General features: G+C 43.7%; 1 protein-coding gene across 1 annotated transcript; it reads right to left on the reverse strand.

Annotated features, from left to right (window-relative positions):
- Positions 1–1,677: 1,677 nt before the first annotated feature.
- Positions 1,678–36,743, reverse strand: TMC2 (transmembrane channel like 2). Its single transcript, XM_064441745.1, has 18 exons — positions 36,299–36,743; positions 35,409–35,558; positions 32,051–32,141; positions 31,048–31,129; positions 30,640–30,746; positions 28,791–28,889; positions 24,839–24,981; positions 23,139–23,286; positions 22,503–22,691; positions 20,838–21,017; positions 19,846–19,998; positions 18,441–18,569; positions 15,458–15,525; positions 14,357–14,596; positions 12,616–12,741; positions 5,756–5,834; positions 3,466–3,586; positions 1,678–2,345 (listed from the first exon to the last, which is right to left on the reverse strand). Exons 1-18 carry the CDS (start codon positions 36,616–36,618, stop codon positions 2,092–2,094), a joined length of 2,679 nt encoding a protein of 892 aa, XP_064297815.1. The 5' UTR covers positions 36,619–36,743; the 3' UTR covers positions 1,678–2,091.
- Between the last annotated feature and the right edge of the window lie 34,845 nt (positions 36,744–71,588).

Here is a 71,588-nt window from a genome sequence, read left to right on the forward strand (position 1 = left end):
GTGACTGAGATCTGAAGCCATGCCTTCCCTTTCCAAATCATGTTTTAATGTGAGATGAGGAGCTAAGAGGAGGGAAATCCTATTCCTCATTATGCAACCATTTCCTAAGAAATCAGAGTCTGCAGTGCAGACCTGCTGGGCTGAAATCAGGGCACCATATTGTTTCTGTGACATCCTTCTGGATTAGCAGGCTGGCAGCACCTTTCCCCAGCACTTCTTGACCAACGTTTTCTACAGTCAACTGTGGAGAAGGATGTTTGACGACAGCTTCTGTCTCCTGAAGAAAGTCGTCTTTTTGTCTGACATTTTTCCAGTTCAATGACCGGGTGTCTCTGCAGACAGAGGTCGCAGGAGAGGCAACCACAGCTGTGTTGCAGCAAAAAGGCAGGACGAGACCTTATCTGTGAGACCTGGCTCAGAGGAATATCCTTCCAAGACCAGGAAATGAATCTGATGAGCAGCTTCCTACGTGGAGGCTCCCGGGGAGAATGAGTGACCCTTACCATTGCAGCATGCCTGGGAACAGCCAAACTGACTAAGCCACACACCAGGGACAGCTCTTTCTACAAATAACCCACTGGCTTTTCTGTATTTGAAAGCAAAGTGCAATGATTTAATTTTTCGAAGAAATTATGAATTCTCCTTTTATTTGACTCTCGCATGTATCTTCTGGAAGTACTTCTCTAGGGTTCTGGCCTCTTTTGTAAAGCACAGACATCAAAAAATGAGCTAGGTCTATCTACAAATAAGCACAGCACAATATTTAAGCTCTTAATTCCTATGAGGAATCAGATGCCTAAATACTTCTGTTGATTTGGACCTGAAAAATAGAATCCTTTTCCCAGTCTGCCTCACATCTGTCCTAACCTGGACCCCTTTGCCCAGCTCCCTGAAGCTGGACATTCCCACAGTGAAGGTCAAATGCTCTGTGCTCTGTCAAGCCACAGAGGAGAAATAAGTTAGAGTTTCCTGTACTGAATGAATCATATGACAAGATTTGTGGCATTTAGTGGAAAAATTCAAGGTAAGAACCTTTAATCCCAAATATCCTGCTGTAGTGGAACTGTTACTAGCTATATTTATGGATTTGTTTTTATGGAAGAACATGAGTTCATTTTTTTTTACAGAAACTTTTATGAAGAACAGAACATATGGAACACCAGATCTAAGCTGGAGAGATGGGTTTGTATCAACAACAGGAAGAAACTGTAGGTGTAAAAGAGCAGGTCAACCCGGAGAAGTCCTCCCATGGAGTCCTGGGAAGTCCTGTAGATCTGGAAGATACGATCCTTAAATTGCATCAGAAATTTCTAACTGGTTGTAATCAGAAACTAGGCCAAAGCACTTGTAGTCTCTCAGTTGTGCTGTGTGGTGTCATTAAATTAGGAGTTGTTTCTAGGGATTGAAATAATGGTGCAAGCTACTGCCAACAGACTATGAAAAGACGAGCAGAGTGAGAACCTGGAGAAAACAGTGGTGAGAGACACAGCAGGGTTGAAACAAAAAGATGAAAGTTTGGGTGCGGTAGACTGGAGGAACGCTATCATGAAGGATGAAATGCACCTGACAAAACCTTCTGTACTGGTCTGGTAGGAGTCCTCCACTCCTAGTAGTGGCTGCCATGCAGGTGGGCAGGGACACTTGCTTTTTTTAAAGAATACTTAACTCCTCAGGCAGACGGACGACAGCAAAAAAAAACCCTTTGTCGATATGACAGGTAAACTCACACTCCTTTTATTAACTGAAGAAGCATTTGAAGGGACTGACAAGCACTCACACCACAGAGCGGGCTCACTGTGCCGCTGTTAGTGGACACAGGGCTGCATCCATCCTGTATGTAGCAGTTTAGCAATGCCACAGCTGATTCCCATCCTGATTGCCTCCTGTTTCCTCACAATCAAAAACAGCACAGCCATTGTGGGTTATAACTCCGTACTACTACTAAGCTTCTAAACAAAGCTGGTTTAGATAGTGTTTGATAGATAGAGACCATCATGAGTGGATGACCAATGAAGAGTATTTCCTGCTAAAACTACAATAGTTCATGCAGCACCTCCGTTTTAATGTCAAATGGGAGAAGTGTTGCTGACCTTATCGAGCAGCATGTGAGTAGCGTGGATGTCCTCTCCCCCTTCCAGGGACTGGTCCTGGTGGATGCCCCCTTGGTCTGGGCTGGCCAGGGTAAGGTGACCAGACACCCAGGGTTGGTGGCTGTGTCAAGAACACGTGTGGCGGCAGGTTGAACGCTGCTCCTCTCCCACCAGTCATGGGGCTGCCATCCAGGGCTGCTGCTTTGCTTTGTTTCCTGACAGGGCTTGTTCTATTAGAAGACTCTGTTTTCTTGTCTAGAGCAAAGATTATGAATGTTATTTTCTTGAAAGCAAACACTGCCTTTCTTACTCTCCCCAGTAGCTGCTGTTTATTCTACATGCAATAACCCAAGTGTCTGGGGATTTGTGTTTGAGCATCTGAGTGAAGAAACCATAAATAAGACTGTTGGCCCATGGTCAATAGCCAGTATGCTGCCCAGGCCTTCTTTGTAGGTTCTTATTTACGCGTTTGTAAGACACGATAGTTCTAACAGCCATGCTGCTACACCTCTAGCCTGTGGTGGTCATGGGTAATTGCTGATTTTAGTCTTTATTTTCAATGCACCTGCAATGCTGTCAGCACTATTTCTGTTTAAATGAGCGCCCTGGGTTTGCTCTGGGGGGAAACTGTATCGAGTTGGTCTGAACTTTCCGGCTTGTCTCAGCCTGTCCAAGAAACAGGCCATCTAAATGCAAGAGGGTTGTGGTGGCACTAGTCTGCTTTTTCTCTTCTGCATCAAGATAAAAAAAGAAATCTTTCATGTGTTGCATCGTCTCTCACAAATGAGAGCAGGAGGCTCTGGTGGTCAGGAAATGGCTGGTTTAGAGTGAGTCTGGGGGATCTGGTGCCAGATCGATGCCAATGCTTCCTCCCGCATCTTTCTGCCCAGCCACAGACCCTCTTCAGCAGAGCTTACATCATGCATTTATTTGCCCTAAGACCAACACAGTCCTGTAAAAAGCTTCTGTCTCATTCATAATGAATTTTCCAATGAAAACATAAATTTGGAGAAAAGTTTGTGCCTAGCTCAACTCATCAGCCCAGAAACAACGCTGGAGTTGCAGCACTGTTCCCAGAATAAATTGCTGGTTTCATGACCAGCGTGGTTAATAGCTGGGATATGAATCATAACTTTGAATTACAATTCCCACACTGTAATAAGCCTGTGTGAGACACAATCCAGTCTAAAAACTTGCTCCTCCTGGGTGTCCGTTGGCAGGTGGACTTCTGTAAGTGGGCAAAATCTGTGCTAGTAATACTCATCTGATCCCTTGCAAATGTGTATCACTCCAGTTTCTCAATCTTTCCCAGTCATCGCTTGGTGGAAAAAGGAGCCTTTTCAGGAAGGTTGAGGGGAGGTGGTTTAGTTTTTACCTTCTGCTTGTTTGGAGTGACTTTCACTCTTCATACTTGGTGTAAGTAAATCCTCCAGGTCTTGCAGCGCAGGGTTTGTGCTGGCTTTGTTGTTTCTCTTGTTTTTTTCCTCTTCACGTTGCTGCATCAATAAAACCCATCAGGTTTAGTTTGAAACAGCAGATGTAATCCATGAAGTGGTGGTGGCCTGGTGTCATGGTTGGCCTGGCTAAGTGTTTGTTGGTATGAATGTAATCTTTTTGCCAAGTTCAAGGTGCTAAATCTTGATCCAGTGACCAAGGGTTTTAGAGAAAGGAAGCACATCCCAGTCAGGACTCAGATCCTGGGAAGTGATGGCTTGGCTCTTGTTAGGGCAAAGAACTTGCTGATAGGTCTACCAGGCTTTCTGGTAGATTGGCAACTGTCAGTCTGCCCTCCCTGGGGTTTTGGTTTGTTTTAAATGCGGACCTCTGGGGAGGGAGGGTGTCAGTGATAAATGCCAGAGGAAGAGGAGGAAAGCATGGCAGCATGGGGTTGTAGGGCTGTCTCTGGTTTTACTTGTATACATTTAGGTCTTCAAAAGATTTTCTTCTGGATGGCAGAGGGACGTAAATACCTGAGGGCTGTTTCTGCTCAGGACAAGCATGCTGGGCAGGGAAGGGAGAGGCTGCCCTCTCTTATGCAGTGGACTCAACTCCAGCTCTATCCCTCCTCCCAAAGGGGTGATCTGCCAATGGAGGGAGTTGAGGGCTGGAGCTGTGGAATGCAGGGCAGCTTGTGGCCTTGCTACAGCTGAGAAGTCCCAACCACAGAGCAGCCTCCATCTATTTGGCAAACCGGCAGACTTTGCGGGCAGCCACGGCAGATCTCTCTGAGCTCAGCAGGTCATTGCACAGGGGTCCCTGGTGGGCTCCAACCACTGACCACTCATGCCATGAGCAGGCAGCTTCCATCCCTCACTTCCTAAGCAGCATGGCTGTGCTGATGCCTTCCCTTTCCTCCTGCTCTGCTGTCTACCCCTCCTTTCACCAGGCTAGGCTGCCTCAGCAAATCTACAGGTGCCTGCAGGACAAAGGCATGTAAGGTCTGTGCAAAGGCAGGTGCTTGTCTTGAGATGTTTCTGTTCCTTTGGGTAGTGCAGGCCCTGATTTGTGACCCCTCCATTGCCATTTGTGCTCCCTTAAACCCTGATCACAACCAGTTTGTGCGTTTGAAATAGACTATGTGCCCCTAAGACCGTGTGTGATGTAGCATGTGTTCAGCTCTTGTTCGTGGTGCATAGGGCATCCTTAAGTATTACCTTATTTTAAGCTATATGCATGAGTGATCAGTTCTGAATTTGAGTATTTGGATGTAATTTATGGAGACCCATTTCTCAGTGCTCACATCCTTGCTTTCAATGTTGCACTGATCTCTGCTTTATGCAATATATTACTTGACGTGGCATTGCTTCCTTGGCTTGGATCCTGCCCTGTACAAAATGGCTGATGCCCCTCCTTTGAAGGCATCATATTCTCTCCTGATGCAAGACTCAATGCTTTGGACACATCTATGAAGTACAAAACATCACAGGGTTAGAGACCCACCAGGGATGCTCTGGGGGGAACTGGTGCTGCCAGACCAGCACAGGCCCTAGTAGCAGGACACCTTTGCTGTTTCTCATTGAGACTCATTATCTGAGCAGAGCTGTGCTTTTGCAGATATTCTGCTGCCAGAACTAATTCATATTAGTTCAGGGGTCCCTGTATTATGGTGCTCTGCGTGTTGCAACCTCTCCCAGATCCGGATATCATAAGATCCAAATTCTACCCTGCTAATTTGAGTCATTGCATCTGTCCGTATCTTGCTTTTCCCATCTGCACGGCAGAGACAGACACCAGCCTCCTTTGTAAAGTGCTTTGAGAATTACTGGTAAAAAACATTATTGCTGTGTTGTTATTTAAGGCTCTCTGCTCTTCAGCTTGTACAAAATCTGGCTGTGGTTTTGATAGGCTTATCATTGTCCCTGGGAAATCTCAGGCTCCAAAACATTACTTGAACACTGAGGTAATCTATTTCTGTAGATGGAAAGCACAGTTTATGGGAAAACTCACTGTAGTTTTGATGTATGAAATAGCAGCCTATTATGGGATGTGACCATTCTTTGCAGTTAGCCATTAAATGCCATCAGAGGACTGAAAAATCATAAGATATGTCTTCCTGTTGTGTCACTAACGTGTTCAGAAGTTAAGAGCAATTTAAAAGCATTGGTTGGTCATCAGACTTGAAGTGCATGGTATTTCAAAGATGGCTTTGCCAGATCGATACTTACCATTTGCATTTTCTTCTTCAGCTCTGCATTGGCGCGCTGGTACGCTTCAGCCACAGCATTTAGGTAATAGATGGCGAGGCTATGAAAACAAATGAGTTGCTGTAGTGATAGGATTAGGGGAGAGAGAAAGTTTCACAGGAAGGGAACATGTAATTTTTGCCTACCTTCTAATACCTAGTTTTCCCCACCAGCTGTCTCCAAAATCCCTTTAAAGCCTCAAGGCTTAGGAAAAATTCAGGCTGCCTCATGGCATGGTAAGGTAAGATGGGCTGAGCCAGTCCAGTAGCTCACTTCTGCCCAAACAGAAGAAAAATGACCATCCTGCTTTCTTGCCTCTGCCTTGGCTGGCCATGGGCTACCTCTGCTTCCTTTGCACTAGCCTTGGCCCTTGGGTCTTTCCTTGGTGGTGAGCTCATTCAGCTCATTTTCTGGGTGAAAATGAGCTCAACTGATTTAACACATGGCTTCCTGCCATGGCTCAAAGAAAACCAAAACAGACACCAGGTAGCTCAGGGAACTTAGAAAAAAATTAGGAAACAAGGAAAATAGTGGCAGGCAACAGTACTCGAGGCATAGTCTGCCTTCCTCCTTGGCCAGGACCGGCTGTCTCCTGCAGCCTGACAAAGGGCTGTTGGGAGTGACCAGAGACAGGAACTGAGGGTGAGCAGGAGCCAGGATGAAGCAGAGCCACTGGCTCTTATTTTTGATCCGTTTCTCTGCAAAAAAAAGGGCACGCCAAAACCAGGGGGAAAATGAGCCAAGCTGGAGGGACTGAGAGGCAAGTGGCATGGGAGAGAGCCTGCTGGCAGCCAGCCTTTGGCGCATGGGGAGGCCCACGTTTTAAAACATGCCCAAGCGTCTGGGGCTGTCTTGCCACTGCTGCCACTCGCCAGCCAGTAATATTTTGGTTGTCATAAATGTAGAGTGCTTTTATTCTTCTAAATTATAAACGTAATCTGCTCAATAACTCCGAGCCATTCCCAGGAAAAGCACCAGCCGTTCAGTTCATCACTATAGATTTTTTTTTTTAGAAGTAGAAAATTCTCTTGTAAAATAAAATTTTAAAAAAGACTAAAAAAAAAGAGTTTCCTGACAGTTCATAACCTGTTTGTGTGGCTCCAGCCCAGGTTCAGCATCCTCAAACCAGGCCTGAGGATTTTGTCAGCAGACTGCCTGACTCTAAGCCCAGCAAGGTGCCATGTACCAGCATATTGGTTTCCAAGTGGATGGCCTTACTCGAGGCTTTTTGCAGGGGTCTGTCTGGAGGAAACACATTTGCTTCTTTTTGCCTAGTATTAACCCAAAACTCAGTCTTGGTAAGTTTGAAAATTGTTATTTTTGCTTATGAAATATATTGCTTTGTAATCCAGGACTTTGGTGCTACTCTGCCAGTTTTGTTCTGGCCAGCCAGGATTTAAGTGCCTAGAGCACCCCTGTTTTCATAAAGATAACTGGATCTGCCTCTTCAAAGCCATCTGGGGTGCCATGCGCTCTGTTTCTGAGCTGCATTCTGAAGTTCATTGAGTAACTGAGCAAATCCATTCCCATTCCTTTTTCAGTCCTTTCTCACCCTCTGTGTTAGCAGCCAGCATCATCTCCAACCACCACAGCTTCCTTCCCTGCTGTGTGCTGTGTTTAACAGGGCACTGATGGGAAGAGGGTGAACTCACCAGGTCCCTCTTCTAAACACTGTGAGATATGGGCCCACTCTGTCTGCAGGCTAAGCCTGAGTTTCCTCTGTCCTTGGTTTATTGCAGGCTTATTGTTCAAGGGAGGTTGAGTTTGTCCAAGATTGAGCTGCCCTTAAGGGATCTTAGGGGGGAGAGAAGAAAGAGACAGTGTCTCAGAAAAGGGGATCTGGGGGAATGCCTTTGCTGCAGTCCAAATCTGCAGGTAGCCAGGCCAAGACTCAGCAATGCTGAAGCAGCCTGCCTGGGTGGTCCACCAAGGTGTATGCTAGCGTTCTGGGCAGGTCCTACAGCTGTACTGGATTTGCTACTGAATTCCTGCTAGTGCTGGTTCCCAGAAAAGGCAGAGCAAAGCCACGTCCTGGTCTGACTGTGAGCAGCAGCATGAGGAGCTGGGAACTCAAGTAAGCATTAGAAAATGGCTTTTTTCCAATTTTAATGGGGTGCTTTAGATCTACCTGCCTCTAAAATGAGCCCAGGGATGCATCCTCATGCTTGAGCTGCCTAGCATGGATGCTGTGCGGCCCTGGTACCCCTCGTCTCTGATTTACTGCTCCCTGAGAGCTGGGACCATGCTTGTGGGTCACTGTCTTTTGCAATCTTACTGGCCTCAAGATCCAGGGAAAAAAGTGCCACAGCTTTTACATTCATCCAACAAAAGACTCGTATACCATCAATGACTGTCCAGCATGGATGATTAATGGCACTCCCCTTAATATGATTGAACCCAGAAGTTCTGAGAAATACCTGGGCCTACATGTAGACCCATGGAGAGGAATATAAAAACCAGAACTACTGGAGAAAGTAGAGGACTGGGTACAATGGATTGGGAAGGCTGCTTTAAAGCCATTTCAGATGTCTTGAAAGGATGCTATCTCGTAACTGCTCTACTTGGTAGACCAGGCCAACATGAAAACTATGTACCTGGAAACCACTGATAATTGATAAACCTTGGTAATTCGAGCGGCCATCAAGGAATGGCTACATCTCCTAGTAAGTATGTGTGATGCCATCCTATATTCCAGTGCTCAGGATGGAGGCCTAGGTATCACCAGGCTCTTGGGACTGATTCCCAGCATGCAGGTGTGAAGGCTACACAGAGTTGCACAGTCTTCAGATGAGATAGTATGAGTGGTAGCTTGAGAAGAGGGACTTCAGAAAGAATTTTAAAAACTATGAATTGCAGTAGGAGGGGATAAGGGAAAAGTTCTACCTATCTGGGACCTAAAACAGCAATGGTGATATCTGAGGAACCGGCAGTGAGGAACCAGTCTTGGAATGGGAGGTACCTGCTCCAAAAGTCATCTTTCTGAGGCCCTGTAACTGGAGGAAACAGGAAAACTGGACCAAGTTGATTTCCCAGGGCTGTGATATTTCCAGCTTCAAGAAGGATAAGATCAGTAACAACTGGTTAGAGTTTTATAGGGGCATTTCCCACAAAAACCTCATCACCTCACTACAGTTGAGAACCGACATCTACCTGATGAGAGAATTTCTAGCAAGGGGTAGGCAGGAAAGTAAAAATAAGTCTTGTTGACACTGTCAAGCAGAGAATGAGTCCTGCGCACATATTATTGGGTACTGCCTAGCAGTACAGGATGCCAGGATTAAAAGGTACAATCGCTTATGTGAATTGTTAGCTGAAGAGGTGAAAAGGAGGAGTGGGTAGTATTCCAAGAGCCACTGCTGAGAGATGAACAGAATGAACTATATAACCCACAGCTGGTATTCATTAAAGAAGACCAAGCCCTGGTTGTCAATATCGCAGTTAGGTATGAAAATAAATTAACATCTTTGGCAGGCACAGCAGCAGAAAAGGTTAAGAAATGCCAACACCTTAAAGACCAAGCACAGGAACTGACTAATGTTAATAGCATTAAATTTATAGGATTTCCGCTAGGCGCATGTGGAAAATGGTATCAGGGCAACTACAAATTATTGAAAGAACTTGGACTCTCTAGTTCCCAGCAAGAAAAGTTAGCTCGTTGATTATCAAATTGAGCACCAGTCTCTTCAGTAGATGTTATGCATAAGTTTGCTAGTAAAGTAAGAGCCACTCTAAAATATCAATGTTTGATTGTAAATATGTTATATGATGATTTATAAATAAACTGACCTTTCCTCTCTATCTAAGGTGAGAGCCAGACCCTCCTGGAGCTGCTTAGGGTGACAAAGTCTTGTGATAATGAGGGTGAGAGTAAGTAGGGGTGAATTGGGACTCGGTATCATAACATGTCACCATTCTTGCCAAAAAGACAGTTATCACTGGTCTTTACCAAGGTGGAGAGGTCACCTATCCTTAACCCAGAAAAGGAACATGTATATAATTATATAAATTTGATAAATAGCCTGCACAGTAGTTTTTAATCTTTTTCTCCTTTCCCATTGATGCAGTAAGGTGCTTCTAACTTCTGGCAGGAAGCTCTGCAAGCCACGGCTTGAAATTCTGCTCCTGACCCAAATGGCATTAGGTTATGTGCCTATGTGCAAAAGTATCTGTGCTTCTTCTTGCTCTGTTTCCTTTTTCCTTTGTCCTCAGGCAGCTACAAATATGACAGTAAGTTTGACACCCATATCACCTGCTGGACCCCATCATTGTCTGGGACCAGGAGCCAAGAACAGAAATAAATAGAAGAGTCATTTTGGATTGCAACTGCAGAAAGAGAGGGGGTTATCATGGCTTGAGAAAACAACTTAGTTCAGGCCATAGAGGCGGAAAACACTCTTTTTGTGTGTCTGCCATCAAAATGAACAGACTGTCCATTTATGATCCACCTGTTGCTCTTTGTAGAGGCTATTTGTTATTTAAGGATGCATTGTAGGTTGCTTTGTGCTACTTTGAAAGCTGCTGGCTCTCTGCTTACCCAATGGAGCTCCAGCAGTTGCTGGTTTTAGTCTCTTGGCAAGCTGGATGGGGATCAGCATAAGGACTAGCTATAGCTTGACCCTGTCTATCTCTCTGCACCGCAGCAGAAATAGCAGCAAAAGCTGAAGACTTGCAGGGAGAAAGCAGGAAACTGGGGACTTGTGTATGATTTACAGTTATCTACTTTCTGGAGAAAATGGCAAAAGAGACATAAACCTAATTTTCTGGCCACTGGTAGCCATTGGTTACAGGACTGTAAGCAAAAGGACTGTTATCTTGCTATTCTGGCAAAATTTTAATTGGTGTAATTAGATTCTGTCTCTTCTGTATATTTAGGTTATTTTTGTAGGCATGTGAAAATCATGTGCTAAATTTGAGTCCCTTAACTGTAAAGTTTCTGAGATAAGAAAAGGACCCAAGCCTTAGGAGAAGTCCTTGTAGGGCAGCTGTAATTTTGCCTTGGATTATTCCAGGAAAAGTTTGTGTGCAAGTAGCACTTCTGCAAGACACCTGATGCTCTTTTGGCATGTAAGAGCTACTGCCAAGGGTCTGTAGGTCTGACTTGTCCCAAGCACCATGGGGGCACCCACTGTGAATCTCTTGGTAGCTGAATGACTAGAAATCACAAATATCTAATATCCTTAAAGGCTGCGCAGGCAGCATATCTGGGTGGGAAATGAGGATGTTTTGGGTAATGTGGATATACGATATCTCTCAGTTTGCAGAGGGGATCGGGGCAGAGAGAAAATGGTGCCTCGAGGAGAGATGGAACAATGGGAAGGCTATGGTGTGGGAATAGCCCAGACTGGAAAGCGGTGATAAAACGTGTCTCTTGGGCAGATAAACTGGATTTGTGCTGTTTCCTGTCCTGGCTGTCAGTGGAGGAAAGGGCAGGAGACTGTCACTGAAAAAAACATTGTTTTCAAACGTCTACTGCTCTCCCACCACCTCTTATTTGGGGTTACATCAAAGCCCCAGACATCTGACCTGCAGCCCTTCTGTAAAGTTCATCCGTTTGGGCTGGATTAGTTCTGTGGTCTTCATCTCATGTTTGTGGTAGTGTCTGCTAGTGCTACTGTGAAGCACACAGGAATAGAGCTAATAACTCAATAATATGCTTGGCTGTGCTGGGGATGTAGTGTGAGACTTCTTGTCTCCTGCGTGTGCTGATCTGATTCTTCTAAGTGTAGGATCTGTCTGCACAAGTTACAGTATCTGATCATCATTATTTAGGTTAAAATAAGTAAGTAGTTTGAAGCAGATAGAGGGATGACAGGTCATTTTCAGTTTAACTGGGATTTTTCTCAGGCTGTTTTATAAGAAACTTTGTAACATGAGAACTTGTATTTGATTTAATTTAATGGCATTATCTTCAGTGTAACCTGTTCAGAATGAAGGATCACAGTGCCCAAGAACCACTGTACTGGATCAGCCCAGAGGCCCATCTCCAATGTGTGTGGATGTCTGAGGAAGAGTGAGCAGGCGAGCACATGTAATACGCTCCCCAGCTCTCTCCCTGTCTCCCACTGTTTAGCCTGGAGTGTTTAGAGCTGCCTATAAAATTTGGCCATGGCTCTCCCGCTCATTTTGATAGCTATGGAAACCTTGAGAACAATGCCAAAAATACCTGTTTAAAGAAGAAAAAAACTGTCCTGGTCCTAGTGCTGCTGAAGGTGCTAGGGATTAAGTGTGGTTTCAAAGCTGAAATGATCAGATAGCACTGAAACAAATTCCAGATGTAGTATTTGTAGTATTTGGGGGGGGAACCCCAAACACCCCGATCCCCAAAAAACCCACAAGGCCAACCCCAGAAAAACACACACACCCCAAAAAAACCCACCACCACCAACAAAAAAAACCAACAAAAAACCCCACCAACCCAAACAAAAAACACACCTCTTCATATTTTTGGAACGTGTAATTTTTGAGTGCCCTGCCTTGGCAGTGCTGTAAATACCACCAGCTGTGACAGAAATTGCTTCTCCAAAAGGCACCAGGCTGAGACTGTCCATTTATTTCCTGCTGGCTACTGAAATTTTTTTGTGTGGAAGCTGTGACAGCTTTGATATCCACGAGGCCTCTGTCAGCAATGCATTTAATCTACAAAGTTGTGTTTAATTGGGTCAGGAAATTAAATTTTGGGAAATTGGGTTGGGCGAAGGGGAGGGAGGTAGGGAGAGTGTGTCTGCCCTAATCCAGGTTGTTATCTCAGCAGAAGCTGCATTCAGACCTCACTAACATCCCAGCATTTTTTTTTTCAACCTCCTCCCCTCAGCCAGGCATGTAATATTGCAAGGAAAACTTACACCATGAGCAGAATTGCAGGTATGATCAGTCCTGGATTTGCCACATAGCTGAAGATCTTTGCAACAAAAAGTGGAAAATCGAGCTCAATGGTCTCTTGAATGACTTCATACATCCTTTTCTTTCCACTGGAAAGACAAAATGGGCAGTTAAGGAGTGTAGGTATTTCCTGGAGGGACAAAATAACTCCTTATCTAACAATGCTAAGTAGCATGTTTCCTCTCTCTCTCAGTGAACATCAGCTTGCTGTTGGGCACCAAGGATTTTGAGATGCCTTCATTTTAAATTATCTGTTGGTCCATCCATTCCCCACCATTGATTACAAGAATAATCTTTGGTAGGCCAGCTTGCTCCTGGAGTTAATACATTTATTTCCATGTGTAGCTCCTTTATGAGTTCTGACTATTTACCCCTCTGAAATGTATAAAAAACCTACAGATTGCAGTAACCATACATTTCTGATCAATATCTTGTTAAATATGGTCTTTTCACAGAAGAGATGATTTTCCATATGCAAATTCCGGCTTTCTGAAATAATGAGGCAATTTGAAGAGCTGCTAAGTAATGACAAAAATAGCAAGCTGTGATTATTGCTTAATAGGAAACAGAGTGAAAGAGTCATTTCAAACTGGATTGATAAAGCGGATGAGAGTATTCTGTATGAAAGAACAAATATGTAAAAGGCTGGATTATGTAATTGACCTTCTTCTCTCCCCAGTATCTCTGGGTCTCTGAATTCAACCCAAGGAGTTCTATTCCATGTCTTGAGGGTTGTTGCCTCCTGAATCTTGTAGAGTTCTGCTCAGGAAGGCATTGGACTCTGGCCTGATGATAAGAGTCAATAAAGACAAACTTGGCTAAACAGCATCCCAACTTCATCAACTGCCTTAAGCCCAGGAGAGCTGAGCTTTCAGTCGGTTGAGACAGTGTGCCAAGGGTCTGAATCAGGCTGAGTTGCTTTTGACGGGTTGATTGGGAATTGAAATAGCTCTTTGACATTGCAGATTAGTCATCTCCAAATGATAGTGTGGGTGCAACAAGTTTCTTGTCAAATCTTCTGACATTGCTCGTTGACACCTGTCCTTGTTATAGAACTGAAGGAAACTTGGTCTCTTGCCTTCTCCCCTGTGTCTTTCAGCTTTCTATTGTCATTCTCCATTAGCAAGTGGATAACCTAAAACAGTGCGTCTACAGGAACAATTTGTTCCAAGCTGGCTCCTTGCTGAGTCAGACTCAGTGGGCCCAGGAAATGGTGTTACTCAATCAAACTAGACTTTATTAGCATGTTAATCTAGTCCACTGAATGCTCTGTGCAGTGCTGATTCTGTCCTTAAAAAAAAAAAAAGCTGCTACCCCTCACGTTCAGACCTACCTATTTCCTGCTACTTTTAAACAAAATTAAACATGTAAAATACATCTCGTGCTGTGGGACTTCTTGGCTCTACGCAAGGTCTTAGAAGGTGGCTTTGGACCCCTGTTTTGCACCCACAATGCTTCTGAGAGCCTATGGGGTTCTCCCATTGCTTTTTTACTAGGGGCTGCACTCTGCTGTCCTCTGGTGCTTTCATTGGTGTGTGTTGCCCACAGCTGGGCATAGCCTGTTGCCTCACATTGCTAAGGATTTAACCAGATGGAGAACAGAGGCATTTCACTGTCTCTGCTGAAGTCCAGGCCTTCTAACTTTATGAAAATAATCGCATGTATCAGAGCAGAAAACTGGCATTTTGGGTGTTTTGCTAGTACCTGAACGGTCCACAGTCAAAGGAGGGAGGCAGGGACATGATGGTGTAAGCCACAGGCAGGAGACTGAGGAACAGGATCAACAGCAAAAGTCCCATGTAAAAATTGTTAGACTTGGATGCTTTGAAGACTCTTTCATGAGGGACATTGCTACTCATGACAGCCCAGCACTGAAAATACATGGAGGTTAATAAGCGCAGCACGTTTATACCCATGAGCCCTGGTGCATAAAAGGATCCCATCCTGAAAAGGAAAGGAGAAGGACAGGTGCTATTTTTTGACTGGAAGGTTTTTTATTTTCAGAAAAAGTAAAAAAAGTGCTTATTTAGTAGCAAGTCTACCCACAAATAAAATCTGAGCAGGCTGGCTTGTCCTACCCCTGTGTTCCCAGAGGAGAAGCTGCCCGCATCCATGTTAGGGTACGGTAACCGTACATTGATGACCAGCAAGGTCTCAGACCCCTCAGTGCTTGTAAAGAAGATTTTCAGTTTGTGATAAAAATTACTTGGGGATAGCTTCGAAAATATTAGGCGAGTGTAACCAGCAGGGGGAGACCTCCCTGAGCCGGCAGAGATGCCGTAGTGAGGGAACAGGCAGGAATCATCAATCTCTGGCAAAACAAACCTTACTTCCAGAGGAGATGAGGGTGCACTGTGCCGTTGCCTATTGCTTCTCGAGCTGTCACAGCAGGGCAGAACAGCTTCTGTTTGCCCTCCTTCGGGGCAGTTTTGGGATGTGCCTGTCCTGCCTGACCTGCTCACCTGGCTCCGTGCTCACCCTTGCGTTGACATGTAAGCTCGTGGTGGCCCCAAAAACCTTTCTGGTCTCCTCCCCCAGCACGTGGACCATCTTAATACATTTTTACCACTGGAAAAATTGACTTTATAAAAGCGAGAGTGGGGCAGGGTTTGCAAGACTGTTCTCTCATGACACTGCTACTCTTGGACGAGTAAGCTGGCATTTTTAAATTTCTGCATTTGTACTCAGGCACAGAAAGCCAAACCATCAGAGAAAGCAGAACCCAAAGGTTATTCTAGCTGGCTTGGAAGATTTCTAACTCCACTGGCAGGTTTTCTAAATAATAATAAGAAGGAGATATCTTACCAAATCATTCCCTGGTTGAAGACCAGGCCCAAAACATTGCCGCTAATGTCAAACTCAGCATAGGATGGCTGCGTGAGGAAAGAAAGGAGAGTGTGGTGTTGCTAGAGGCACCTGATATTATTTGCTCTTGGCTATAAGGATGCTTATTTAAAGCTGGTATGACGGGATTTCTGGGAGAGCTCCTGCTGCATGAGTGACCAGCAGCAGCAGTGCGGTGAAAGCAAAATTGGAGCTACTGTGCTGTGGGCTGCTGCTTCTTTCTTGGCTTGCTGAAAATTGGAAAGATATATGGAGGTGCTTAGAGTTGCTCTGTGTTTATTTCTCCCCGCTAATATAAAGCCAGCTGCGAGCAAAGGAGCCATGGCATGGAACTAGGTTTTACACCCCAGCTGGTGTATCTGGCTATGGACTTACAGTTCCACCCTGGTAAAATTTTGAATGTTTAAGCGATAATGATGTGCTGGAGAGCAAATGCTATGCCAGATATATCCATGTCCCCAGGTCTTGCAGCAGCAGGCTGCTGAAGAACAGAAACAGAGGGCAAAGGGAGAGAAATATGATGGAATATATGACCTGATGGGTATCTGGTGGCATTTTGCTCTGTGCTAACCCGTAGTTAAAATACTGCTTTATACAGAGCAACCTGTCTGATGTGGGTGCTGGTCTAATCTATTTACGGTATTTGTTGTTTTATAAACTATTATTCTGCTGGATTTGCCTCTGATGAAGCTACTGTTTCTTCTACGTATATCTGCTTTTGTGCACATAAAACTCAGATGACTTTTGGCATACTAAACTGTGTGAAGTTTTATTTTTACATTTTCTTTGAAAAAAATATATATTTTTTTTACTATGTTGCAGAAAACACAGTTCTAAGAAATGATGGGTGATGCCCTTATGTTTGGAACGTCCTGTGCAGTATGTCTGTTTTCCATGCAATTTGCTTGTACTTAACACTGTCAGCAGTTCATAAAGTTGAGGTTTAAGGTGTTTGCCTTTTATGATGAAAACTTGAAAGAAGCCTTGCCTAGCTGACTGCTCACAGCTTTGGGAAGGGATGGGTGCAAAAACTGTTTTCTTTGTTCCTTTGATTCTGGTCCATTTCTACTTCAAATCTTTAGCTAGAGGTTAATATGGGGATCTTTTCCCCACAAAAATAAAGACAACTTTCAGAGTCTGCTGTCCTCTGCCTTGAGTACTTCTACGTGAAAAGGCTGGATTAAACAAGAGACTTATTCGCTATATTCATTAGAAAAACACACATATAATTGTGCTGGTGCACACAGCTAGGTTGGGTTAGGTGGCTGTTACCAAACCATCTTTCACTCCTTTCTCATTCCTGGGCCAAGGGAAAAAAGCCCAAACCAACACCTACTTGAGCACCAGTGGAGTGATACCCGTAGCACCAGGAAGAATACACAAATCTCCCAAAGATGTAGGAGAAAAAGAAGAGGGAAGCCCATGGTGCTGTCTTCTTTCTGTAACTATCACGGGAGCCACTTGTCATGAAAGGAGACTTTTGCCTTTGCCAGACTGAAGAATACCAACCCTCTAGTGCTGCCCATGTTAATGGGCTACAAATTAATGTTACTATTCAGTCCTGATAAATAAGGGCCTTGCTTTGCTCCTGAGCTCCCTGCGTTCGGCTGCTTGTTTGCAAAAGCTGATCTGCTGGAGTATGTCAGTCTGGTCATCCCCTGACAGATGCTGAATGGGGTTCATTTCTCAGTGCAAAATTGCCTCACAGCCCGTCTGAGCTGTTGCCGAATGCCAGGGGAAAGGAGAGAGGGAAGTGTATAATAAGCCCTAAAGCAGGTCTTTTAAATTTCACAGAGAGGTGGAGGATGAATGTCCAGGAAATATTTGGGTTTGTTTTTTTGATACATCAAGGAGTGCCTGCAGGATAGAAGAGACTTCCAGTTATTTGTACAACTGAGATCTTAAGAATGAAGAAACCCCCATGTGGTAATTGTAAAGGTTGTTTTGAGGAAAGAATCTAAAAGAAAATCAAAGGCGGCTAACAAAGTGAGAGGAGGACATGGCCAGGAGGAGGGAACCAGACACTTCTACAAGACCGTGATCTATGAGCACACGCAATGGGAGCAATTTCATTCTTCTCAGCTGCCAGGGGTCCTCCAAGCTCTGAAATCCCTTGGCCACCCTGGGTAACATTGTCTACCTCCCCCAGAAGAAATGCGAAGAGCTCCACAAGCAGCAAAATGCCTGTTGTGCCCCAACTGCCTCTGCTTGACCAGGCCCCTGTAGACACCTGCAAAACCCTCCTCTTTGCTCTGCTCCAGACCCCTCCCAGAAACCCTCCCAGTATGACAGCTAGGCAACTGGTGCGCTGCTATAATTGTAATCTTGAGAGGTATATCTAGCTCTGTCTGAATCCATCTGGTTTTGTCAATTCTTATGTGAAAAAAATGAAAAAAGGGACCTTTTTTTAAAAAAATTATTTTCTTCTGTATTTGTGCAGCTCTAGTATGGGGAGCTTCAGTAATGTAGCCTTTATGAATACCAAACACTCCAGCACTTTTGTGTGTCACACATACATGAGAGGGGAAGGAAAATCTCCTTGGTCCACTGCAGTAGAAGTAACACCAGCTTTGAGCATCGATCAGAAGATGGTGCTGTGAGTAAAGCATGCTACTGCCTGTGAGGTGGGCAACAAATGGGAAGGTCTGGGGCTTTGAGAAGAGGTGTAGAAGGCTTCAAAGGTGTGCGGTTATAACAACTGAATGAACATCAGATTAATTTTTTTTAACTCAACTTCATGTTTTAAAGTTCTGAGGTGACAGACTGCATTTTTGTAGGGTTCTTTCTGGGGTGGAACTAATTGATCCAGAGACTGCCTATACCAATTAAATTATCAGGCAAGACCGGAGAACCACTGGAAGCATTCAAAACCAATCTGTTTGTAGCATTTGGCCAAATGGTCCTAAATTACCACTATCTTCTCAGCTTTAAGACACTGACTTACAAATCCAGCCTCTAGGTCCCAGCACCAACAGTAATTCACAAATCTGACGAAGCAAGCTCGGAAGAAATCTCCTACCAGGATGGTTATGTAGGTCACCAGGATATCAGACACAGTGAGCCTTACGAACTCCTGCAATTTAAAACAAGGAAAAAACATTTAGCAACTATAATTTCAGTAGCACATATGGGACTGTATTTTTTATTAAGCCATTTGTCTTTATATGACAGTAACCTTCAGAAAAGCATGCCACGTGCAAACTCCCTGCCTGTTTTCAAACACTTGGCGGTGCCTAAGCTTTACCTCTGTGCTTGGGAACCACAAGCTCCATTACAGCCATTAGCCCTGATAGTTGCTGCTAGCATTATTGACTGTACTATATATTGTGGCAGAACATAAAACAGAAGCAGAATGTTAATGCTGCCGTAATGCTGGTCTAAAGCATACGTACACCGAGGGTAATTTCGATTGTACATAGCTCTGCTATGGCTCAGCTCTGTAACCTTTGTGTGGACTCCTGAGAAAATTGCTCAGTTGTAAACAAAAGCTGCAAGGATAAAGAAGTGTAGACAGGGGAGATATGCAAGACAAGCAGGGTAAAATTGCAGGCAGAAGTAAGACTTGTAGCATGGAGATAGCTGGTGTCCCAATGATTCAAAAGGAAAAATGCTTACAAGAAAAGGTTTAAAATTCTGAGAGGGAAAGAGAAAGGATTTGGGTACCATTGGGTGTACAGAATAATGCATAGCCTTGAAGCTTGGTAAGACCTAGCTATCTATAACAGCCAATAAATAATTGCTTTTACTTTTTAAGCTGTGCATAGTCTGGCTGCAGAACTTCCTGGTGTAAGGCGAAGGTTGCAGGGTGGGTTTGTGGGGAGAAACTCTGAGGACTTGAAGGCCACCCTGCATTCATTTCAAGGGGGTTATTTTTGCCTGATTGTTCTCTCACCCCATGGCCTCATGATGCTTTAGAGGCTGGGACATGTCAAGAGTTCCCTTGAGGTATGTTCTGTGGTTGGGTTTTACTCGTGCTCCAAAGCTGCTCTGCAAGGGGAACTGAAGTGCAGCAATAAGTGGAGAAGGCAGGTTTGCTTCAAAGGCAAGGTTGTGATCTGAATGAAAACATGATGCAGGCATGGCTGCAGACTACCCAGCCTTTTGAGCTCTTCATGGCAAGTGCTGCAGAGCTGTGCAAGCCCTGGGTGCTTCCAGCTGGGGATTTCACTACCATGGCTTGAGAACTATGGCCAAGGACTTACACTGCCTTGGTGCTGCTATGTGAGAGTCTGGAAGGAGATACTATTTGTGAGGAAAACTTCAAGCCTGGAAATGCTAAAAACATCATCAACAACAACAAACCCCACCCCAAACCAGCCCAGAGACTTACTACGTAATGAATTTCTTACAATGCCAACGGTTGTCTCCCAGCACGGTCCCCTGGGCACGTCTGCGGGATCAAGGGGAGGTGGGGTGGCAGTGCTGCCATTCCCCACAGATGAGTTGTGGTAGCCAAGCAGTGTCCAGTGTGTGATGTTCTTCACCGCGTCCTCTTCAGCCAGCTGCAATGAAGAGAGACCCTCCAGCCAAAAACATCAGGAAATAAGGGTCCTAGAGGATATGTTTGGAGAAACCCGAGGCGTTGGGCTCCCCTTCCTCCCTACCAGTTACCACCCGTCCTATAAGCATCTGCTTACAACAGAATTGCGGTGCTGGCAATAGCACAGAAACTCCTTCCCTTTTGCCAGGAGCAGGGGAGCAGCAGCCCTTCAAGACAGAGAGCAGATGAAGGCACCGTGAGTTTTGGGGAGCTAGCAGCCTTCTCCCTGCACGTGGAGGAGCCAGACCTCCTTTAAGCCTACTGTGTGCAGAGGGAGCCTCCACCCAGTCCTTCCTCTCTTTCTTAATAATTTTTCAGGGCAGAGCAAACCACTCTGATTCCTCCAATTCTTCTCAGCTTAAAACAGAGTAATTTTTTCTGCAGATCAGTTAGACGTTTATCCTTTCCTGCAGTTATCTGCCTGCAACACGCTACCAGGATAAAGTTAAAGTGGGGAGGGCAGGGGAAGAGGATTATAAATTACATCCTCGGGGTCTGTGTTAATAGAAATTGCAAACAGTGTCAGATAGAGGAAAAAATCTAATTACCCTAACATGCCATGATTATAGGAGGCAATAACCACTCTCTTTTCAGGGCTGTACAGAGAAGCTGGAGACTCTGGAAACCCCTCTGGTCAGTGAGTCTCCTCGGGGTGCTGCAGCCAATGCTCGAGAGGACTGGGGACATGGGAAGCTCCTGCTGCAAAGGGAGTGATCATTCCTGCTGGCTGCGGGGACGGGCTGCGCTCACCCTTGGCTCTGGAAAATGCTAGTGAATGTGGCTTTTTAGCTCAGCTCTTACTTTTTCATTAACATCATCCATCAAGGCCAACAAAAATGTGTAGAGGTTCCCAAGGAAGAGCGCGAAGATCCGCCCCAGCTGCCATTTCAGCCCGATGCGGGGATGGTAATTTTCTAGTGCAGCGATGGTTTCAAACAGTGGAGGGCAAAACATGCCCAGCAAGGACATCACAATTTCAACCTGCCACATGAGGGAAACGAGATTACTACTAATAGTAACAACAGCGACTATCTATCTATGAGCAGAGTGGGGGCTGCCAGGAACTGGTTGGAGATTTCTGAAGGATTTCTGAAGCAAAATGAGCTCAGCTTCTGGCTTTGCTTAGTGTGCAGGCAGCCCAGTGTCAGACTTCAGGGCTGGGTTGCACAGCTTGCTCTTGCAGGAGCACTTTTGCTGTTATCTCAAAGGGATGAGCTCTGAAGAATTTGTTCCCTATCCGTCCAGACTCATGAATATTTAGGTTCCTCAAGTCCCTCATAGTACTGCTTGCATCAGCTCCGAGGTTTTTATTTTAATTTCAGAGGAAGTGCAAGACTTGGCTTGTGTGCATAAAGATAATTAGTTGATGCTAATGTTTATTTTCCATGTTCAGCACCTTTGCTTTTGCAATAGGTAATCATGGATTTGAATGGAAGCACATCAAGGACTCAGTTTTGCAGCTCATAAAAATACATCCTGTGGTATTTTTGTTCCTCTGTATGGTGTGAGATGCTAAGTTGTACTGTGGGCAGTGAGGGTCTATCTTTTTTACAGTCCTACAGTGCCTGTTGGCCTGCAGAGGAGTGTGTCTGTACAGCTGCTGGCAGGCTCTGACTCAGAGTTGTCTTTTTTGTGCTTTTCTTTGAGGACAGAGAATGGTACCCAGAACTGTATATATTCAGATCTCAAGTTATCACTAGGGAAGTCTCAAACATTAACCTTTTTTTTAAATAGGATTTTTTTCTTTGGGAAAAGTTTACTGAAATAAATCAAAGCATTTTGTGACAAAGTGCTGTCTTGCTAATGTGTTCTGAGAGAATTATGAAAATGCATGTATTTGAATTTAATTTGGCTTTGATATACAAATAGGTGATAATGTAGTATACATTAAAATTAAACCTTTCCGTAGGTTGATTTTTTTCTGTGACGAGCTTCAAGATTTGAAGTTCTCATTCCAAAGTCAGACACAGAAAATTTTTGACAATTGAAATTTTTCTGCAAGTTCTAAAATCTTATTCCCATAATTCAAGATTGATGATAAAGATCCGCATTTAGCTTTATGTGTGATCATGGACATTTCTAACATGCAGAGAGCTTTCTAGTACAGCAGTTTGTAAGCATTAATATGCAACTTGAGGTAGATTCTTTAGAAAATGATCAGTGTTGTAAGTGTTGAAGACCCTTTGACTTTTACTGTGATTTATTGTAAGAGTATTTTCCCCTCTCTGCAGGAGTTGTTAATTTTCCCTGGAAACTCTCAGTGAGACCAATGTGTTTCCCAGCTAAAGCAAGTACAAAAGAACTGAAAGGGACTTCTGGGCCCTGGTAGGGAATACCTCTTGGATATGTCTAGGAGGATCTGTCAAGGAGCACAGCCTTAGATGCTGTGCTCAAGCTGTGGCAATGATTATGCTGATGTCAATGGAAAATTATCACAGCAGAAAACTGGAAGCAAAGTTCCCTTACCTCATTTCTTTCATACCACCCAACATTCTGCATTTTGGAAAATGTCTGAGAGCGTTTCACCACAAAATAAATGAGGTAGCCACTTCCGCACAAGCAGCATATGATGAGGACGTTGGCCAAAACCCGCAGGAACCTCCTCAGGTGGATGTTCTCATCCTTGTTGCTTTCTTGCTCATCCACAATAGACTCCTGAAAAAACAGGGGTGCTCACAGAATTGGAGTGAGTATCTCGCAGCTCCTGAGCCTAAGGTAACATCAGATCATTTTCTACCCTATGAAATGCAATCCCATGCTATTTTGGCTATATTGAACCTGGTAATTTGTGTTAAGTTCAAACTAAGCTTCATACAGGCATCCCAGTTCCATTGGAAGACATCAAGTGGCAAACAGTCTGCCATGTCCCAGCAGAACATGGTGAGGGAATTGTGCTCTGAAGTAAAACAAATTGTTTGAAAATCCTAAAAAGAGGGATAGCGTGACCTAGCGCATGGGACCTGGAGCTGCTGTGGTTCAGCGCCATACCCTGTTCATACAGAGAGATGCTGCACAGATACCCAGATTTTCCCTTAAACCTCTGCCATGGAGGGGACTGGGAGCATCCCCAGAGGCAAATGGAGACATGCTGGTTAGGGTTACCTTGAAGCTGGTGGTGATGGATGCAAACTTGTTGTCCGCTGTCTCTGGGTTGCCAATGAGGTAGTCCCAGCTGGTGAACATTTTCCAGCTGAAAATAAAGTTGTCATCATCCCCGTCTGCTGTACTTTCATTGGCATTGCGTGCCATCCTGTATAAGGACATGTATTGTGACAAGGTCAGACAGTGTTTCACGGAGCCACCATGTGTCCTTCATCTTTGCAAAGCAGCGCTGGTGGCTTGGGATTGCTGGTGGGTAAGGAAAGAGTGGGGTGACCATTCTTGGGGTTTGGGTGCAGCTGTCTAACACCTGCCATTGGACTTCAGGTTTAAGGAGGACTGAACTGTCAGATGGGGTCTTCAGCACTATGCAGGTCTTGCATTAAACACAGTAATGTAGAAAAAAACCTAGCATAGGTGATTAAAGCAGGTTAAGTATTGCTTCCACCAGTGAGTGCTTGAAGAAAATTTATCTACTATGCTTCTGGGTCCTAGGGTACATTATATGATTATTATATGATTTTATATGATTATATGATGATAATTATATGATTTTGGCTACCTTTATTTAGTTAAATTTAGTCAAAAAACACTGGTGCTGTCCAACACACCCACTACAAAGCAAAGTTTTAGTGCTACTTCAGTAGCTGCACAATGCTGGAGCCAAAGAGCTTGCTGCAAGTCATGCAGGGAGAGAAAAAGGATTGTTCTTGTTAATCAGCATAGGAGCAGATATGGCTTCTGCTGTTTCCTTTCTATTATTTGATCCCTGAAATCCCTCTGTAACTCCCACTAGAGTTCCTAGCACCAGTCCCTCAAGGAAGGCGAGACAACAGATGCTGCAATTTCATGGCAAATGTACAGCAAATCCCCATGTCCCACTCCAGCCAAAGGCTCAAGAGGCTCTTTCTGCTGCACAGCAATAGGGCCTATTTTGGGAGCAATACAAATCCATAGGCTTATTCTTTCTTGCAAAGGAAGGAAAACCCCTGCACGGTGTGCCCTCCAGACAGAGACTGGGGGGGTTATTTTTTTATTTTTGGCTTTGCAGAGACCATCTCAGTGGTAAGAATTGCCTCAGCTGCATCCTTAGTGCCCTGGGGATGCTGTGGGGACCTCAGCAGTGCTGGGGGATAGTGGACCAGGGGCACAGGGATTGGAGCCCTGCTTTAAAACTCCACAGGTTGGTTTGGGGATGCATCAAAAGCAGTCTGGTAGCATTTGATTCTCTTCTGTACCCCTTGCATGATCTGTGTGACTCACATTGTTTTTCAGGAGTGTTTTTTTGCAATGAAAAGATGGGAAAAGGACCCTTTGAAATTTACTGTAAGTAAAATCCTCCTTCATGTACAGAATCCACCTGTTTGATGGCCCTGTAGTAATGTTGAAGTAAGGGTTAAAGTGATCCAGAGAGGAGGAGGAGGAAGAGGGCTGGAGAAGGAGATGGGAGAGTTCAATATAAGACATGTGAGCACATGGCTGAGGGAGGGGACTGTCCAGGTCCACCCAGCCCACCAGAGCCCGGGATGGTGGATGCTGACGTTGCGTGCAAGGACACAGCAGGCATGCAGCCCCTTTGCCCCATGCTCCCCAGCCATCCAGCCAAGGCTGGACTGAGCCGTGAGCCGTGCCCATGGAGGGGAACCCAGATGCGAGACACATCTGGTAGATTTTGCAGAGAGCATAATGTGAGCTGTACTTACGATCTTATAACAACCATCAGGCTGTAGCCGAATACACTGATCCCAACCATGAAATATGCCATTGGTAGCCTGTATTTTAACCAGCCAATTGTCCGCTGGTTGTTGTAGTAGCCATAAAAGAGTGCTGAGTATTTGATGTAGCCCTGGAGGAAAAGCAAAAGCAAACCTTTGTGTATGCTGTGCCGTTTTCTCCTGCAGGAAGGAGGTTTCTGGTGAGAACTGAAGATTTAAAATAGGGAAAATCAACTTGGAAAAAAGTTTAGTGTCTCAATCTCTGCTGTTTGCTGCCCTGTCACCTTTGAGAGCCATCCTCCTAAAAGCTTATCCTCCTAAGAGAGGTGAGAAGAGGGAAAGCATGCCAGAGGATACTGGCTCAAAACTAAAATTTAGTTTTTATCCATCACTGTTTCATCCTTCCCAGAAAAACCTCCTTATTGCTCTTTGTGGCTGTAGCACACCTGCTTCTCTAAGCCACTATAAAATCTCAGGTCTTGTAGAAATGCTGTAGCAAAGGCATTTCCCACCATTATATAAAACTTTTCCTTTCAGCTAGGAGGCAGCTGGTGCTTGGTACCCTGCAGGTTTAGTTCCTTTTACTGGCTACCACCTGCAGAGCAAATATAACTAAAGACCAAAATCAAAGCATTACTTTCCTGTGGAAAGCAGAGCTCAGACACAATATCAACCATGTTGCCTCAAATAGATCTTTTTTCTGCTGTACAAACTGTTGGGTATCCAATGAGTGTGCAGATCTCCCAATCTGCATTAGCAACCTCTCCCTATTTTTCTGTCTTATCTCATCCAACTTGATGTCTATCATTGCATATTGTACTTCTCTATTTTTTGCCTGTTGTCTTTCAGCTCATAAGTTAAGTGTAGTTACTCAGTCTGGCCATGATAGTTGAGCAAGCTCTCCTCTGATCAAGCCTTTGGAAACACCAAAATTGAGACAAAACTTGAAGCTCGTATCAGAGGCTGTGTAATGGATCTTGTTTAGAGACACTGAATAATTTACATGGGAGGGGACCTCTGGAGGTCATCTAGTCAGCTCCCTGCTCAAAGCAGATCCAATTTCAAAATTAAATGCTGTGGCTCAGGGCTGTGTCCAGCTGAGTTTTGAAAATCAAGGATGGGGACCCCACAACCTTTCTGGGCCACTCTTCCAGTGTTTGACCACCTTCATTTAATCAATTAGACTAAGGTCCCCCAAAGCACTAGGTTTTTCATTCCTAACCTAAATAGGCTTTGGTATCCCTAGTTGCCACATTAGCTACGTGTTTGCCCTGCACAAGGCTCAGCGCCGTAGGTACAGGACAACTCTGCACATGTTTCTGCCAGTGCTGCTGAGCCACTCGGGGAAATGCAAGCCTGTGGCTGGCACACCACAGCACGGCTGCTTGGGGCTCGTAGCATGTTATGTATAATGTGCTGTGGAGGTGTATTGAAAAAGGTTTTGTAAAATATAAAGGTAATGTTCATGGAAGGCACTAGTGAAGATTTTTTCTCAGATTGTAATCCCAAGTATTTGTCTTTTTGATTCATCAAATGGTGGGGACTGAAAAATTAGTTTCTCTGCTCACACCATCAGCATGTTCTTTGAACTCCATTTGTGATACATGGTGTCTGGTGTCCAAGTGAGATTTATTCCTTTCTCCTCCTCTAGAAATCCATGATGTGTCCTCCTTGCTGCCAAAGCCTACATTTCCCTGGCTTTTCTCTGTTGAAAGGTATTTTTCAGGATCACAGTATTGACTCTTCATTTTATGCCTTCTCTGAAATATGTTTCCCTATTGCACTTCTCCTGTGGAGCACGCTGGATTAAGCATCTATTCATTTTCAAAGGGCAAGCCTCAGTGAAGGGCTTCATTTGACATATTCTGGCTGCAGCAGGTATAGGTATACATCGTTGCCCCATAGCTGGAGACTGCTTCTCAAACTAGCGTGATTTCTCCCTGGTATCAAGCACCAAGGGAGTGGGTACGGGATGGGGACCTGTATGGCAGAGGGGTTCAGAGGATCAAGCCCTTGGTGACAGCAGGGGAATGTAGATGTGTGAACTGAGCTACAGGCAGGAGACTGGCAGGTCATGGTACCCAGCCTTTCATGCGATGGTACAGCTTCATCCAAGAGCAAATCTCCTTACTGATATGTGTACAGTTTATGGTCTCCCAGACAAAATCAGCAGCTGCAGTCCAGCAGTACTCCTGCAGGGGGTAATTTTGTTTGTTTGGGGTTTGGTTTTGGGGTTTTTTTGTTGTTGTTATTTTGGTTTGTTTTTTTTTTTTTTTTTCCTGGATAAATGAGTTGTATTTTTATAGTGTGCTGCTCAAATGAGCCTTTCATTCAGTGCAATGTTATTCAAAATGTTGCTAATTCATCTCTGAATTTCGGATTCTGGCAAGTTGGTGAAAGTTCTGGGAGAGCAGGAGCTAAAAGGATTCTCAGTAGAAAATGGGCGGTGAGTGAAGGTCTGGCCCCATTAGGTTCCTGGACATGCTAGTATTTGAAGCCTTATTAATAAATTCATTTAAATAATCTGGCTTACATTAAAGTAGTTGTTGGGGGGCTTTTAGCTAAGGAAGTTGTGAAGGGGTTTATTACATAGGGACTTGGCCCTACGCTTGTAATATGTGGGCCTGCACCAACAAGCATTTAAAAAATACTTTCAGAAGTAGCAGCTTTGAAAGCCAGATCCCAAGGTACTGGCCACAGCAGAATGCCTTCACCCCCTGCACACATCTTTTTCTTTTTTAAGCCTTCCCTAAAAACACTTCATCTCTTTGACCTAAATCTTCAAAGGCAAAGAGTAGCTGGCGGGGTGTGAGCTGGGATTGCAGCCAAGGGCTCATGGGTGGCTGGAAACTCGGGCCTTCCCTTTGGGTGCAAGTGCAAAACTTTGGTTCCAGCTTCATGCTCATATAAATATTTCAGGGGAACAGGGGTGGCAGGGACGTGGGAAGCAATCCCCTTCCCAAGGCTATGAGCAAGTTCAGTGGTATGGCAAGGTGCTCCCTGCCCACAAAGAGGGTCTGCAGCTTGAACTCACCTTCTGGCTGCCTGGTTTAGGGCAGCTCTTACGCTTCACCTGTGTGCCAGCTGCCTTTCTAGTTGGAAGTAAAATGGCTCTTGCACATACAAAAGTTTTTGGTTTTTTTTCAGAATAAATTTCTACATTCTATGAATGTGAGATGATGGTATAGTTTTATACAGCTTGTTCTATGTAGGTTTAAAATACAGCAGAAATGTATTTATTGCATGCTTTTTCCTCTGAAAAAGGATCTCTTTCCTGCCTGAGTTCATGAGGCAACTCTGTGAATGTGGTTTGAGTGAGTTGCACCAAGTTCATCACTGGATAGTTTACATGGTCACCTGCTTCTTCTAATGCTCATTGAAAAACCTAGCTTTGGTTTCTTGTGTTTCATGACTAAAAATACTGTGTAGATAAGAGGACATGGGGTTCCAAAATCTGCTTTAACTTCCTTCGGTGTGGAACTGTATAACTCCACTGGCCTTAGTGGATTTTACTTTGTCCTGTTGACCTCATTGACACCAGAGAGAGACATTTTGGGTAGTGTTAGCCAGCCTTGTTGGGATGTGATATGTCCCCTTTGGAATAAAAGTGTATCTGCTTTATCCCTGCAAACCCAAGAAATATACGTCTGCATGTGTTTGTGTGTGTACACATATATGTGATATATGTCAGCCAGCATATTTGTGTATGGAAGTGATTCAAATCCATATGCAGGTGTCTGCGTGTATGCATGCTGTTTTGGCCAGAAGTCTCTGGAGATCCACAAAGATTTTGTGGCAGCAGGTGTCTTCATCTTCTGGAATAAATAGGTACATTGCTGTTTTTTTCTTGGAACAAATTAATCCCTGTAGTGCCACTAACTTCTGAAGGGTTTTAGGAGGTATTCAACTGATCTCTTATGTTTAATGCTCCTGTGCTTACCTCAAAATCCCAAAGAACTGAAAAATCCATCGCTCTTGCTTGTTCAGCCCGGGGTACAGTTTTCCTTGGCATGCTCCCATATGGCATTCCCATCAGGACCTGGTAAACATTAATAACAGTGAAGCATGTATAGTATAACATACTTTACAGTTTTCTGCAGGGTTTTTTTCTTAATGTGTCCCTTTTGTTTGTTTTTCCTTTTTATTGATTTTAATATATATTTTATTTCTTAATACCAGAGCAGCAGTTTAAAATATTTAGAATTAGTATCACCCAAATAAACAGAGGACTTCCCTTTCCCTGGTAACATCCAAAGCACAGGAAGTATTTTGCCAAGAGACTGTATCCCTCAGTGAACAGCTCCAGTTTAAATGTCCTTAGTTTAGCAAGAAGTTCTTTGAACTTCATGGGTCCAATGCAATAAGGAGATTAGCTTTATCTATTTATGCAGGACTTCTCCTTTGAGAGAAGTCAAGAGCACTGGGTCGAGCTTGCAGTATATTTTGTATTATATAATCTTGAATTGAAAAATGATCTCAAGGTGAGGTGAAGGGCAGTTAGATTTGGGCAAAAAGCATATGACAAAAAGACAGAAAGAACAGTTTTCATGGCACAGCCCCTCCTGATAGCACCAAGAAAAGCAAGTCTTGCAGCAAGTCCAGCAGCTATTGAAGTCCAAAGAGAGAATGTCAAGGGCTATAGAGGGTTAATATATTTACAAGCAGACTCTGACTGGTGCCTATACCAAAATATCTCATTAGCATTCATAGCCTAGAAAGGTCCTAGCATATAATCTATCACTTATTTTTTAGGGCCATCTAATGAATTTCAGAATCATTTATGATTACATGTTTATTGCCCAGCTACTCTCCATATCATAACAGCTCAGTAGGCAATAAGTAACAGTATGCATGCTTTAAAGATGAAAGCTGTTTAGCCTTCTACCATATGCATAGTTCCTAACAAAATACATTTGTATAGTTCAGTGCTAATGGTTATGTCTCTTCATCCTGTGAGGAAACAGAGCTTTTACTTTCCGTAGTGTGAGCAACGACATTAAGGAGAACAAAAGCATGGTCCTCAGGAGAGACCCTGTGCTGCATTTTTGCTCCATAAAAATCTGCATTGAACAGAACAGATGCCACTGTCTGCAGATTGAACAGCCTTTAAAGACTGCACTGAGTAATTTAGCTGGAGCCGTAATGGCTACATTAAAAAATTCTTCAATAAACGATCATATAAAGTTGGCTATGTGATCCTTTTCCTTCTCCAAGAACAGCGAGAAATAGAAAAACTAAAAATAAAATTCTTCCTTGTGAATCATCTGAATTGGAAGTACAGGAAAGGGATATTTCCCAAACAAATCTTAGTTGGCAAAGTGCTGGGAAATCGTTTGTTCCTTCCCTCGAGGGCTCCTCCTGTGAGGCTGCACCATGGCTGCTGCCCCAGGGCCATGCCCCTCAGATGGCCCAAAAGGCAAGGGGTTCTTAATTTCTTTCAGAGCACAGTTAATTTCTTATGGCTTTTACTGTCTTGAGCTTGTACCTAGGATTCATAGGTAATATTTTTCACTGTAGTCAAAATGTAAAACTAGCCTTAAATTAGGTTTTTGAGCTCCTGTTTTAGCTGCTGGATGGGCAGGATCTTTGATAGCATCTTAGGTCTCCTGACTTCAATCTGACTTTTGTTCCTGTGTCAGTAACAGCTTTGTAAGTTGTTCTTTGTAAATAATCATCCTTATACATTTCATTTTTCTAAAGCACTGCCTGTTATAAGACACTTATTTGTGCTATCAATCTTATGTTCATGTTAAGCAGCAATATTACTGAAAGCAGAATTAAATGCTTACCTCTGGAATTATAACCAGTCCAAATATTAACCCAAAAAGGACAAGATTTACTCCATACATCCACCGCAGAAATATGAAGTAGGAAGCGACTGAGGAGCCAAAGTGACCTTAAATGAGAAGACACTTCATGGTTAGGAGTTTAGAAGGGTTCAAATGTCCTCAGCAAGACCTGGACCCCTTTACCCTCAGGTCTCCCTAGCATTTTGCCCAAGACCCTCTCAACAGTCCCCACCGCTGATGGAGACAGCAAAGCACGGAGCTGCCCAGGGTGCATGCTATGCTTCTTGTTTGGCACCAGTGCCCAGGGTGCACGGAGACTGGGGACCAGAGACCTGCAGCATTGTTTGGATGAAGGCAAAGCTGTCTTACAAAATGTCTTACTGCCGCTGCACAGCAAGTTCCACTTACTTTCCACTTCTTTTATCTTCATCTCCCAGGGTATGCACTGGGTTTTAAAATTGTCAAAGTCTCTCTTAAATTTCACCCATTTCTGAAACAAGACAACAATGCAGTGAGCAGAGAGGCGTGAAGAGGGAGGCTGCTTCGTCTGCAGGGATTTCTAATGTCAGGGTTTGGTATCGCTGCTAGGAGTGGGTGTAAAGTCCAGAGCAAATACTCTGGCCTGGGTCTGATCTTTTGAACTATTTCAGAAACTACCTTCAATCCAAAAGCCCCCACCCCCAAGTGTTCACATTCGTTATCTGAGTTTTAACCTTCCCAGGCTTTTGGAAAGTTGCAGTTGTGCTATGAGATTACCATATTATATAGGAGTGCAAAATTCAGACCTAGCTCTGGATTGAAAGAATTGATGCAGAACCACCTCTATTTAAAACAAAATTTAATTTGATAAAATACTGAGCTTGAATCCTTCCTCATCAGACCAGCAGCTAAACTCCCATTGATTTCATCATTTCAGGCCTGGCTCAGTTTTTCACTTCTCAATAAAATCTCCATGACAACATGCAACTTGGCTACCAACTTCAGTCTTAAAACACAGGCATCATTCTCCCTCTTCTCTCCTCATTACCGGGGAAGATGAAATTTTGCAGGAGTCCACAGGCAGTGCAAGAGTTTGACATGGCCTCTCTCCCCTTTAGGGGGACCTTGTCTCACAGATCCAGGTTTTGGAGATTGCAACCAGAAAGCTGTAGTTTCCCCTGCTCCTGCAAACCTGCTGTTGCTTCAGGGAAGTTCAAAATGAGATTCAGGTCAGAGGGAAATTTCCCCTTGTTCTTTCTGTAATAGTCATAGATTTGAAGCTGGCTAGTATTTTTTTGAACGCAGACAGGAGTTTTTGTTCTGATTTCCTGGTGTCTCTTTTGCCAAATACAGGTTAATAAACTCTACCAAAAATGTGCTGAATACATAACCAGCTATCCAAGCTTTTCCCTGACATCATTGCAGTACCTACCTTTGCCATCATCATCTTATATGCGTACAACTTTTTGCCCTTCCCTTTTCCCAGAGCTCCTTCAAACTTCTCTACAAAAGCTTGTGCCTCCCTAATAGGAAAATAAACAAGCAGGTTATTGAAACAGCAATGGGTCTTTAGCTTTTCACCTCTGCCTGCACCGGTGGGAAAGCAGCAGTGCTCATGCAGAGGTCGGGGTTTGGTCTCTCTCCACACCCCGTGCTGCCTCTGGGGCTCTGGCTGGTATCTGCTGGTGGTGTTGCTGTGCCATGTACAGCTTACATGCCCACCCGAGGCTAAAGCACTCATGTTCATGCAGACATGGGTCCCAAATCTTGTTCCACGCTTTTCCTTGAGTGTAGACCAAATGCCTGCCTGTTCCTCTCTCTCCGGGGTCCTCCCACCCCGGTATGCCTTCTACAACTTCCCTCTTCTGGTGCATTGGTCAAGACGAAAATAGCATTGTCTAGTGAAAAAAACCCCAAGAGGATACAGAATTTCCCTCCATGAACACCTCCCTGGAAAGATATCAGAGATGTGCAACTGGCCCAACAGGATAATCTCAGCACCAGAGAAATGAATGCACTCTAGTCAGGAGTAAAATCAAGCTGCAAACTGAAATTAGTTTTAGAATAGGAGAAATACAGAGAAAAGAACCTAGGTAGATGCTGTTAGAGTATGCTGAATTTGTGAATAAAATTCTGTTGTATATTGGTGTTGGTAATACATCATGTGAAGAGATTACATTTCAGGAGCTGGGAAGTCCTTTGCAATCCTAAACCTAGACAGACTCCTACTTGGTAGAAATAGTTGGCTAGTTCAGCCCATAACCTTGGGAAAATCACCTGTGACTTTATTTGGAAACCTAAAGTGAGATTTCTAAGTCTTGAACATACTGTTTCGCTCTCTTTGTGTTTCACATTCCTCATCTGTGCGATGGGGCTAATCCTTTCTTGTCTCAGGGTTGAGTTTGTGCAGCCAAAATAGCTAACGAATGTGCAGCACTCTGAGAGCCTTTCTGGAGACCCCTGCACAGGCAATACAACAGTTTTGTTTACGTTCATTAGCGGGTGGTAATGATTGTCATGGTTCAGGGATAAGATGAAAGGATGGAGGTGAGTTATCAAACATGATCCTAGGCAGAATTTTAGCCAAGATCCTACACCAAAGGGAAACATGTCAGAAATAATACTGCTTTGCTTTTTTTCTTTTCTTGCCGAACTTTGGACTTCAGGGTCATAAGATTTTATTTGTAATGAGCTCAGGCTTGTAGCATGCCTGTGAGATAGGAAAGCTGCTTTAATACAGTTTTCCTGTATAGATATTTACCTGGATTTTTAGAAATAATTGGCAGTGTTCAAGGCTCCTGATTTCAATGGAAGATGGATCAGGTCTTGGCCTTCAGGGTGTAAAAGAGAGAAGGAGAGAAACATGGTGACCACCAGCCTCCACAGCCTGGTCACTGCAGCTCTGAGCAGCCTCTTGGCAAACATGGAGGGGGGGACATTACCACTCCCTGTGGGGCTGTGCATGCCTTGCAATGCTATTTTGAAAGCTTTCCCAGTAGAAAGGTGTTTCAGAGGGTTTTCAACCAATAGAGCTGGGATTTGAATAATTGCCTCGGCATGGGAATGGTTTGTTATGAGCTGTTCCCTGTTGACCTGTGGGTTTTGATTTCCATGCTCTGCCCTGCCCCACTGCCCCACATTGCCCTTCACTAAGGGGTCTCTGCAGCTGCCTGAGTTGTTCCCACATTTAGTGTGGGCTGGTTGGCAATATTGTCTTTGCTCCATAAACCTCTGCAAGGTTTGTCTCCCATAGCATCCTCACAGGCAAGATAAGGAAGTGTGGGTTGGATGAGTGGACAGTGACATGGACAGAGAACAGGCTCAACAACAGAACTCAGAGGGTCATCATCAATAGAGCAGAGTCTGGATGGAGGCCTGTCACTAGTGGTGTTCCCCAGGGGTCTGTGCTGGGTCCACTCCTGTTCAACATACTCAGCAATGACCTGGATGATGGGATAGAGTGTACCCACAGCATGTTTGCTGATGATACCAAGCTGGGAAGAGTAGCTGATACACCAGAAGGCTGTGCTGCCATCCAACGAGACCTGGACAGGCTGGAGAACTGGGCCAAGTGAAACCTCATGAAATTCATCAAAACCAAGTGCAAGGGCCTGCCCCTGGGAAGGAACAACCCCATCTACCAGTACAGGCTGGGGGCTGAACTACTGAAAAGTAGCTCTATTGAGAAGGACCTGGGAGTGCCGGTGGGCAGCAAGGTGACCATGAGCCACCAACGTGCCCTTGTGGCCAAGAAGGCCAATGGTATCCCGGAGTGCATTAAAAGGAGTGTGGCCAGCAGATCGAGAGAGGTTATCCTCCTCCTCTGCTGTGCCCTAGTGAGACCACATTTGGAGTACTGTGTCCACTTTTGGGCCCCTCAGTTTAAGAAGGACAGGGAACTGCTTGAACAAGTCCAGTGGAGAGCTACCACGATCAGGGGACTGGAGCATCTCCCTGATGAGGAAAGGCTGAGAGGTTTGGGTTTGTTCAGCCTGGAGAAGAGAAGACTGAGGGGGGATCTCATCAATACCTATAAATAGCTAAAGGGTGGGTGTCAGGATGATGGGACTAGACTCTTTTCAATAATGCCCAATGTCAGGACAAGGGGCAATGGGCACAAGTTGGAACACAGGAAGTTCCAGCTTTACATGAGAAAAAACTTCTTTACTCTGAGGGTAACAGAGCAGTGGAACAGGCTGCCCAGGGAGGTTGTGGAGTCTCCGTCCGTGGAGACATTCAAAACCCACCTGGAAGCGTTCCTGTGCTCCCTGCTCTGGGTGTGCCTGCTCAAGCAGGGGGGTTGGGCAAGATGATCTCCAGAGGTCACTTCCAGCCCCTACTATTATGTGATTCTGTGATTCTGTAATGCAGCATTTTTTCCAAGTAGCACCGTCTCAGGAGTGTGAAGTAACATGGCACTTCACTGCTCTGATTTCTGTCTGACAATGGGCATGAATAAGCAAACCAGGACACAGAGTTTGCTTTTACAAGTAGCCTGACAGTAGTGAGTCATTTGGTTTTAAATACAAGGGTAGAATGACCTGGCCATGGGTATCAGTTGAACAGATTTGCACCTTGTCTGTTCTTTGGTTACAGAGGCTGAAAATCAAATTCCACATTTGAACTCTGATCATTTAAACCCAGACAGGCTGGCCAGGCTCTGCCAGTTGCTTTTTCTGAGCCTGGGGTGTAACAGTAGCAGCAGCAAATACGCAATATCTAGAAAAGGCAAAATGCATCTGACAGTCAGCAAAGACCCCAGGGGTTTGGGTTCCCCACGTGACAGATACCTGAGCACTGAGAGCTTCTTCACCATCCTCCAGGGCTTGTTTCTCATGGTGGAAATCAGTTTTTTCTTTTGCTCCACTTGCTCCATCACCATCGCAAGTTCTTCCTCTGACAGCGACTCCTCATCGGATGAGTTGGAAGAAGCAGAAGTACTGGGAGAGACACAAAATAAAGGTCACAAAATAGAAAAACTTGCAGGAGTTAGAGGGAAGGTCTTGCGTGGGGATGGGTGCAGTGCCACTGGCCCCTGGGGATCCCACACTGATGGGGGCACAGTGCCTCACTGTCCCCTGGCTTGGTGTGATGCCAGTGCAGCTTCTTCGTGCTCAGGGCAAGGCTGCTTCCAGCCAGGATAATGAAGAGGCAATTGCTCCCCGCCATAACTCACCCAGCATCGTGCTTTGGACCACACTTCAGCTACAGTAGCATTGCCTAGGGCTATAGCTGGCTTGAGAGAAATGTTTTTCACACGTTCAGAAGGAAATGGAAGATATGGGGAGAAGCAGAGGGTTGGGACAAGCAAGATTTGGAAGAAGAGACTTGAAATCATGAAAGATCCATTTTAACCTGAATGTTTCCACAGACCAACCAAAAAAATGTGCTCAGGCCTTGGTCGCTCAAGCTGCCTTGTTTAATAGTGCTTTTCTACTCCCAGCTGTAGGTGTTAGGACTCCAATCCATGCATGGATCTGATCCTGGCTGAGAAATAATAATAACAGAAGACCTTGGAAACAGTTTGGGTTTTGGCATTTTACACTACTCTTTTGCACTGTTGTATCTCTTTTGGGAGAGCAGTAATTTATTGGCAGTCTATTGGTTTTGCAGTTCTGACCCATATGCCACTGGCATGTCAATACCGCTGCCAGTCTGTGCTTAGGGATTGTTTAATTACCTGTTTTTCCTGTCTGTCTTCTGTTTGTCCTCCCCGTCCTTTCCTTTCTTGGTTGTTTTCCTTTCTTTGTTTTCTGACTCCTTTTGATCTTTGGTAGGAGCCTTTCTGCCTCTCTCCCTCTGCCAGCTTCCTTCCTTTCCTGCCTTTTTTCCATCACTGTTTTCTCTTTGGTAGTTTTTTCTCCTAGAAGTTCTGTTTTGTTGGCTACAACTGTCTTCCTCTTTGCTCTCATCTTCTTTGTCTTTCTCTTGCGTTTTTCTTTCAAGTCTGCTTGCTCTGCTGGTTTCCCTGAGGGGCTGTTTCTTAGGTGTCTTGTCCATTACTTCCTCTTCTGCAAGGGATAAAAACCAAGTACTTTGGGAAACACTTAGCTTTCCATGCTGGCAAAGTAAGGATTCACCAGAAAAGCGTAGGCAGCCAGGATGACTTGTGCAAACCCTAGCGAAGTCCATGAGTTGGACTGTGGACCTTGGTGGGCTTTGCATTATGCCCCATTCAAGAACCACATCCAGCTCTTTTGTTATGCAACTCCCATTTACGACAGTATGACTCATTTTAGCACATCAGTGACTGATATGTGACTATAAGAAAATTGGAAATTAGTTACAAATGCAAAAGCCCATCCATCAGAGAGCACAGACAGACATCTTTCTGACCTGTAAACACACCAGAGGAACGGAAACAGAAATTGCAGGCAGTTAAACAGTATGTAGTGTGCTTGTTGGTGCAACGTCCTTGAAAGCTGTTTACTTTTCAAGGCTGGGGATGGAGGTCTTCTGTTTATATAGAGGAAAGGTACAGCTTAGGCAGCATCAGGTCTTGTTTCTCTCAGTTTTCTTTTCTATAGAAAGGTCTATATCCAGAAAAGAAAACAGTCTCTGATGCACATTCATTCTTATTGGCATTGCAAGCTAAAAATCTCATTTGTCCAGAAGTCAGAAGAGCCTAAGTGCCTCCAGTTTGAAGGATTGAAATGGAGCATGATTTAATTGCAGAATATTATGGAAAGGGAAAAAAAAAAAAACATTCAAAAACCCTCAGACAGCTCCATCCCTTTTGTGACCAACTACATTAAAATCAATAGTAAGTTTTCCAGATTCTTTTGACTTCTAATTTTCCAAAATTTCTTACTGATAATAATATAGTGTTCAAACAAACAAACAAAGTTATTTTGGTATTTTCCCCAGGTTTGGAGAAGTTGTAATGGAAGAAGGAAATTGTGCTGGAGTAGGATCAAGAGTGAAAGATGAGCAGCCTAAAAGGTGAGGAAAATAGAAGCAAAAAGAATTTAAGTATTTGTATCTTTGTTTTGGTGAAAAGTTAGAGATCAATAATGAGCAAACAGTTTTTGCTTGACAGTGGTAAAGAATTAGTAGGTTTAGTAGGTAAAGGATTAGTAGTTGTCACACTTGTCATTGGGAATGAGAAGGACCTTTCAACTTATTTTCCAAAAGCTGTTAGGTAGGTTTCAGTTAGTATGTAATGGTGCATCTCAGCTGAATTTCTGTTAGTGGTCTAGATCAAAGGACCACCTACCCTCTTTGGGAAAATGTCCATTTTGGGCAGCTAACTATCATGGTTTTCATTTGCAACCTATCAAATATTAGGTTATATGTGGAGCATTAATTTGTCACTTTTATCTTGTTTTCTTGTCTGCCTGTATGGGAAAAGTGGATGTGATGAAAAAAATAAACCCCAGTCATTTGCTAATTGCTTTCTCATATTTTATGGATCATATAGACATGGCTGTGAACTGTTTTTGCAGTAGCATCTACATTCATATCACCTGTCCAGTGCTGTTATGATATTACCTCTTAGCTACCTGTCTCTATTTAGTGTTATAATCCTACCACTTAGCTATTTCTCTTTATTTACTATACACACAGGGTTAAAGCTGTTTTTAATCCTGTCACTGACTCTTCCTGATTTTCCTCACAACCATCAGTCTGCATCCAATCCATTTCTATTTTCATCTTCTTGTGGTCGTGGTTAATAAAGATGCCAGTGTGTTATGGTCTAATCAAGCATTACAGGGAGGGCAAGCAGGACCTCAGTGCGGTGCAGAGCAGTCCCAGCCCTGCATAGGGTGGTGCTTTACTGCCGTGCCTGGTTTACTAGGGGTGACTGCCAAGGGATGTGGGCTCCGCCAGCATCTTACTCTAGTAGTGTGGATTAAAAGGGACAGACTGCTTAGGAATGGTCATTTATACATCACTATTATAAGTCAAACCTCAAGGGAAAAATCTGCTTGCTTACAAGTAGGTCATGAAATGGCTCCTGTTGTAGAGCAAGTCACAAGCCAGAGAGAAAAAGAAAAGGTATCACCTCCTGTATTTCAAACAAGACTGCATTTTTTTAATCTCTACGTTACCTTCGCTCTCTGTGTCACTTTCAACTTGTCCATCAATCTCCATTCCGGCTGCAAGACAAAGAACAAAGAGTAATTGAATTTGTTGCTGGGATTTATACACGCAACGCTTTACACAGCTAGTCCTTAAGTGCCAGCTGAGCTTGGCAGAATGTCCCTTATTGATTATACATTATCTTCTTTTCCTACAGTGATGATCTTAATATTTACTTTAGTTTGGCAAACTGTCAAAAGTTCCCTGCACAAGCAAACTGAAATTGCATGATCTTTGAAAGATGCAAAATTATGTGCTTGGAAAGTCATGAGACTCAAGTTTTTGGCAGCATCCAACCTGAAATGATCTCATAGTGATACCAACCATCTTCCATGATGACCTGTAAAGCACATTTCTTTTTCTTCCCCATCACAGCCTCCCGACTTTTGCATAGATACCGTAGCTGCTATGCCGCACACGCACACCCCAATCATATACAGGTTACTCTCTCTTCCAGTGCCCATGTGCTGGCCTCCTTGGCACTGCAGACAGACGGGCAAATCCAGCCACCAGTGACCTCCTGCTTGTGAGCCATGCAGGCAAGGGAGGGCAGGGAGAGGTGGGAGAGGCAGGGAAGACCTGGGCTCTGCCTCAGCCCACCCAAACACTTTCCCTTTGGCTCTCTTCTCCCTGTGAAAAAGCACCTGTAGGCATTACATTGCATTTCATTATTTAAACATGAAGGAAAGCCCTTTGGTGGATACTTGGTGGTATCGTATGAAACACAGACACAAGTCACGTCTGGTTCTGACATAAGCATGTGGCTGGAGGCTTTGAAAGGATCAATTTTCTTAATGCCATATTCTTTACTGACCTGCGTCAATCTGTGTAACCCTGTTAGTCATTCTTCTGCACCTTATTAAACCTCTCAGTACAGTGCCCCTTGGGGCACAGCTGTGGGACACCTTTTGTCCTCAATGTATGTCCTTTGTAGGGGACTCATGAGCTAATAGATGCAGCAAAGAGTCAGGAGTCAGGACACCAAGATCTCTTTTTCCTTTGCTCCTCTATTCTGTGTGACCTTTGCATACTCATTGCACTTGCTGGTAAAATAGGATAGATTTTCCTTCTAGGTGCTCTGAGGCTTAATTAATTAATGTGAGACCCTCATTCGGAAGGTCCCTTAGTACCTCAAAGTATTGTATTGCACACTGCAGCTTGCAGTCTTTCAGTGGGCCAAGGATAGGTTTGTCTGAGCAATTTCCAGTGTAAAACCTGCAGTACCTGCCCCAGCTGTAGCTTCCTCGGACAGCCGGTGCATCACCAGCACACCTGCAGGTTTCTCCTGCTGTCACACGGATTGTGCAGGAGCAGTTTCTGAAGAGGAAAGCTTACGCTCATGCCACCCATGAAGTCTGCTGTGGACCTCCAGCTTATGTGGGCATCCCTTGGGGGACCTGGTGTGGTGACAGTACACAAAGACTTTTTCCAAGTGTTGGCATGGGGAGGGTTAATTCCCCCCTTCCATCTTGAGGCTGTTGCCACCATTGACCCTTGCAGATGACTCCTGTTCTGGGTAGGGTGCAGCACCGGAGGACGTGCCAGCCAGAAAGGGAGACTCTCTGCTTCTTTTTCATCACTGAATTTTAGCCCAAAGGCACCTTTCAAGTATTTTAAGTCCAATCCCATGGATTATTTGATCTGCCTTTGACTTTAGCTCAGCTTGCCTGAGCTAAATACATAATGTATGGTATACGCCCATGCATTATTAACAACTCTAACCCTACAAGTTGGTAACACTGAGTGTTCCCCACAGTGGAACCCGGACCCAGTGGGTCTGAAGACAGCAGTAGTGGTCTTTGAAAGTCTTCTCAGTGAACAAGTTTCACCTATAGCCTTATATGTCAATGTGGTAGGTTGAAAAGTTGTTCCAAATGTGGTCGCTAGGTCATTGCATTAATACTTCTTCAAGCGACAGAGAGCAATTCACAGTTGCTGGAGGCTACTGGAATGCATTTTCTGCAGGCTACTTCAGTTGCCTCAAGCCTCATCCCTAAGCATCTTTTTCCCAAAGAAAGGATCTAGGGATTTCATTTTTCTTGTTAAATGAAAAACAGGTTTCTGGAGAATGAGGTGGTAAGAGGCACAAGGGGTGTGGGTACCCATCACACCCCCTCAATGCTGTGCTTGGTGCTGGCACTGTCTGCCTCAGGACACCCTTCTTCTCCACCAAGGCATACTCAGATGCTGTTTGCATGCTCAGGGTATGCTCATGTGAACATCTCATTGCCAGAGGTATGTAAAATGCTTCAGGAAGGAGAGAGTTGAGTGTCCTGGTTTCTACCCCGCCACATGGTCAGTAATTCACCCATCATCTGAGCTGCAGCTGGGGCAGCCTCAGGCTCCAGACCTGCTTGAGCCACTTGGCATACCCACAGGTATTGAGTACATGATTTTGAAAAGTGATGGGGACTGCAGATTAATTTTCCTGCAGTTCTCTGCATCTTTGAGACCTGGGTACCCCCTTCCTGAGAAACACTCTGCCTCCTGGAATGGCAGCTCATCGGGTACCAATGTACCAAAATGTGTGGCTGGGTAATACCTCTGCCTCCTGCTCTAAGCCAAAACTCCCATCCTTAGATTTTATAATCTGCCTTCCGGTTCACGGCAGTGGTGGCAAGGTTAAGATGGTTGTTCATGCAGTCACAGGTGCCCAGGTCACAACAAATTCGGAGGAAATCCGCGGCTCCCATGTGGCACTCCTTGCTGCATGTGGTGGAGATCACTCTGCACTGTAGGAGGGGGTGATAGCTGAGGGGTCCCAGTGTACGGGACAGAGCAAGAATGGTGGATATACTGTACAGTGCTTGTGAGGAAACACATTGGTATGGCTGTTTAGTGGCTGAAGCTATTTGCAGTAAACTGTTTGGATGTTGCTTCATCGTGTACCTACACTGTCAAATGTAGTAAGATTGACCCTGACAAAACTGTAGACCTACAGGCTGGGTGGCAGCATTTTAGTCTTGCGTGGGTAGGGATAATTATCTTTCACTCTGCCAGCTTCACTGGACTCCATCACATGGCGAGGAGGGAGGTGCATAACGGCTGGCAATTATTTCCTAATGAAGAGGGACTTTAGTGGCTGCCCAAGATCTTACCCTTAAGAAGAAACCCCTACATACCTTTCAGACTTGGCCTATAGTACAACAAACCACTTTGTGTACGATCTGCTTCTCCCTTTGCCATAGAGCCTCGAGATCAGCATAAACAAAATAACCCACCCCAGCCGGTGCCATCTTCCTCCTCCAGAAGCAAGGGTCCACCTGCGGCTGATGTGCAGCCATACAAGGATGATGGCAAACCTCGGGGTCTTTGTCCATTGTGGCACATATCCTCGGGAGGAGAGGCAGAGCCACTGTCACTTTTGAGGTGGGCCAGGCAGTTCCAGAGGGTGTGATGCAGAAGACAGCTGCACAGGTGAGCCTGGGGACCCTCCAGGAGCAGAGTTCAGTGGTGTTGGAGCAACAAAGTGGTGTCATGCAAGCTGAGTACAAGAATAAGTGCAGCATGTTTAGGCCAAACCGCAGGCTTGCCGGCCTTGTTTACCTATTGTGATTTTTGGTAAGCTCTTAGAGGTCTGTAATTTACCCCCGGAATCAGGCTGGTGAACATCTCCCTGTACCTCTGGGCTGTTTTTCCTTGTGTGATACTGTGTAATGCATTTCAGGTGGGCTGGACACTGAAGATTGCTGGTTAAAAAGAAAAAGCTTAAAGAAAAAACCATAGCTGTCTATATGCAACATTGAAAAATTCATGGAAAAAACAGAAGGCGGGATATTCTATAAAATGCTGTATTTGAAGTAAGAAAAATATACTTCATTTCATGTCCTTTTGACACCCATCTGTCTTTGAAGATAGAAGGTGCTTAGTTAAAAGAAACATGTACAAAAACTTTGCAACAACCTCCAAGGACATCTCGTGGGCTGTGAGAGAGGTCGCACACAAGGACTTCCCATGTCTGTGCATGTGCATCAAACAGATGACATATTTTGAAATAGCTCTGTGTAGGGCTGACCTGAGCCCGCGTAGCCGTACAATGGGGAAATGCTGCCATTCTTCAGCACCGAGCACGCTGCCATCCACAGCTTATGAGCCTGATTTTCCTAAGAGGATAACGTGTCTTGCAGGGTTTATGATTTCTTAGGATTATGGATCGGGAGGGGATTAATGGATTAGTCTTTTACCTTTGAGCTATTTCACACAAGGTATGAATAAGTAATGCACGACGAACAATCCAGCTATTACTTATGTAAATGTCAGACTTTGTATGCAGAGTGCGAGAAATTTATGGAGTTGTAGTGCTAACTTTTTGTCCTATACTATTTGGTTTTTTTCTCATCATGTTGGTGGCTAACGCTATATAATTTGACAGTTTTGAGTTTTAACGTAAGAGGACATCGGACTTCTCACACACCTCCAAGTGTTAAATAAAAAGCAGTTGTGTTATGGAGAGAGGGTAACTGAATCCTGGAAGCACACACAACATGCTTCTAAATGCTTAATGAGCTAATGTTTCTCCCTTTCTTGGTTTCTGATTAACATAGGTCTTTAGCTAATTAATCCATGGATTACATTTATTCAATATTCATCTCATCTATAAATAATCTTTGCGTGAGATGGTTTTTCAATAATAACAATAATACCTGATCTGCATGTGTGGATATTTTGATGAGGGCCTAAAACTTGCAAATTGCCAGAGCCAACTCTAATGATATATCTGAGACAGACATTTAAATGTTAGAGATCGCTTCTCAACACTGACTCGGTTCTGTCCAACTGTTAACGAAAACCACGTTTTTTAAAAAAACTAACATAATCGTGTTTTCTAGGGTCTCTCAGGCATGCTTCATAAAACTGAATTCAGCTCAGCTGTGATCCAATCTGGCTTTTTGACCAAAATCTGGAGTTTGCAAAAAAAATTTCTGACTGAGCCATGGAAATGCAGCATGGGCTACATGTTAACCTGAGCATATATGTGTGACTAGGTCATCCTTGCCCTCATGTAATCTCTGCAGTGCTGGAGTGTTTCTCTGTACTTTGGTACAAGGGTCTGGAGTGACATCTGACAGGGCAGCATGGAAATGCTCAGGAAGTAAGGACTTTTCAGCAGAGTTCACTGCAAACACATGGGTAGACAGTCTCATTAATTTAACATAATCTGGCAAAGAAATTTCTCAGCTTTTTGCAGTCTCTGAAAATAATCCTCTGGCTCCCCTGCAGAATGGTGGGTCTTGACTGTGGCTGGAGGCAGTAAAACGGTGCCAAATACATGTCCTGTGCTGTTTATGCAGTATAGGCATTAGTTACTTGTAAGGACGAAGTCCCACTGGAAGAATTTGTGCAAGACTAATCTCATGTTCAGAATGATCAACTCAGTGCTTTGCCCATGGAAGTATATTTATCTGAATAATCCCAACCCAGGGTGGGGAGCACGAAGTCCTTGGAGGCAGAGCCATCATTTTTTTAATGTCTGTCATGTTATTTTATAGTGTTCTCTCTTTGGCTTTCCCTCACCTCATGCCTCAAGGCACAGCTGGGAGTTTCTCTGGAAGGAGCGCAACAAGCTCCGTACATCCTCTTAGTCTGTGTTTTCGCTGAAGAACAATTACTGCCAGAGGGCTGCTAATTCAGGTGGCCTGTCAGGAAGAATTAAACCAAAAAAGGGGGAGGATGTGCATTGGCAGGTCCTGGAGCTGTGCCAGCTTGGAGAGGCATCTTTGAACATCAGATCAATCAGAGGATACAGCCCCTCAGTCTTCCAGTACTTCTTATCATGCAGAAGCAATAAAATTTTTTTTTTTTTCTTAAATTATGCTTATATTGCCCAGCAGTGTGGGAATAGAGTACTCCTTTAGCAGTAGCCTTATGGGAAACACTGTTGTTGTTGAGACCCTAGCCTAAGGCAAAACACAACCCCGTGTCTGCCAGCTCACTGCCATCTTCACCAACTACATGTCTCAGGTTAAGCACATGCTTAGAGCCATCCTGGATCCTTGCAAGCCTGTCAGTGCTTTCCAAACATGGCATGTAGGTGTTTGGCAATGTGTTGGTCAGATGGTGTATGTTGCTCCTGTATCATCCCTCCCCATTGCTGGCCTTGACAGGCTTTGAGGGCAGGAGGCTCTTGTTCATCCAAAAAGTGGTGTGCACCACAGCCCTGTGGTCCTGGCACTGCGTGAGTAACTAAGTAGCCTTGGGAAAATCATTTTGAGTTCTAACCAGAGCCAGAAACCTCCACCTATCTCCTACACTCTTTGTAGGGAATGGACACCGCACATTTTTTTCAACCCATCACTGCCTATCTGAAGAGTTAATGAAGTCCAAAAAGGTTGTGAAGTTTCCAAGGACAAGGAGAGAAAAGAGGGGAGAATGTATGTGGAAAAACAAGAGGAGGGAAGGTTTTTTGCAAAAATTCTGGAGTAGGAGAGGAACATTTTCTTGGGGAGGAACAATTTTGGTGGGCTCTATTCCTACCTCACACGCCTGCTTGGCCCTGGTCTGGAGGAGATATTCTAGCATGGTCCCCTCAGCTTTGTAGGAGGAGCCTGAAAAGCCAGCAGTAAAGGGCATGATATGAGAAGATCAGGAGAAGAACGTCCTTCACTGGAGTTGAACCTTTTTGCTGCCTCATGTCCAGGCCCTCCAGACACAGAGGGGATGCTCCTGCTGGATTTTGCCCTCCTTTGTTCTGGGTCTGAAAGAACTTCTGTGGCAAAAATTTCTTTCACTTTTGTATAGAATCTCTTTGCCTGAAAACAAGATTATTTTTTTAATATAGAAAGACAGAGGGAAAGCTGCCTGACAATCAAATGATGGCAGGAGGATCTTGCATGCTTTTAACCTCTTTTTAAAATGCTCAAAGCTCCCAGAGGAGCTCTGCCTGTATCTGCACAAGCCAGACCCTCCACTGCTGCGAGCCCTTAAAGCTTTAGTGACTACCCACAAGGCTTTGACAAGTTACACTAGCTATGGGTTTGTGCCAAATAACCCTAAAGCTTCTGCTAGATCATGGTCTCAGTGATGCACAGGACTTTGAGGGATCTCCTCATAAAGCACTCGCGGAGTCAGAAGGTCCCTGTGAAGGTCCCTGCCTGTGTCAGAAGACAAGAGGTGAGAGGGTGACTGGAAGTCAGAACTAGGATCTCTGTTTAAAATTATCTCAAGGCCCCATACCCAGTTGATTTCTATTGGAAAAAACCAAAATATGCTCCTGTGCCGTTGTTAGAAATGTAAAGCCATATTAATGAAATGCTTTGCATTATATTCTTCTTAGGCTTTCCAGGTAAGCTTTTAAAAGGAATAAAATGGAGCACAAAACCAACATCATGACAGCGCACAAGACGTACATAGCATGAGAGTGAGCTAAAACAGAATAGAAGCAATCTGTTTGGGGAAGAGAAATACAAGATTAGGCATCTTAAGGGACCCTAATAAATTTAAGTTGTGCCACAGTAACCTGCTTCCGCCTTTGCCTCAGTCTCAGATACTCCCTGAGTGATGAACAGATACTACTCACAAGATTTGTACCTCCCTTCTGCTCCTAAGAAGGTAGCGTTGCTTGCCTGTCGTATGCTCTCAGTGTACACCCAGCTAGCTGAGATGTGGCCCAGGTCAGGAGTGACATACAATCAAAATGTCTTTTAGCCCTTGGCCCCGGACAGCTTCTCCACAGGCAGGGAAGAGATGCAGTGAGGTGATAGGGGAAGGGAGAGCATTTCAGGGGGATGGTATCCTTCCCGTGCAAGATGGGCTTGAGAAGCTGCAGGGGAAGAGAAGCGAAGGGCTACCAGGCTTTTGTGTAGGGTGATGCTCCATGCAGCTGAGGTGAGCGAGCCCAGCTGCGGTGCAATGGGACCTCCCTCTTGTGGCAGCCACTTTGCATAGCAAATTGCTCCGTTTCAGCAGATTTACCATCTCTTCTGGCAGAGGCGACACACTTGATAATGGAACAGGGGCTTGCACTGTGTGAAACTGGTATTTATGTTTTTTCCTTCATACTGTGCCTGCTTTCTGTCTCATTACTGAGTCAGCAGAGGTTTCATTAGCATCTGATTCAGAAAGAAATCCAGTGTGGCGGACCAGACGTGGTACTGAGTTAAAATATTACATTTAACAAAAGTCCTTTTTATGCTTGCCATAACCCCCATGGGTGTTTCTAGAGAGCAGTCTCTGTGTTCGTAAAGCACCACTGCATTTCACACCCTGGTGACTCCGGTGGTGCCATACATGTTTTATTAAGAGAAGATGCTCACTGTGCTCACCTCTGGGCTTCATTGGTCTTTTGGGGCTGGAGCTATAACTAAGGCTGAGTGATAACTGGCTCTTTAAGGTGGCTGCCAAACTGAAAAACTGAATGGAAAAAAGGACACTTGGGTTAAACCCAGTCTACATTTTAAACCCAAAGGTCTCCTTATTGAAACATTAAAAAAAAAATCCAAACAGAATATAAAAATCCCAAACCGAGGTTTTGCTTCTCCCCTCCCCCCCCTTATATGAAATATCATTCAATTAAAATTATATCCTGTTGGGAAGCAAAGGGCCAAACTAGCAGACATGAGGATGAAGGGGAGGCACATCGCTTCCGTCAGGTTATGCCCTTCTCTCCACACAGCTGTCTGGGTCAGCCACTAGTTTCTTTTACAAGAGCCAAGTACGATTTTGCCTTCTGCTTGAATCTTTTGATGGCTCTCGTTCTCGGATGCACCACCACGCAGCACTCTGCAGGGGGGATGCCTGTGTCAGTAGCTTCTCTTCAAGTCTGGTGACTTTCTGTAGGAGGTGGGAGCACTTTTGGAAAAACTGGGGAAAATTCTGCTTGAGGATGGCAATGGAAATGTTTTCCAAAAGTATCACAGGAAAGGGCTAATCCGAGCAGATTTGTGGTTTCTGTGATTGCCTCTGGATTCAAGCCTGTTGGGTTCTCAGCCTCTAGAAAACACTGCAGTGAAACTCCTCAACCCCAAAGCCCTCCCCTCCTCTGCCCCTCTGGGTGCTAAGATGGCAATTGCTGGAAGGGAGATAGATGCTTGGGGAGATGGCTGCTAAACATTTCCTAGCATGTTCATCAGCCAGTGGCCAAAGGGTTTCACACTTCAGCTTCACCTGAATGGCAACCAAAGGCAGTGTGCCAGCTCCGCTGTAGCCAGCACCCCAGCTTCACCAGGGTGCTGCTAGGGCTGTCACCAGCAGAAATAACCAGTGCTGGGATGGGCGCAGTACTCGGGCATAATTTCTTTAGGCTGCACAGAGAAGAGAGTCCATGAGAAATTTTTGCCTTCTGTTTTCTCTCTTCTCTGGTTGCTGCCACCTTTCCCGTTTTTTCTTTTCCATATTTTCTTTTTCATCTCTCTGGATGGGGTCTAGCAAAATGGTGATGTGTCCCAGGGTGGCTGTAGCGGTGTCTGGCTCTCCCCCTTCTGTTGTGTTAAATCAAGAGAAAATGTGGTGTGTATTAAAACCTGAAATCTTTATCTTCTGTTCTCTTAGGAGAACTGGAGTGACAGCCTCAAAAAGCAGAACAGAAGTGAAGAAAGCAAGAGAGGGTTTGTCAGCCTGCACGTTCATCATGTCCTAAATTACATGCACACTGACATGCCAGGCCCTTTGTAATATTAGTTTCATATGGTGTGAGTACTTAATACAAGACTTTCTCTATTCTGTCTCTTTTTAAGGGCAATTTTTAAGGGCAATTACTAAACGTCTTGCTATTGCTATTTAGGTTGGATATTAGGAAAAACTTATTCACCGAAAGGGTTGTCAGGCATTGGAACAGGCTGCCCAGGGAGGTGGTGGAGTGTCCATCCCTGGAGGTATTTAAAAGAAGGGTAGATGTGCTGCTTGAGGATATGGTTTAGTGGTGGACTTGGCAGTGATAGGTTAGCGGTTGGACTCGATGATCTTAAGGGTCTTTTCCAACCTTAACGATTCTATGAAGGGTGTGTTTTCTTTCTTTTTTATTTTTTTAATTTGTGTCCCCTATGTTTAACAGGATATAGGTGGAGTTGGAATTCCCACTTGGTGAAAAAACAGATTGGAAAAATCTCTTAGCAGTATTACCTGAGGAATTTTACATTCACTTATCACAAGTATCTTTAGGAAAAGCCCCAAACTACTGGGAAAGGGGCTGGAAGGAAAGAAACTTGTTATTTCCCAGCAGGGTGGGATGATGAGGCATTCATCACAGCTGAGCTCTGTCAGTCAGGCAGTCTGTGCAGAAGGGCTGAGACTGCAATCTGAGGTCAGTAATTCAACATAATAATTGAAAAGTATTTAGATATGGAGCTAAAATTATGCAAGTTTGTAGGGATTTATTTTCAAATAGCCAAGTAATCCAACTGACTTCAGCCATGCCATATAAATGTTTTGTGTTAGACTTAGTTTCAGAAACTTGGTGAGTCTGGGTCTCTTATGGCATCCAAGGTATGAAATGATACCCTGTTGGTTTCTGGTGTAATTCTGCTGATGTTGGAAAGATCTATTTTAGAGGTACCTGGAGTCCTTGTTGGTCTGAGAAAAAACTTCTGGGCTGTCTCTCTAAATTGTTTTAATTTGTTTTCATGATATTTCTTTCAATAAATGTACTACCAATGCACTTTGTTATTGAATCTTAAGGCAACAGGCCAGCATGCCTTGAGAAAATCTTGTTAGATGGTCATTCATAGCAAAATATTCCCCAGGTTCAGCGGAAACTTTTGCCTTTTTGTCTCAGAACAAATTAAATACCTAATAAGTAGCGAAGGGAAAGAATCCCCAAGTTATGTGCTTTCAAAGTGTTAGTTATTTCCATGCTTATTATTAAAAATGACTGTCTATTATTAAATACTGACTGAGAAAAATTTAATGATGGATGAAGGCCTATCTTTTACCAGTCCAGGGTGTGCTGCTGATATAATTGGCTTATAAAAAGTTATTGCTTTTATCTGGGCTTTATTTAAAGTCACTGAGTATCTTCTGGTGCATGTATTGCCTTTAGATGATTTGTGAGAAAGCTCCCTTTGTTTAGAAATGTAAGAGGGTCACTTGTTACTATTATTAATTTGTGTGTGTGCATATATATGTGAACATATATGTGTGTGTATGCACGTATGTGTATATATATCTTCTTTTGTTCAAAGTATCACAGATTCAGGAAGTTCTGGTAGGTCTGAGCGCTCTGAATCTTCGTGCCCAGCATTAAGTGTATAATGTAAAATATCTCTGCATGCCTCTTCTACCATATGACCAGGACAATAACACATTCATTTACTTTCACACTATTTATGTTGACCTCATCTTCTGGAAGATTCAGTTTTTGAGTTGGGTAAATCCAATGTTAAAACTAAAACTGAGCTGGTATGGATCAGGTTTTCAGTATTGCAAAGGGCCTGGATTTTTTTTTTGTGAAACTTTGAAATGATTAAATACAGGTGTATCCAAGCAACCCTTTCCATCATCTTGGGCTGAGTTACCCCCTGGGACAAATCATGATCTTCCAGCAGCTGAAGTAGGCTGAGGTTGGGCTGGCAAAACTTTTTCTGGCAAATACCTAAGAAACTTTGTAATGTTCTCTGGGCAGATTAGCCTTAATGTTATTTTTGAGCCCCTGCTGTTAAACTTGACTCGAGATAGTGTAACAAGTGAAATTTAGCCTAATGTTTTAAATTTTATGAAGTACATAGACACTGGCCCATTTCTTTGGCTGCTTCTGTGATTGGAGACTTTTATTACAGGAATTTCATTTATTAAATCACTGTTGAGTGATTTTGAGATCAGGTGAAGTATGTTGCTGTGAAGATCCAAATGCAAAAGGTAGAAAGATAGGTTATTTAAGGAAGACAAAATACTGTTGATTAAAATATTAAGCTGTGGAGTGCAGAATGGTTTTTGATTTCTCTTGGTGCTTTTTCCTCTAACTGCATTGGCCTGTTCCTGAGGCAATTAGTTAGCAAGTGCTCATTTACAGTATCACTACACAGTCATGCTTTTGGCTTAGTAAGGTGCCTTCTGGTTTGTAGTTGCTTGCTGTGACTGCAGGACTCTCATCAAAATGAGTATTAACTTGCTTGGCCACTGAGGAGAGAGAAAGAGCAATCTGCTTGTATTTATTAAGACCAAATGGACAAAGTCCTAAGCAACCTAGTCTGAACTTGGCTTGGAACCCATTTTGAGCAGGGGGCTGGACTACAGACATCCTTGATGTATCCTTTCAGCCTGAATGATCATCTTATTACTGAAAAATATCACACACTTGTGAGCTAATGGGAACTGTTCTGTACAGCAAGAAGGAGGGGTGGTTTAGGCTATTTAATCTAGACGGTATAGTCTAAGCCTTCAGTTTGGGCTGGAGTTCTGAATCGCTCCTTTTCTTTGCAAAAAGGATGTTAGTGTTCTCTCTATGTGACAGAGAGAAATGCTGATTGCATCTGCCGTTTTCACCCTGAATCCTATCCCTGTCTCCCCTGAGCGCCAGACTGTTTTCTTTGGCTTTATGGAGTTTTTAAAGAGCTTTCTCTGAACCTCATGCCTTTATGCATATGGAAGAGATTTGAAAGGCCTTCCTTTTGACCTTCTAAACTCAGTGTCCCTCTGGGGTTTGCCAAAGATTCAAGCTTTTATCTTGTTAAGTTATGTTAAAATGGTTTCCAGAGTGTGGTATTTTAAGTTTCCAGAATACTGCTGTTCATCTATTTTGTACTTCTGTAGGGAAATATATGCAAATTACGCCCCTGGAGAAATTTAGCTTTATTCTTGTTTTGCTACAGGGAAACTGAATCTGAAGGGTGTTAAAACATGAGCTTAAGAAGCTCAATGAAGGTCTTCAACTTGGGTCTTTTCATTCCCAGATTTGTGCTTTATCCACATTTATTTGCAGTTCTGACCCTCCCACGTTTCATTTCATGAGCCTGTCTTTCCATAAAGATCTGCATGCTGTGGCATGCTTGAGACTATCAGCAACACATGGCCCTTACATAGCATTTCACCAGTTTCATAATCTATTCCTTTTGATGCCATGGGTTGAATGAGAACATGTTCTTCCTGCTAGAGATTCCTAAGCAGGTCCAAATTCCTGTTTTTATTAAATTGCAATTTCTTAACCCAGAAATCCATAACACTCTTATTAAGATATTTCCCTGCTGAATAAGTCAGGGCAAGAATGACAACTGGGTAGAGCAAAAACTTCTTTTGGAAACCAATATTAACAACCTCTGACCATGGCCAGAGAGGGATCTGGAGAAGCAATTGGAAGCATTGTCTCATGCCGGGGCCGGGAATGGCACTGTCTATTCCTACCTCCGCTCCCAATGCCTTTTTGGGAGCCAGCATCTTCAGTGACAACAGCACTGATCAAAAGTAGATATTTTGGTAGAGTGAGCTAAAAATGCAAGTGCCTCAGACATGTTATAGCTCTTGGCTGTATCGTGGGTGGATTGAATGCAGGGGGAGAGGAGTAAGAGCCAACAGATCCCGCGTTTTCTTTGTGCAGATGAGGTATCTGAAGACTGCTGCAGCTCAAACAGTGATCTAGGGAGGGCAAGCCTACTGCCTTTTTGACCAACACTGGCTCTTGAAAGGGGACCCCTGAGGATGTGCCTGGGAGTTTAAGCACAGACCTTAGCCTGTCCCTGGTAAGAGGCCAGCCCAGGGACTTTGCAAGCCCTTGTGCCCCTGTGGTCTGAGTGTGCACCTTACAACCCTAGACAGCAGCTAAAACCACAGAGAGGGTCCAAAGCTTCCCCATGAGCAGCTGTGGAGGTAGGCAGGGGCATGGATGAGGAGACAGCAAGCTGTGGGCTCACTGAGGCAAAGCCTGTGCTTAGGCTTGCAGTGCTGGTACCACCAGAGCATGGAGGGCTGGTAAAGGCGAATCCCTTTGTGGGATTTTTGTGGTGGCGTTGTCATTTTGTTTTGGTTTTGGGTTTTTTGGGGGTTTGTTTATTTGTTTTTAATATTTAAAGCTGACATTGCGAACTTGTTTTTAAGTGCATTGCAATGCAAACAAGCACTTCTGAAATTTTTGTTCTGAAGATTTTACCCTTTCTAAGGTAGTCGGTATTTTAGTGTCTGGGATTTGGGAAATCCAGGGACCTGCTCTGAAGTGTGTAGATCTCGAGCTTACAGACACTTCTGTTAATTATACCCGAGGCAAGTGCCCTGATCCCTGTCTGAGAGTTTTTGTCCCTCAGTCTTGTGTTGTGGCTGCCCTGCTTCTCCTAAGTGAATGTGAATTGAATTAGGCACACATCCGTACGCCCAGGATAGGGGAAGTTGCCCAATGCAGACAGACAAAGCCCAGGTGCCTGGGGTGCTTCACCCACTTCTGCAGTCAGTGAGACATAAGAAACTTGTATAGCATCAGTTTTACTGCAATTTCTAGTGCCTCTGTAAGGAGATGAGATTATTTTTTTGTTGGAAGAATCTCCTATCTGTTCTAAAAAGTCTGTGTCTCAAAGGTTGGGCTCAGGGATGAGGAGTGGACCTGGACACTGGCAAAATCAAGGACCTGCTGTGAGTTGAGCATAGGGATTTAATGGCTTAGCTATGTTGCTTTGATCATTTATTCCTCTGTTGCCTCCACTTCTATATTGAATTCAAAGTGTCCTTTAAGTGGATTTGCTTCAAGAATGTCTACACCTAATGTTTTAGCAGACAACAAGGTGATGTGGGTTGTTTTTATTTTGTTCTTTTTTGTAAATACATGCTGACTTATACACCAGTAGTTAGCTTCAGTAAAGCACCTCTGAAATTGATGGAGCCATGCATCCATCGCCATCCTCCAGTCATGTGAGTTGCCCCACCATGTTTCAGTTATTCCTGTGATGCTGTAATTTTCTGACAGGGTACAGGTCTCCAGTTCCTCCTGGAACTTATCTGTGCTCCCAGGAGATCACAGGTAAAATTCCCACCATCCATTGGACTCCAGTTCACGCTGCAGGGGAAGCTGGAGCTGCAAGGCATAAGGAAATGAAAACAAATGCATTTTTATAGTACATCTTTTAAAGACAAAGAATGCAACTGAGGTTTGTGAAACTGTGTCAAACCATGGAGGAAAATTATATGGAGTGTGAGGGCTTTTGAAGACTCTTCAGAGCAGTAGGGCCATTTGAGGCACCAGATAACCCAAGATGTTGGTTGTGAAACACAGAGCTGTTGCTTTTAGACCATTGGACCTAATTTTGCTTAGTCTAAAAAACCACATGGAGAAGGGAAATGAAGTTTTCTGAAGGCTTTCAAGAAATGAAAATTTTGGCTTAGCCTGTGTTAAAGTTTAAATGCAGACATCATGAAATCTTCTGATGATGGGAAATCTAGGGCAGTCATTGCAGATTGACTGGAACACTTCAGGTTTGGTTTGTTTACTTCATTTTCCTTGAAATGAATCTTTGGCTAGCAGAGCTATAAGAGTAGTCTGAATGCAAGTTCACTAATGTTTTTCCACAAATGGAATTGTAACTTGAAAACTACTAAAAAGCTATACATGAAAGGTATCTTTACTTCTTCTAGCAAAACTTTCATCAAATATAATATCAAATATAATTCTAGGGCTGACTGAACTGTATTGATTGGCATCTGCTGGCAGTCTCAGCATTTGAGAAGGGCATGGGCTCTTGATGTATGGAAAGAGCACTTGAGAAGGGAATGGCTCATGATACAAATGGAGTGGACCAGGCTGTCATTCAGAAAGTATGGCTGACAGATGGCTCAGGAAGCTGCTTCTTGCTTACTTTCAGCAAGAAGCCATTGCTGCCTTTCTGAGAGCTGTTAGCACAAAACGTCTGTAACTGCTTGAGGAGAGTCCAAAACTTGCTTTTATCGCCCGTTGTCCCTCTGGAATACCATAGCAAGCACCCACGAGGTGGCAGCTTTCTTGACCACCTCTTCGTGGCAGTGGATTTTGTGAGCACTTTGAAAGCACTTAAGAATAGAGTCAGCCTGGTTAGCTTTACCTGTGCTTACTGCTCACCATGTATGTGTGTGCATCATCTCTTGGGGCTCAGGGGCAGAAATGTGTTGCTTCTCAGCTGTGAGGCATCCAGCCCTAAGGACATGGCTAGAGCTGATGCGCGCTGCCTTTGCACGCGTGCAGGATTTGCACATCCTTGGGCATGGTTGGGTGTTAGACTGCAAAACCATCCACACAAGCCCAGAGATCTTGGTGATCCACCAGGAAGAGGACACACCTTACACTGGGTCCCGCCAGCCCCATCTGGCAGCACCTCTCTGCTTGCTCACATATGACAGAGGAACGGCATTTAACTGAGAGAACGTGGCTCTGCTAAAAGCCGCTTTTGGAGTTGTAGTGAGATTATTGAGTGTGAAATTATTTATCAACATATGTTGAAACTGGCAAGTAGCTTTATATAGAAAGAAAACATGCAAGGAGAAGGGCATAGTTTTTTTAAAAAATAACCCAAAACCACAAGCATTTAATTTAATTTTTTTAACGTTCATTTTTCCATGAGAAATTTTTGCCTCTTTTTTTTGTCTCTGGGCAAAACAAACCCCAAAATTTCTGTTTCAGTTCAATTCAAACTGGTTATGTTCACCTTAAAAAAGTTTTAATTCAGTGTAAGTCTTTCACCCCTCTACAATTTTAGGCAGTACTGAAGGGAAACATGCCTCCAGATTTTAGTATTAAATGTCCTTACAGTTTTAAGGAATGTAATAATTATCACACAAATATACCCATTTATCACACAACAAAAACTAATTCTATGTGCTTATTTGAGCCAAATTATTCTGCTGTAATTAATGTGATATAGACCATGATGTATGGATCTGAAAAGTATTTACCACAAATCCTTTAATATTTGACACTGATGGCATTGCATCATGCCAGTGGGCTTTCACTTTTGACCCCTGCCTCACCCAGATGCTGCAAATCAATGCTGTCTCAAGAATATTTATGACTTCTTGATATCACATGGGTTTTATTACATTGTCAAGTAAAAGGAGGATTCTTGCTGCTTCTCACTGTTGAGCTGTATTATTGCACTCACTGATAACAACAAATCCATAATTTACTGGGAATTAAAAGTCTCTACTATAAAAAATTATAAAAATTAGATTGCTCTGCCAAGAAATTCAGAGATTTAAGTGCCTATTTGAATATATATATGCAGACCTAATGGATGCAAGAGTATGCAGAGGAGAAGGATGATTACAGCAGTAGATTTGCATAGTTATCAATCTATAAAAATCAAACATCCAAGACATTTCTAAAGGAAAATCAGGATATCATTAACAGGAGAGTAAGATTTCAGACAAGATAAATGGAAGATAATCTGTGATATTTGCCAACTGAAAGGAGGATGCTTACATTCAAAACTCCAGGCCCCTCCAATGTTGATTGGACAGATTTACACCTTTTAAAAGCACCTCTGTCTGTCTGTCTGTCAGACGGGCCCTCCCAAGTCCCTACAGATAAGTCCATCCTCTTCTTTACAGAACAAATTTCATTGCTGGCTTTATCACCAGCAGCAGCTGCCAGGATGGAGTTCAGGCTGCTCTTCCTCACTCCCTTGAGTTTCTTACTAGCCTGACTCAGCTGGATCTGTTTTTATTACTACTTCTTGGAATTTTGAGGACACAAGCAAAGACATCTATTTCAAATAGCATTAAAAAAGTCCTTATTTTCATATTTTTGTTCATACATGGCTTGAGCAGAATGATGAGCAGAATGTAGCAGAACGATTTAGTGAACAAAAATTGCAAGAGTGAAAACCAGTAGCAGAAGTTGAAAGCACAATGAAGGTCCTGTGTGAAATCCTGGATGATCTGTAGAAGGATATTTTGAAAATAATCTATTTCTAAACGTCAGCTTTGTGAAAGGCACAGGGCAGGATGAAAAGGAGGTTGCCTTGAGGAGACTGGACACCTGACTTTCAAAACATGAAATCAGTCACATTTAATAAAAGTAAGTAGCACGTGTGTGTATTTTTGTATCAGCTAACACAAGCCAAAGTTTTAATATATGTAAGACTGAAGAAAAAAAGGCCATTATATCCTAAGTCATAAGAAAAATGAGTAGAAGAAATCCCCCCCGGAAGTCAATGACATTTTTCCATCACAAGCAACTCCACTGAAAACAAATTACAAGTTTTCAGTCCCTATGCCAAAAAGAAATGTGTGCCACAAAAGCCCATGGATCATGTCGTTGTACTGGACTGCAAGCAAGAGTACATTGGGGCACGTATTGGCTTTTCAGCATCATTTGGAGGAAATAAGCATATTATAAGTATTGTGTTTTGTTAATTTGCTCTCAAAAAAGTATTATGCTAGAGTGAAAGCAGTCAGTACAAAGCAGCCACAGGAAATTGTACCATCATGAGGAGTGCTGCGGTTACCTTCACAGTGAACATGAAGTGCTTGGCAATTCAGAGTGTAAAGTGTGAACATTGATAGGGGCATGTACAATAGTACAGATATAAGGATGTGTTATGAGCTGGCCAGAAAGCTCTTGCATTTTTAATTTTGGTTTTCATAGTGGTGGGACATATTGTCCTTTTATCTGCATTTATTTCTTCCTAAGCTGCTTATCATGAATTCCGGTACATGTACAACCAACTGTACCAGTTGTACTGTTCCCTGTGATGTGAAATGCTTTGGAAATTTTTCTCAAGACTCACAGAAATGCATAACAGAAAAGTTATTCTTCTAAGTTCTTGAAAATTCCTTGCTCTGTGTGTGTACATATGGGTGTGTGTGTATATATATACCTCTGTCTCATGTATGTGAAAATAATGTTGTGATTCATATGTAAGTGTGAGGACCTAAATGATGCCTAAAGGTTCAAAGAATAAAAGTGAGCTTGCTGGGCTGAACAGCAGAAAGCCATTATCGTTCCTATTCAGTGTCATAACTGTATCCACAGATATCTGTGCTGCCTTGCTTTGTTAGTTGTGTGTTTCCCCCAGATGACTGTACTTTAGAAATGCTGGCCAGAGCTGGGTTGGAGTTAATGCTGGTTTGGGTGCAGAGTAACATCAGTGTTTTTAAGAGATATCATTAATAAATCACTTTAATGTATTCAAGTCTATAGTTCAGCTAGGTCTTTTCATTAATATGAGGGAAAACTATGGTCTTTCCAGCCTGAATTTAAATATTGGGGTAACACAAAAAGAATCAGTTTTGTATACGGTCTGGAAAGCTCAGGGTATTAGTTTTCTCTCTAGGCACTGTAATAACACTGCAATACTTGCACACTTACAAGTGTCAATAAATTCACTTCCCAGCACCATATGAAGCAGAGAGGACACTTTATTCCCCAGAAGGAAGGAAAGCTGAAGATGGGTTTGCTATCTTAATGGCGCTTGGGTACAGGGTGAGGTGTGGGCTGTTGGCTACAGGGTCTTGGCCCCAGCAGTGAGGACGTGGGTTTCTGTGAGCTGGCTGGGCAGGATTCACTCTGGGTCATTGCTGCCACCTCTGATGTGGCTCGTGTCTGACTTCTGTCTTCTTTTGAGACAGTTAGCAGAAATGCACTGCCTTTTCTCTCTTGCTGCATTTTTTCTGGCTGATGTGTTGAATTTTAAAAAAGCTATCTGGCTCTTCCTCCAGTTTACCATGGAGGGAGTATTTGCTGCTTGACTGTTGATGTTCTAGTCTTAAAATGGAATAGAAATAATTACAGTATCCCATATTTCAAAATACATGCTGTCTAGCATGCCCTGTGAGGCGCTTCCTTATTCTCAGTAGAGAAAAAATGAACCTCTGATCATAGTTGAGTGCATTTAATGCAGATGCGTATATTTCTCAGGAGAAGTTTATATGTGGCACTTGCAGGTTAGAGAGAGAAAAGAGGAAATTACTGGAAAGACTGCTGCTACATCCTGGTTTTCTGTTTCCCTCCCCAAATGTTTGAAAACAATTTATGGGGTGAAAAGATGTACAAACTCTTTTCTGTTGTTTGTAGATTCTTCCATATTAGGCCACAGAAAGGTACGTATTGTGTGTATGTGTACCCTTGTTCATATCTCCGCTTTAAAAAAAAAAGAGGAAAAAAGTGAAGTATGGACCTTAATACACAGACTTTTTACACTTTGTAATACTACTAGTATTATCAATACTTTTCTGTTGTTATAGTATTGAGAAACTGAGCTGGTTGGAAGTGTGCTGTGCCAGGAGCAGAACAAAAAGTCTCTGCCCCAGAGAGATTCATGTCTTCTTCTAGTGTGTCCTTCTTGCTTGAAAAATGCAGCTGGGGTTTTCCAGGTTTTCCCTGGGAGCTGTTCCCACTCCTGGGCTGACACAGAGGCAGGATGAGGTGGTTGTACTTGATATGCTGGTAGAGGAGGAGATGGTTTGGGACCAGCAGGGAAAGTGACAATAATCTCACAGTAGCCAAGCCATGTGAAAATTAGCATGATGGTTAATGGTCAGGCCTGCTGAGCTAAGCTAGAGAAACTGGTCAAAATGAGAAGCAAGATTCCTGAAAAACAAACCTAACCTAAGTCAAGACTTCTTTCAGCCACCATCTGACTTCCTGTATCATGCACCTTAGTCTATCACTACACCTTGGAAAGACTAGATTTCTTTAAAAACCTTCTTCATCCTTCTTATCTCAGCCATAAAGATGGTATAGTCTGATCTAAACTGGTCTGTGAAGCATGGACAAAGAGGCATATCTCCATCACTGCCAGTGGCTGAGACTCAGTTACACTAGGGCAGGATGCACCCCATATCTGCCAGGGTGTAGGAGAAACATTGCAGGCTGCTCTTCTGCAATATGTGGATTTATCACGAGCACTAACTGCCTTTGTCTGGGTGCTGAGCTCAGGGCTAACCTATGGACTGCTTGTCATTAAATGTCCGAGGTCACGCACGGCAAAAGCAAGCAGTGCAGATTTTGAAACACAGCGTTGATCATGCATTGATCATCAAAGAAAACAATAGACTGAATTAAGTGTTAGCTCCTGATGTTGGAGAGTGATGGCCTGTGGGGAGCTCATCCAGCTCAATGGGCTGCATGTGTGATGCTGCTAGCATGGGACTAAGGGCTCTTCCCTAAGGGAAGGGGGCAACACGAGAGTCACTCCCTCTGCATTTTTTTTTTTCCTCCCAGACTCAGGTGGCTACAGACCCACCTCCTCCAGTTCTCCCTGTATTCAAGCAGATGAGATCCAGAGTTATTTTTTTGGTTATTGCATAAATACTCATGGAGTGGCAATGTCCCTGTGTATGGAGCAGTATCATCTGGGCCTGCAACCAGCCAGCTGAGTGAAAAATAAGCAACCTCTGCAACAGGTGGAAACAGATAGAAACTGAAAATTTAAAAAAAAAAAAAAAGCTATGACAGCCCAGAAACACGTCTGAGAAGCACTGGTGTGTTTGATTCTACACAGCAGTATGTACTGGCCATATCAGTGCTGTGTGGACAGCTCTTGCTTGTGATAGCCTAGCTTTCATGGGGTTTTTCATAGGCCCATAAAGGATATAGGCTTCTTGTTAGCTAACAAAACATGCTGTGTAGTTTAATTAGCTTCCTGGAGAGGGAAAATCCCCATGGACTTAAATTACAGGAAGACTCATGGATTTAAACAAATCGTGCAAACACAAAGCACATTTTTGGCTGGTATCCCGACTTCCAGTTACACAGGGCTGTTTTTGTCCCTCTTACCAGCACTCTGTACTGCCTCCCTGTGTTTTACAGTGTGAAGGAAAAGATGCTTTTCTCTATAGTGTTTTTTTTCTTTTTTTAATCGCCATTCTTGACTGCAGTTTGCAGAAGCCTTCACCTTTCTGCCCCAGCACTTTCAATCTCTGTGTCCTGGGGGGAGGTTGCTTCTCTGCTGACTCTGGCGTGTTACCCCTGAAACTGTGTGCTGATTCTCCTCCATGGGAACCCTTTCTTGAGAATCCCACTTGATTCTTAAACATCTGGCATCAGATTATGGTTAACTGCTTTTTCAGCAGTTAAATCCAAAGTTGTCTGCCCCAGGAGATTCAGAAAAAGCAGAGAGAGCATCTGTTAGTTTGTCTGGGCCGTATTGCTGTACCTTTAAGGCAATCTGCTTCTGAAGTATGAAATGCAATATCAAATATCTCCACACACAGTGTAGGGACCGTGGAGCCCAGAGAGGTGTGTCCATCTCTGACATCCTCTTCCTTTTGTGGTTCATGTCAGAAACCACTCTTCAGTCTTGGATTTTGAGTGTTCCTTCTTGTAATCTGACCTCTGCTTCCAGACAAAGTGTCAGAAGATTTTTTTTTTCTCTGATCAATGGTAAAAAGTTTATTTCTCGGGGCATTCACTAGTACAGACACCGGGCTCCAGTATCGCATTGTTTCTCTTTGAAATAGTTAATACCTAAGCATCTGGTTGCATACTCCAGAAAGAAGACTTATCTATGGACCACTGAAAAAAGCTGAATATTTTTGTAGAAACCTGCGTATATGTAGCATAGAATACATTTTAGAAATAGTCTCTGTGGGAATGGTGGAAATCCTGACTCTGTGCAGTTCCCAGACCATTAAGGGACAACAGGTTTTCACAATTGGGATGCTGTAAATTAATATGTATGAACAGGGAGGTGCTGAACAAGCAAAAATCCTGTTTGAACCCTTCACAGAGGGCTTCCCACTGCAGCCAGAGGCTGAGGACCTCCTACTTGAGAAGAACATCTCCTGGCAGAGGTCCTAATCCTGACCCTCAGAGAGGCAGGGATGAGTCCAGTTAAATGCTGAATGAATCATTATGATCCTTGAATCTGACTTTCCCTGTCACATAGATCTTATAATTTCATTTTACTTATTAATTAATGCATTAATTTTTTTACTGAACTCAAGTATCTCTCTCCTGAAAAGCTAAGACTTCACATAGTTAAGATCCAGCACATCGCGAGATGCCTTGTTCCAATGATTAATGTTGAAAGAAATGTTCTCCTTCCTTTTAGCCTGAAATTTGGCTAGATTAATCTTGCTGTCACTGATTTTTTTTTTTTAAACCTTTATCTGACAGATTAGGTTCACCTGTAAATGTATGGGTGTTTCTCTTTGTAAGCATAGAAAGAATCTTAACTAATCAGGTCTAGATAAAGTTCTGAATACACTTTGTAGATTGGACTGCCTCAGTCCAAAGCTATAAGGGAGATTTTTCTGTATCACAAATTATTATTTTCTGAACTTTTGCCAATTAATAAAAATTATTTGAAATGTGGGTAGAAGAGGTAAACATCCTGTTTCAGAGTCTCCTTCACTGGTGTAGAACAGAAATGTTTGCAGCTTATTTCTACTTGGGGTGTTCCTTCTCACCTGCCCCAGACCTGCCTTTGCTGTCTTTATTAGCACATTATTTCCCACCTTCTTCACAGCTTTGCTGGCCCCTGCAAGTCGGGTGCTCCTTGATGGCAAAGAGTGCGACATTCTCCCCCGCCCATATGAAGCGCAGTGCAGGGGAACAGGAGGGTTACCCGTAGCGTTGGCAGCCCGAGCTGGGTACCTTTGAGGCAGTGAAACAGCCTGGGGAAGGTACGGCATGAGCACACTGTGCAGCTGCACAACTCCCTGGTCCTTGCAGGTACTTGTGCCTGCAGCCTGGGTTTGCTTTCTAACATAATCTCTGTGGTTTTGCTAACGATGACCTGGTTTAAGTGGATGCTACTAAGTGACCAAACTACCCACCATGTGAATTGTGTAATATCCCCACAGGACAGTGGTGCTTTGGGCCAAATTCTGCTGTTAAACAAATGATTAAAAACAGATCAGCTCTGGAGGAGATAAAAACCTTAAAATCTTAACCCCCTGCCATCCTTACATCTCTCTTGTCCTTGTTTCTTATTCTCTGAGTTAATATGGGAGATAATTGTGTTCTTTTTGAGCCTGTGCTATGGAAAAGGTGGTCAAGTTTTCTCTCCCTGTGACATGTGAAAGGAGCACCCTGCTCTTAATAGAGGAAAGATACAAAAGCTGCTTTCACAGCCCTCTGCTCTCATGTCTTCAGTGCCACCTCACCAAGGCAAACTCAGTCCTTTAATCTAGGACTAAGTGCTAAATTGATGCGGAGGGCCATGAAGCAAACTTGTAAATTAGTCTGTTTAAAAGGTTGCACTTTACATATTTGAAGATAACTGGACCATCATGACTAATTCACAGAATGATAAAATGTCCACGGAAAAAGAGCCATCCGTCCCCACCTTCTATCTGTAGATTAAATGGCAGGAAAGTCTACTTCCTCCACCACCCGCCCCCCCCCCCCCCTTTCTATCCCAATGGATGTGATCATGGAACATGGATTTTTTATATAAAAGGGTCTTTCTCGATTCTGCACTATAAAGGCACGAATAAGGCAATGGACATCAAAAAGTGGTTTACTGTTGTTTATGTGGCCTTGTACTGAGATGCCAAGGGCATCGTTTCTATTGCATCCCAGCCTTTTTCAGCAATAAAGTAAAAAAAAAAATTAATGCCACAGCTTTTTCTGCTGTGAACAGTGCAGCGTTCGTATGTGCAGGGAGATGGCTTCTGTTATTCATACATTGGCTGCATCAAATTGATGACAACACTCTTGTAAGTGGATATCTATCTTGCACAGCTCTGTTTCCATGACAGTAGCCAACAGATGACTGTGCTGCAATGAAGATAATAAGGTAGCCTTTCTGTATGGAGCACCTTGATGCCCACAGTTATTCCCAGAGAATTTCATTGAGATTCCTAATTATGAGTCATCCTGTGCAGATCCAGAAATGAGTACTGAAAAAAAAAGGTTATTCCTATCAAAGCAACGTGCTGTAAGAAAGAGCTAGAAAATAATTTTCTCTTTCCTTTTTAATGCTGATCCTTAAATGTGATACAGAGCCTTCAATACCATGAAAATCAGTGGAAAATTGGAAAGAGGAAAGGAAGCAAAATAGCAAGAACCTGAAGTTCCTATGCCTTGGGGGCAAATAAGCACTATTGCTAGTAATCATCAGCATTAGATAAGCAGTGCATGATATAAGATACCAGTGAATTTCTTTCCTGTCTTATTTTTAATCATTCTGCCATGTCCTAGAAGGACTATGTGTTCAGTTATATGAGCTGACTGAAATGCAAGTTAACAGTGGCAAAGCAGTTTTGTCTTCCTTTGCTGAATTAGGGGGCTGACTACTGATACAAGTCCTACCTTCTGTCACCCCTTGGTTTGCTTCACACTTGCTAATGCTCTTGTACCAGTTGTCTCTGTGAAACAGATGTTACCTTGCATTGAGTGGGAATTTAAAGACCTGGGCACTAGCATGGGAATGCAAAAACACTGGAAAACTCCTGTAGGTTAAAGTTTTTTGCAACTCAAGCTTCCCCCCGTTTTTATTTCTTTCTTGTTCTTAAAAGCAGTCAAGAACAACCCCATATAAGAACAAAAATAAGCTGAAGAAAGGATTTTTCAGAAACCAGATTCACCCAAGCAGTTTCTAGAGGCAAGGAGACATACCCAAATATTGGGTTTCCAGCCTGAAAGCTAAGAATGAGCGGGAATATATGAGCTGAAAAAAAAAAATCTTAATTGACAGAATATAAGTTCAGCTTTGAATGTACTCAGAAAACATGATAACTGTTAAAAACTGGCCTCTCCAACTTTCATCTGGTCCATGATGTCTTGGCAGATGCGTGTCAAGCAAGTAGGGTGAAGCTTTCATTTGCTTCTCTTCCCATGTTTCTGTATATGTTGTTTTCTGCCCCACCTCTCTGTACGTACAAACAGGATTGCCATCTGCCCAGCTCCTGAACAAAACATGTTTCCACAATAACTGATCTGAACCTGTGCAATAACCCCTGGATGAGCTGTTGGGATCAGGTTTGCTCTGGGTGCTGTGTTCCCTAAAGCTACACCACTCCGGGTCAAGCTTCGCTGGCTCCCCACTGCTGAGCTCTCCTCTCCCTGCCGTGTGGGTCAGCATGAGCTCAGGTTGACAGAGAGCCCTTTCAGGCCACACCGCTACTCTTTTGGACCCAGTGAAGTGGTCTGCTGAAGCCAGAGCTCCCTGCCTCTGCATGCCAGTGAGCTTTACCCTATATCTCCTTACTCCCTGGTCCCATGCCTGGATGTCCTCCCCTTGCCTCCCAGCCCTGTAACCAAGTTTGACCCCTCATGTCTTCCTTTCACATATCCAGCATCTCTCAGAGACTTCTATTTTTTATGTTTTAAAACCCATTTGTGTCTCTTCAGTCTTTGTTGCATCTCTCCAACCTCCACGCTGCTAACGTTTCTGATGTAATTTCATTTCCCGCTATTCCAATTGATCTGTTTCCTCCTGCTGTTGCTTCTTCTAAATATTCTTCCCCTTAGCCTAGCCACTGCTTTTTCAGCTTTAAAACCTTTACTTCTTCCAAGCTAAGGTTTGTCTGTTCTCCCTTGTTGTAATTCTTTCCATGATTTCCTCTATTATTTCAAAAAAATGTATCTTCACATCCTTCCCCTGTGCCTGGTTTGAGGTCTCCCTGCCCAGGCTCCTGACACCACTTGCAGTGCCACCCCACTGCCCGTAGCACAGATGGATGGTCAGGTTTGTGCAGCTCCTCTCTGATCTCCAAACCCACCAAGGCGTCTGGCTTGCAAATCCCTTGGGTACCACAGCCCGGAAAAATGGCTGGATCCTGCGTCCTGCTCATATGGGCACAGGCAGCCCCAGCCAGACCACACAAGGCTGTGGTTAAGGGGTCTGAAGCCATGTGAGAAAAGGCTTAGCAACAGCCTACACCCTATAGAATTTTACCAGGAGACCAAAATTCATCTGAAAGATCCTGCTCGCAAGCATGAGTGTGTCTGTATGTGTGTTCTCCTCTTGTGTGTAGCCAGAAGCAAAGTGAGCTGCCGGTGCAGCCCAGCCACACCTTTTCTCAGCCCTGCCACACTGACCCCAGTTTCTCTCTATCAATGGCTAATTTCTGAAAGGAAAGCCTTGCAGCTGGACTAGATTTTGCTTTTAACTTTTAAGCCGAACCAGCATCACTGCTGCTTCTGCCATTTCTTGTCCGATGACAAGCACTTCCCCCAGCAGCTGTGTGGAGCCACAGCCCAGCAACACTGCTCACACAGTGCATGTCACAGCCCTCTCCTCCCCTCTTTCAGCATGGAGAGTGACCCTCCATGGAGATAAAGCCCTATCATGAGCCAGGGGCTAGCCTGTGACAAGGGTTGTGATGTGCCCCTGATTTCCCCGAGTGCCGCCCTGCCAACCCCAAGACAACCTACTGTCTCCTCTTTTTCTGAGCGGTATTTCTCTTCCTGAGACACAGAACCTGTTCATCAGCCCATGCAACTTGACTGCTATTAAAACAGGGAGCTATGCTGATTTATACCTCCGAAGGAGCCAGCCCGTCCTGCTGGTGTATTATTTAAGTGATGAAAATATCAGAAGTGGTTGACTTTTTCTACTCAGAGATGCCATAATTTTCTGTAGTGATGTGATATCCCTTTTTATTATTTATTTATTTAATTGTGTTGTGTTTGAGGGTTATTTGCCCTAATTAGTGTTACACAGATTGAGGAAGAAATACTGTGAATGCTGAAGGCAAATTTACTTCACACCAATGCCAGGTTTAATGTGGCACAATTCAGAAAAATTGGGGGGCCCCTCCACCCTGGCATTGCATTGATGCAAAAGATGTGGGGTTTCACTGGGGACCCAGTCAGCAGCACAATGGTGTGCTCCCTTCCATGGTTCATCTGGAAGTGATTCGGGACAGTATCAGCCCCAGCACTGCTGCTGTGGCCACCCCCTGGGTGAGGCAGCCGGACATCCCCTGCACTGTAACCATTGCTGTCCCCATGGACACCATGGGAGGTGGGGAAAGCCTTTGGTGTCTTTTTATGCAGTCAGACACAAGGCGGGTTATCACTTATGTCAGGGTGAAATGAAAGGAAATTGGTCTCTGAGGGGCAGCCATGTGAACACATATGTATTTATTTAAAGAGTTCGTGTTATGAAAGCAAGTGATGCCATAGGTAGGGAGTGATGGGCTCGTTGCCATGGGAACTACTCTTTCTACTTGAATAGCAAAATCAATAATTGCCTAAAACCTCCATGGTGTATTTGGACTTTGGTCCCTTTTCATCATGTAGGTTTTGTGAGAGGGGATATGACGGATTCTGCAAGAAAACCTGTGGATGTTCTGTGCTGTTCCCTGCCATCTCAGGCCCTGTGAGGTGATATATTAACGCCATACCTTCATTTAAACAGATGGAGGCTTTATCCTGCCATGCTGACGCCCTAATCCTGTAACCCCCCTCTTCCCTGGCATAGCTCCCTCGTGTCCTGGGGACCGCCTGGGAGCTGGCATTTCTCGGTCACTGTGGTGCCGAAATAAGGTGTTGCTCCAAGTATATAATGCATTTTTCTTTTTTCTTCCACCTGTTACACACTCTGGTCAGCAGCGAAATAATTCACAGTGTTAACACATTGAAGGCTCATTACTGGGAATGAAGCTAATGCCCCACTGAGATGAACAGAGGTGATTCATGCTGCTCTGAACTGTTGGGTTCACTTGTTTACAAACTCAAGCTGCTGATGCTGATGCTCAGTTAATCCCAGGTTATGAGTTAGCTTTTTCTCATCATGAATTTCCTTTCTGATTATTTTTTTGGGGGAAGCCTGAAAGGGATCCGTTTAATTGCTGCATGTTTTGTGTATTTGTGCTAGCAAAGAGAGTAGATAGATGCATTGATTTATATGTAAATATTTGCATTTAGCAATTCGATGTATTCAGCAAAATTATTTAATGACAACAGGATATATTTCATGAACATTCCCTTTCTCAGCTACTTTCAGTAGTGCTGATCTTTCACACCTGGGAGCCCCATGGACATTTTTAATTTCTGCAGTTTACAAAATCTATCAAGGACCTAAGAATAAACAAGAAAAATATTTGGGAATGAACTTGCTTTCTCTCCCTTCCCACGATTGCCAACTTGTTTATACTGTTGGTTTTGGGTTTTGCTGGAATGCAATATCTCATACAGGGCCATATACATTCTCAAAATACCCTTTTTTTTTTTTTCCCTAAGGGAGAACAGATTTTCTTGTTTATGCATTGTTTTATCACCAGGGAATTTGAAGAAGGCAGATTTCAAAGTCTGGACTCCCGTTGGAGCCAGTAGACACAATCTGATCATTGCACTGATTCAGATGTAGGTGTTAAGATAAGGAGATCACTAAAAATGGCAGCAAATAGGATCATTACACATTTTCCAATCAGATGTTTTCCCAAGGTATGGCCCAGGCATGCAAGCACCTGATACTAGCTGTCACTTAATGTCTTAGTGCATACTGGTCCCAGTTTTTACCCTACAAATTTAGTGCAGTTTGATGTGACCAGTTATTTTGCACCTACAATTCTAGGATGCTGCTAGTGAGTCTATCAGGCGAGTGTTTCCAACTTCTTAAATTTGTTAAGCTCAGACAGTTTTGTACATTTGAGGTTTGTTATCCTGAAAGCATTAAGGCTGGAAACATGGCCTTGGACTCAGCAGGTAATAGTGGTATTGGGTATAGCATCCAAATATGCTGCTCTCCAGCAATGTGACCAGGTGGCCAAGAAGGCCAACAGCACCCTGGATTGTACCAGGGATGGTGTGACTGGCAGGGATAGGGAAGTGATCATACTTGGCACTGGTGAGGCTACACCTTCAATGCTGGGTTCAGTTTTGGGCCTCTCGGTACAAGAAGGACATTGAGTTGCTGGAGTGCATCCAGAGAAGGGCAATGAAGCTGTTGAAGGGTCTGGAGAACAAGTCTTATGAGGAGAGGAACTGTGTTGAGGGAACTGTGGGTGTTTAGTCTAGAGAAGAGGAGGCTGAGAGGAGACCTTATCACTCTCTACAACTACCTGAAAGGAGATTGTAGAAGGTGGGTGTTGGTCTCTTCTCCTAAGTTACTAGTGATAGGACAAGAGCAAATTGCCTCAAGTTGCATCAGGGGAGGTTTACATTGGATATTAGGAAAAATTTCTTTACTGACAGCGTGGTCAGACATTAGAACAGGCTGCCCAGAGAGGTGGTGGAGTCACCATCCCTCGAGGTGTTAAAAAAAAACGTGTAGACATGGCACTTCAGGGCATGGTTTAGGAGGCATGGTGGTGTTGGATTGATGGTTGGACTTGATGATCTTAGAGGCCTTTTCCAAATTCTATGATTCTATTTTGCAGTGTTGGGAGGAATTCGTTAGGTTCATGAACTGGAAAACTTGTAAATTGGCGTTTAACTTCTAGCAAGCTAATTAGTCACGGTTTCAAGTCATTTAGGGGGTTGATGCACTTGTGACTTGGAGGAAGTTGGGTCCTGATCTGTTGCACAACCTACTGAAGGCTGGTAGAACCCTGTGTGGTACATGCCTTTATGTGGCATGAGCCAGCAAAGATCTGAGCTGTCATAAATATGTGTCAGGAGAATCTTTAAAAAGCTTATAAAGTCATCACTGACTTTAAATTATGTCTTTTATTCTGGGTTGCCAGAACTGGACCAGGAATCTGCTTTTTCCAGATGAGTGAAGAGATGCAGAAGCCCTTTATCTGGGGGGTTGTTTTTTGGGGATTTTTAGCTTACTGAATTTATTCATAGGATTATTTCAGAAAGAATTTGAGTATTTCCATTGATATGTTCTTCCAGTCCCACTCAATGAAAATGTTATATCCTGCCCCCAGTTTCTTTGTGGTAGAGGCAGGGGTCCCCTGGTGCTTCCTCCAACACCTGGCTTCATATTCAGGAGTCCACATTAATTATTTCCCTTTGTCTAACAGTGCTGCCAGCTGAAACATCTCCTGTTGCTCTTAGTGATTTAGGCTGTTTTTCAAAGACTACTTAAGTTTCCAGAAAGTGAATGTTGAGGTGTCTCAAATGTGTGGGAGCCTAACTGATTTCTTTTTTTGAGAATAAAATGCTATCACACCATCTAAGATGTAATGCACATACAAAATAAACAGCCGTTTGTAATTACGATGCACCAGCCATGAAAATAATGAGTCACAATAATTGTTGTTATTTTAAAAAAGACAACACCACCTGTCTGGAAGAAGCTGGAGCTCTTTAAGTGCAAATCTCCACCTTCTTCCAGTTCCCTATGCCTACCTGGACACAGGACCTCCCTGGGCCAGGAGATATTGGTGCTCTCTTTCTGGGAGAAAGGACGAGGCCAAAACCCACATTGAACAGATTATAGCAGAACCTGACACTTGGTCTGATCCTGCCTTGCAGCTGACAGAGATCTCTGTGTACCGTTTCCTTGCACTTATTCCCCTCCAGGGTACGGGTGTCCCTTGGCAGCACAGGCACAGGTGTCCTCCTGTGTGCCAAAGGGAGAAGAGGCAGGATGGAGAGGTTAAAAATTCCTCCCTCCTTGTCTGATTTCTTTCTCTACTTTTCCAGCAAGAATAGCTTTCCTTTCTGGTTTAATTTGGGCACGCCCTTGTTTCCAGCTTCTCCCAGGGATTTCTGATGTGCCGACCTCAGCCTGGGGAGCATAGCAGAGCCTTGCTGGCATGCCCCCCAACTACACTCTTTGGACAGCATCTTTTTTACTCTTACAGAAGCTGTTAAGTTTGCCAGAAGAACAAACCCTCTGACACAAAAGGCGTAAAGCTGATGTGAAGCAAGCAATGGCCTGTACTTAAACCATACCCCCTCCCGGATAACAGGGAGTAACTGAGGCTTTGATGGATGAACTCTTACTCCAGTCATTTGCTGCTGAACCTTTGCGCCTGCTTGAAATTCATAGAAATTCCTGTTATTGAGTCTTTTTACTGTGTAGATGATGAATACGGGCCTGGCTTGCTCTAAAATGCTTTTGCAGTTTCCCTCATACTTTATTTTACTGAAGATCTCTCCTCTCCTTTGTCTTGGTGGTTGGCAAAGATCCAGTTGCTGGAGCAGTCTTCGTTTCTGGGGGCCATCAGCTTTGATTTTTCCTCTTATGTGCTGCATTCCCGGTGCCCACACACTGGAAAGCTGTGTTATAACCTCTAAATCAAGATGATTAGTATCCTGGCTCCTGAGAGGAGTCAATACCAAGCTTGCCAGTATATTGCTGTAAATTAGAGAAGTTCCCATCTACGTTTCTGCAGGGAATGGAGCTAAGATAATGAGAGAACCAGACAGTACAGTCAAGGAAATCAGAGGCATGTTGGCCTGGGAAGTCAGCAGTTCAAATAATTTCCTTTATTATAGAGCAGCACCGGTATACAATACCAATACCTGGTAGAAAAATAGCATTTTTCTTGGATATATGTTTCAGATTTACCTATTGCAACATTTATCAGTATAGAAATGGCATTATGCATTTGCAGAATAGTCTGCAGTAGTTTGTTCCACTGCAGCTTTACAGTGGGAAACAGAAAAGAGCTCAGTGCTACTGAGGGCTGATTGCTTCACATCTGCATGGGATCTTAATGCATGACTACGTGAATATATTAAGACTGTCTGAACCCTGACATGCCTTTGCATATATAACAAAATCAGGGTTCAGGCAAAGTTGATAGTATCCTATCAAGAAGGTCAGCTTGTTTTCACTTATTCATATTTTTGCTTACAGAAATGATACAGAGAAGTCTAGTGACTATATGCCGTGCAGTAGCACAGTTTAAGGGTAGGAGTTTCCCTAATTTCTACTAACAGCATCTGTGAGAAAAAGCTTTGGGGACAGGAGAAATAAATTATGCGGGAAGTCACAGTGTAGCATCCTGTGACTCTAAGTCCAAAATATATTTGCTCTTCTCTAAAACATAGACTGTGTTCGATGGCATTCTTCAGCTTACTTGATAGATGAGGCAGTGACTCCAGAGAGGGTAGGATATTACCACCCTCTTTAAAGTGATAATCCTTCATCTCGTATCACCTTTATAGAGTGCCTCAGCCCCTGCTCCCCAGGAGAGCATGCACTGAAGGATTTCTACGGACTTGCCCTGTTCTTGCACTCTGTCTTGGGAGAAAGCACCCTCTGGAGTTG

The sequence above is a fragment of the Phalacrocorax carbo genome, chromosome 2 (assembly GCF_963921805.1).
Source record: "Phalacrocorax carbo chromosome 2, bPhaCar2.1, whole genome shotgun sequence".
Classification (NCBI taxonomy): Eukaryota; Metazoa; Chordata; class Aves; order Suliformes; family Phalacrocoracidae; genus Phalacrocorax; species Phalacrocorax carbo.

What these genes read in the sequence shown, in the direction of transcription:
- TMC2 (XM_064441745.1), bottom strand. Translation starts at nt 36,618, where the DNA reads ATGGACAAGACACCTAAGAAACAGCCCCTCAGGGAAACCAGCAGAGCA. An exon ending in AAGAAGCTCTCAGTGCTCAG is followed by an intron (nt 32,142 to 35,408) that starts GTATCTGTCACG and finishes TTTTCCTATTAG; the next exon opens with GGAGGCACAAGCTTTTGTAG. An exon ending in CCTGCAATTCTGCTCATGGT is followed by an intron (nt 5,835 to 12,615) that starts GTAAGTTTTCCT and finishes TTGTTTTCATAG; the next exon opens with CCTCGCCATCTATTACCTAA.